The sequence below is a fragment of the Ovis canadensis genome, chromosome 9 (assembly GCF_042477335.2).
Source record: "Ovis canadensis isolate MfBH-ARS-UI-01 breed Bighorn chromosome 9, ARS-UI_OviCan_v2, whole genome shotgun sequence".
In the NCBI taxonomy this organism is placed as follows: Eukaryota; Metazoa; Chordata; class Mammalia; order Artiodactyla; family Bovidae; genus Ovis; species Ovis canadensis.
Genome location: NC_091253.1, coordinates 24760901 through 24830405, shown reverse-complemented (window position 1 = coordinate 24830405; position 69505 = coordinate 24760901). Strand labels below are relative to the sequence as shown.

The 69505-nt window shown below is 58.5% G+C and overlaps 2 protein-coding genes across 2 annotated transcripts; both read right to left on the bottom strand.

Moving 5' to 3' along the window:
- Window positions 1-25669: 25669 nt before the first annotated feature.
- Window positions 25670-29072, bottom strand: ARC (activity regulated cytoskeleton associated protein). Its single transcript, XM_069600792.1, has 3 exons — window positions 27024-29072; window positions 26648-26790; window positions 25670-26436 (listed from the first exon to the last, which is right to left on the bottom strand). Exon 1 carries the CDS (start codon window positions 28835-28837, stop codon window positions 27647-27649), a length of 1191 nt encoding a protein of 396 aa, XP_069456893.1. The 5' UTR covers window positions 28838-29072; the 3' UTR covers window positions 25670-26436; window positions 26648-26790; window positions 27024-27646.
- A 14604-nt stretch (window positions 29073-43676) lies between these two features.
- JRK (Jrk helix-turn-helix protein) lies at window positions 43677-51553 on the bottom strand. Its single transcript, XM_069600837.1, has 2 exons — window positions 51500-51553; window positions 43677-49320 (listed from the first exon to the last, which is right to left on the bottom strand). Exon 2 carries the CDS (start codon window positions 48957-48959, stop codon window positions 47373-47375), a length of 1587 nt encoding a protein of 528 aa, XP_069456938.1. The 5' UTR covers window positions 48960-49320; window positions 51500-51553; the 3' UTR covers window positions 43677-47372.
- Window positions 51554-69505: the final 17952 nt, after the last annotated feature.

Here is a 69505-nt window from a genome sequence, read left to right as displayed (position 1 = left end):
TGATCATCTGATTCTGTGCACCTACAATCCCCTTGAAAAAAACTAGCAAGGATACTAATTTGAAATTTAAAAGGAGGTGCCCGTGCTGGCAGCGGCTCCAGGCAGGGCTTGTGACAGCTGTGCCCAGGGATGCAGGTGAGCCTGAGTGAGGTGTGTGGAGTGGTGAGCGTGTTTCAGGCAGGGGCGGGACCTTGGGAGCAGACGCCACGCGGAGCAGACCCAGGGCCTGGGGTGGGGGACGCCTGGCCGCTCATCTCCAGCTGTGTGTTTGCCCCAGCACCCTCTGCTTCTCATGGAACACTATTGGCATGGAGACCAGAGCCCCATTTGAGGGGGCTGAGCCCAAAGATCCAGGGCTTTTCCAAGGTCAAAGCAAGTCTGCGTGAAGCTGGGCTGAAAAGCAAGTGAGCCTGGGGCTCTCTGCTCTGTTCCCCGCATTCGCCCATGTGGCCAGCACCCGGAACCCCCACCCCAGGAGCGGGGTGCTCACCACAACGTCCGGGGCCAGCTCCAGCGGCGGCAAGCTGGTCTTCAGCATCTCCACGGGTGGGAGGTTGTACAAGCTCTGCAGGCAGGTCTGCAAGATCCTGGACTTGACCGTGGGTTTGAGTCGGGGCCGTAAGTGGCTGGAAGAGATGGCCGGCAGAGGCTGACACCATCCAAAGCGAGGGAAGGGACTCTGACTCGGTGAGGGTGGGGGTGGGGTGCCGTGGGGAACACGAGGTTCAATCGGACTGGAAGGGCCATCCCACCTCATTCATTCACTTCTCTTGGGCTCAGTGATGTTTGTTGTGAGAAAACTGAGGGATGATTCTTGGTCAGCATCAACACTGTGAATAGGATCTGGGTCAATCTGTGAGGAGGGTGGGGTTCAGAGTATGACCAGGGTCGGGACTGAGAGTGTGACCAGAGGTCAGTGTGACCAGGGTCAGGGCTCAGCATGTGATAAGGTCAGGGCTAAACATGTAACATGTGTGACCAGGGTCAGGGCTCAGCATATGATAAGGTCAGGGCTAAACATGTAACCTGTGTGACCAGGGTCAGGGCTCAGCATATGATAAGGTCAGGGCTAAACATGTAACCTGTGTGACCAGGGTCAGGGCTCAGCATATGATAAGGTCAGGGCTAAACATGTAACCTGTGTGGCCAGGGTCAGGGCTAAACATGTAACCTGTGTGGCCAGGGTCAGGGCTCAGTCTGTGCCAACATTATCCATCTTGACAAGAAGCAAAGGAAACCTGTCCCTGACCCTGTGGCCCCTGGGCTCTGCTCAGCCCCTGGTGCCAGGCCCACCGCTCTAGCCCTCACTCACATCTTTCTTGTCTCCTTGCACCTCGTCTCTCTTGACCCCCACCCGAACTGAGTCCTGGCTGTCCTCGCTCCTGGACCCTGAGAGACATTACCTCAGCTCCACAATGACCAATATGATCTTCTGCCGGAAGAGGTTGGCCAGGAAGTTGGGCTCCTTCTCCAGGATGCACTGGAGGGGCGGGCGAGAGGCAGCATGGGGGAGGTGCCCACCTACCTGCCCGGCCTTCCACCCCTGCACAGGCCCCCGGGGTCACTGACCAGGAGACACTGGATCAGCTCTGGGGTCTGCGTGAACTTGTAGCTCCGGGTACTGCTCTCCCAACTGAGAGCCTTCACCAGCATGATGGAGGCCGAGAGGAAGCTCGCCTTCAGGGTGCTGTCCTGCCCAGGCAGACAGACCAGAGCCCCCGCCAGGGGCCCAGGGTGAGCCGTCACTCAGCCTGCCTGGCCCGTGTACAGGCAGCACCCCCGCAGCGAACAGTGCGCACGGCGCGCACACAGCACCTCCACACAGACACGATACGGAGGACACACCCTCAGCACACACACCACACGTGCGATGTGCACACAGCACACGCACGTAGCATACACAACACAGCTCTTAGCACATCTACACACACAATACAAACACACACTCTACACACAGCATATCCACTTCCACGCACATCCACACATATACACAGCACACCCTCATGCACACAAAATGCACACGTACAAAAACTGCCCACATGCATAACACACATAACACATGCAACGCTGACAGCTTGCAAAACATGTTACACACAGCATGCCCTCGTACACCTACATGGATACAAACTGCATATGGCACACACAACACACAGACCACAGGCACACCTCCCGTACAACATACACAAAACGCGCTCACACGCACTCCGCCTGGCTTAAAAGGCCTGGAGCCCTCCGTGGGAAGTCTGCACTGACCCATCCTTGCTCTCACTCAGTGACATTTTTGAGAAAAAGATGTGAGGGTCTAAAAGTCGTTCTGAGGTCAAGGTCACACTCAGTGTGCAACCGGGGTCAGGGGTCAGCTGCTGGTGAGGAAAGGACACAAAGCCCTGGAGACGGAAGCCCCCGCCACCATGCCTCACACTCAGCCCCTGCTCCCCGTTTTCAGAACTGACTCCCCACCAGGCCCTGCTTTCCAGGCGCCATCAGTACAGCCACCTGATGGGCAAGGCGTTGGACACGAGGACTGGACGTTGGAAGGGTTGGCTGGCTCGGCTCTCATGCACACGCACGCACAATACACGCATGTACACACGCTCACAGCTCCCCGCCCTGCCGCCCAAGGCCTGGCGGGGCTCACGTGTTTGCTGCAGCAAAAGTAGTACACCATCCTGGAGGTGATGTTGTCCACCCAGGGCAAGACCTGCTTGCCGGCGCGCATGGCCACCTGCCCGTAGCACAGCAGGGCAGTGCTGCTCACCCACCTCCAGCGCAGGTCCGACTCCAGCTGCCATGGCAGGGAGCATAGTCAGAGGCGGGGCTACGGGCGGCTAGAAGGCCCGCCAAGCCCTCTGCTCCCCCAACCCGCCCTGGCGGGACCCGGCCCCTTGGAGCAGCCCATCTTCTCTGAGTGGAGACATCCGGGCAGGGTGGGCAGGTAAAGTGGAGCCACTCAGCGTGGCCCCCAGGCCTGGCGCCCTAGCGAGGACATGGCCAGGGCCGTACACGCTGCCTGAGGTCAGAGCAGGCCCCTCGGCCCCTGACCTTTAGCTCAACTCAGGCTCTGGAACCCCCTGTGTGGGGCCCCCGGGGCAAGGCTCACGTCGGCCTGGCCGGCCAGGACAGAAAGATGTGAGTCCCCCCTCCAGCCCCTCAGGGAGGTGGCTGGGCAGGACCACTCGCCTCCCCAGGTTCCATGAGCAAACTGAGATTCAGACAGCACCAGTCAGCAGAGACACGCTCCAGGCCCCCACCCTCCCCACCCCCGCGCCACCGTCCCTACCTGGCTGTCCGGGGACAGGGGTGCAGACCTCAGGAACCTGGTGCGGCCCAGGTACTCCAGCCTGCCCCACACCTGCTCCAGGTGAGAGCTGGACGTTATGCCGATGGCCAGTGAGATGCCCTGGGGGCCAGAGGACCCCTTCAGGAGCCCATCCCCGAGGGCAGCGCCCTGCAGACCACCCGCCCCTCCCAAGGATGCAGCCCATGCCTGCTGAGTGGCTGGCAGGGCTGCTGTGCCCCCCCGAGATAACCTGTACCCCAGGATGGAGCCTGGACATGCCCTGGGCAGTCCCCACTCTCACAGTCAGGGCCTGCACCGGTGGCCCCTGTGTTTACTGCAAAAAGGCTGGGGTGCTGTTAGAGTCACAGAGTCCCCATGGGGAGGGCGGCGTGGACCTCGGTCACAAAGCAGCCAGGTGAGCTGGAGGGGGCCCAGCCCACGGGCCTGAGGGAGCCCAAGGGGCTGGGGTGCCTGGGGCTTCCAACCCACCTCCCGGTCGCTGGACGACTGGTGGGACAGCTCGAGGAGCTGGACCAGGTGCTTCCTCACCATGTCACTGTCAGCACTCTCCCTGAGGATCACGCCAAACAAGTGAAAGAGGAAGGACTAGGGCAGAAGGAGAGAGCACTTTCTGTGCGGGGCTGCAGGCGCCCGCTCTGAGCTCCGTGCTAAGCCTCCCGGGCCGCTCGTCTCAGGGACCCCCTGCAGAGCCAGGCCTCTCCACCCCCACTCCCCCTCAGGTGGGGTGGAGGCTGCACTCAGAATCTTCCAGAAGCCCCTTCGTTTTTCTCTTGATGGAAATCAGTGCGTCCTGCACCAGGCGGCATGACTGGAAGGGACCAGCACCACTGGGTGTCTCCCGTGCTGCGAGAGCGCAGACCTCGGAGGGGCAGGCAAGGCAGACCCCGTCCTGGACAGGCCCTCGTGCAGTGGCGGCACGCACAGGGGTGCTAATGCCCCGAGGCCTGCATCCCTGAGGCCTGGCCACCTCTCCTGCCCTGGGGTCAGGTCCTGGAGCAGCGGTTGTGAACAGAGCCGCCCCTTGCCTTTCCAGTACTTTCTGGGCTGGGTCGGCCTTTGAGGAGGGGAGGGCCTGGGGGTGAGCGTGGCACCAACCTTCTCCAGAGGAGAACTGAAGTCCAGGTTCAAGGGCTTCAGGACCTCCTGGATGCTGGCATCTGACACCTTCACCTTCTGCACAAGCTGCAGGCAGAGCACAGTGCTTGCCACCCACCCCCCAGTCCCCCAGAGATCAGAGTGCATAGGACAGGCGTGCACAGCAGGCCCACCCCCGGGAGCTGGAGGCCAAGGCCACCGGGAGTCCTCAGGGACTGCAGTGACCCCGTGGGTGGGCAGAGAACACACAACCCATCCCAGAAAGGGTAAGGAGGGGGTGGGGGCTGCTACCCCTCCAGCAGCCCTCCAAGGGACTCATTCCAAGTAGATTCTAGCCACACCCACCCTTGAGTGGCCCCTGGTGGCCTGCTACCCACAGGACGCGGGCTAACCCTTATCACGGTGGGTGAACGGGGCTGGCCTTGTGCTCTCTCCGGGGAGTGCCCCCAGCCCGTGCTGCTGTCTCCAGGTGTCAGGGCGTCTGCACAGGCTGCTCCCCTGGCTGGACGCCTTACCCATGTCCAAGCCAGGCTCCTGGGAGTGGGTCAGCAGCCAGCCAGGGGGCGGGGCCGAGCTGTGCTGGAGCCCCCACCCCCACCCCCATTTAAGCACACTTGCCCTGCTGTGACCTGACCTCCAGACCTTCACACTGGACAGAGGGCTGGAGCAGGGGGGCGTCAGGGAAGAGCTGGCTCTGCTCCCCAGGTCAGCCTGAGACCCTCGCGGGAGGCCTGAGCACAGCATCTCCTGTGTCCTGCAGAGGGGCATCAGAGCCACCCAGTCCTTGGGAGCCCCCACGGACCCATGGGCAGCAGCGAATGGATCCGGTTCCCCGAGGGGTCCAGGCCCTCGCCCAGCTGACAGGCACCCACCTGCCCTCACGTGTGCCTGTCACGGCTCCCTCCTGCCTCTGGGAACCTTCCCCTGAACATGCCCCGGGTGTCAGGGATGTCAGGACTGCAGCAGGCAGAGTGGGCTCTGAGGCCCCGGGGCAGAGTCGGGAGGAGCAGCCTCCCGGGGCAGAGGGTGTAGATATAGAGGCAGCCCCCCCAGGGCAGAGGGTGGAGAGGGAGCCCCCCACCCTGGGGCAGAGGGTGGAGAGGGAGCCCCCCACCCAGGGCAGAGGGTGGAGAGGGAGCCCCCCACCCAGGGCAGAGGATGGAGAGGGAGCCTGCCCAGGGCAGAGGGTGGAGAGGGAGCCGCCCGGGGCGGAGGGTGGAGCTCAGCACCCACCTGGCAGTGCTGCTGGAGGCAGCAGAGGATGGACTCCAGCACGAGGCACTTCTCCGAGACGGACATGGTCCTGATCTTGCTGACGACGGCCTTTTCCCAGGGCGGGCTGCGGTGCAGGGGTTTCTCCACCACCACCCTGCCTGAGTGGTCTGCAGAGTGCAGAGACACAGAGAGGCAGAGATGCAGGGACACCGAGGAGCCCAGGCCTCAGGGCTCCTGCTCTGTCTGGGTCCCGCAGTCACCCCAGCCCAATGGCCTGGTGCACAAGGCACCCGCGGGACAGATGCGGGAACACAGCCAGGAGGCTCTGAAGACCCCCGCGGAGGGCAGACGCCTCCCTCGGGGCTGACTCCACCTGGAGGCGGGGGAAGAGCCAGGGCCCAGTCCAGGAGAGGGGCCCACGGCGCACCCCCCGACAGGGGAGGTGGGGGCGACGAGTGCCAACCACGCAGGGCTGAAACCTAACTTGGACCCTGACCCTGCTCCTTGCGCCCGCCCGAGGAAAGGGCAGCCCGTCCTGATAGCTGCATCTCCAAACTACAATAGTAAACATACAGAGGAAACTGAGGGGTTGGGGTCTCTGAATCCTGGGATGGGAGAAGGCTTTCTACGCACAACACAAAGGCAGAAACCAGAGGGAGGGGGCTTTCAGAGCCAGCGACATGGACTCGGGCCCCGGGGCAGCGTCACAACCCACCAGTAAACCCTGAAAACACACTGGTGACCTCTGTAACCAAGGTTACTCTCCTTACACCTGTCAGTCAGTCGGTAAGGATTTGCACCATTGTTTGGAATACAGACATAGGGGATGGAGCCGGGGCTTCCAGAAGAAAGCCTGCTGGCCAATAAATGAAGCACAAGGCAGCCCCAGCCCCTCACCAGTGATGAAAGGACTGCAGACTGAAACCAGGGAAGAGGGTCTTTCTCATTATCAAGACAAAGACAACCAGAGTGTGGAGAGAGACGCCACCGTCCTGCTGCAGGGGTGGGGGAGGCGGCAATTTGTCCTCTTTGAAAGGTGATCTAGCAACTCTTCTCAAGTGCAAATAAAAAGCATGTTCAGACCTCTCAGAGACAAGAGTCCTTTCTCATGATCAGAAGAAGGCTTAGTGATAGCGGTGAGGACTGGTTTCCAAATGGCCCACACTTTCACAGATAATCAATACTTCTTCCATCAGAAAAAAACCAGAAGGCTGCAAAGCCAGTGTTCATGGGGAATGAAACAGGTCGGGTGCCCGGGTCAGGTGGTCATGCACAGCGTGGGCCCCGCGGTGCCCGCGTCCCCTGCCTTCTGCAGGCCCCCATCTTCCCCAGCCTGCTCTGAGAAGCCCCCAGCTGCCGCCCACAGCCGGGGCCCATCTCACCGAGTGTGCCTGTCGTGGTGGGGGGTGGTGTACTGCTGGCTCTGACCAGCACTGGGAAGCTGCCCGCCGCCCGCCCATCAGCTCACTCGCTGACTCGCTCACTGAACGCTTACTGAGGATCTGTGCCCACCAGGCACCGGAACCCTGAACTAACACAAAACCACTGTGTTCATTTGGTTCTCAGGCCAGCACTGCGTCCCTAGACCCTGATGGGCGACAGCGAGGGGTGACTCCACCCTGTGCCTCCCTCGAAGGCGCGAGACCCCAGGACCCCAGGAAGGGCAGCACAGAGCCCGGGCAGCCTCGGGGGACGGGGAGAGTAAGGTGCTGGGTGAGGCTCCACGGGCTGGCTCTGGCCCCTGGTAGACTGCCGAAGCCCTTCCAGAAGTTTCTGTCTGCTGCTCACCCACACAGTGTCAGGAGGGAACCCCAGAGGGGCGGGTGTGTGTGGGGCTGACAGTTGGCTGTGGTGACAGGAACCAAGGCCCGGAGGGACAGCTCAGCAGGCCTCCCGAGGTCCCGCTCAGCCCTGCTCACCTATGTCCAGCTCTTGCGCCTCAGGCGAGAGGCGGTTGGACCGCCAGGAGGGGCGGTGGAAGCTATCGCTGGGTGCAGCTACCATGGCGCGCCGTGCTCCAGGAGGATGGGTCCTGGGAGGGCAGAGGGCAGCCTCTCTCACACCTGCAGGAGCAGGGCCCAGCGCAGCCAGCCCCTCCTCTGTCAGCTACTCCAGCCCAGGCCAGGCCCCCCACGCCCCGTCAGCAGCTCCGAGGCCTCCACAGGACCTGGGGAAGAGGAGGGGCTGGTTCCTAACCTGGGCCAACATTTGAGGTTCCCCCCGACACTACCAGTTCTCCAGGGCCCCTGGGCCCCAGCCTACCACAGGCTCCCCACCCCAAAGGCTCTGTGATTCAAGTGCAGAGTCCACATGGCAGGGACCACCTTGCCCACCGTCCTTACATGCACAGCACAGGTGTGGCCCCCACAGGGGCAGCCAGGCTTTCGGGGCCGTGAGGACAGGCCACAGGAGCTCAGCGGGACTCTCCTGGGGTCCACTGTGCCCAGCCTAGCCACCGCCAGACCGTGACCCCCTTCTCTGGGCCTAGGTGGGCAGGCCACATGCTCTGGGAGGCAGTGCCAACCCGGGGCACCTGGGGACTCCATCCCCGCCTGTACTTCCAGCGGTGTCCAGCGTGCAAGGCAGCAGGAGCCTGTAGGCACTGGGACAGCAGAATCTGCGTTTCTGACGAGCCTCCGTCTCTAACCACAGGCTGCCACCTTGGCTTGTGGCCTCCTGGAGGCCCCGCCGGGCCCCCACTGACCTGGACCCGCAGCGGCTACAGAGTGGGCAGGCGATCTTCCTTGGATGGTGCAGCCCCTCCCTGGGAGGCAGGGCCTCTGTGACCAGCATTCCGCCGGGGCTCCTGCTCCCTTCGCCTCCAGCCTCATTCCTAAGTACTCCCCAAAACTGTCCCTGGCTCCTCTGTCCCCAGGCACCCAGCCCTCATGCACGCCCTGACCCCCTCCACTATTCATGGCCTGACCTCCAGCTCTGGCCCCCTGGCCCCTCTCCCGTCACAGCATCTCCCCAGCCTCCCACCAGCTCGGTCCCTGCAGCAGGGGCGAGTGTGGGAGAGGCTCAGTGTTTTCCCAGTCCACGACCCAACCCCCTCCCTGGTCACAAAGATGGGGGCTGCAGCCAGACTCCCAGCAGAACGCTTGGCGTCCAGCCCCCGACCCCTCACCCAGCCCCCGGAATGGGCACGGGCCATCCCAGTTCTCAGGGCCTGCAGTTTGCCGCACCCAGCCTGTGGCTCAGGACCTCCTCCTGCCAGCCTCAGGGTCTCCTCCACCTCCCACCTCTCCCCGCTCCAGCCCACCCTCCATCCCAGCCCCCCGCCCCGAACCTCACCTGAGCAGCCCTTCCAGTCCAGACCTTCCTGGCCCCATCCCCTCACGGGTCACTCCCCTGAGCCCCCACGGGCTGGGCCCTGTACCCCTCCCCTGCTGTCCCCCCTCCCCTGCTGTCCCCCTCCCCTGCTGTCCCCCTCCCCTGCTGTCCCCCCTCCCCTGCTGTCCCCCTCCCCTGCTGTCCCCCCTCCCCTGCTGTCCCCCCTCCCCTGCTGTCCCCCCTCCCCTGCTGTCCCCCTCCCCTGCTGTCCCCCCTCCCCTGCTGTCCCCCCTCCCCTGCTGTCCCCCCTCCCCTGCTGTCCCCCTCCCCTGCTGTCCCCCCTCCCCTGCTGTCCCCCTCCCCTGCTGTCCCCCCTCCCCTGCTATCCCCCTCCCCTGCTGTCCCCCTCCCCTGCTGTCCCCCCTCCCCTGCTGTCCCCCCTCCCCTGCTGTCCCCCCTCCCCTGCTGTGCCCCTCCCCTGCTGTGCCCCTCCCCTGCTGTCCCCCCTCCCCTGCTGTCCCCCCTCCCCTGCTGTCCCCCCTCCCCTGCACCCCAGCCGTCCCCCTCCCCTGCTGTCCCCCCTCCCCTGCTGTCCCCCTCCCCTGCTGTCCCCCTCCCCTGCTGTCCCCCCTCCCCTTCTGTCCCCCTCCCCTGCTGTCCCCCTCCCCTGCTGTCCCCCTCCCCTGCTGTCCCCCTCCCCTGCTGTCCCCCCTCCCCTGCACCCCAGCCATCCCCCTCAGGACCACCTCCCGGTGGCCCAGCAGTCGCTGCTCTCCTGCGGCCCTTAGTGGTCCCCCGCAGCCCCCCTCCCCTGCAGAAGCGCTTGCTGCACAAAGACCCTCCTGACCAGCACAGCGGCTACTGGCTTTGGCTGGGTTGGGGGAGCTGTTGCTCTGTTTAGAGGAGACAGTTTTCTCCAGGTGGTTGAACCCCTCATCTGCAAGCTGGTCCCCCAAACCACTCTCACGGAGGATGGAAAGGTCACTGTGGTCCCTTCCATACCTGGGGCGGTCCTGGGACCAGGCTGTTGGAAGTGACAGTGGGAGAGCGTCTGGAGGCCTCCTGGGGAGGAAAGACCAGACCAAAGTCGGCAAATGGCACAGGGCACCCACGGAGGTAAAGCTAGAGGGCCCAGGGTGACTGGCCCCAGAAAGGACAATTTGGCCAAGGGGCAGGATCACCCCCCTCTTGCCGCCTGATCCACTGCGGGCCCCCAGCGCCCTCCACCAGAGGGCCGCAAAGGCCTTCCCTTCAGTTCCTGGCCCCACCACTGCAGTGCCACCCGCCTTGGCACAAGGGCACTGCTGCCTGGGGCTCTCCTGCCCCCTGCCCTGTGTTCCCCACTCCCCTCCCATCTCCGAGCCTGGGCCTCCCTTTCCCGCCCATTAGGATCTGCCTTCCATCTGCCTCCCTGAAGCTTTAGGTTCCTAGAAGGGAAGAGCCTCCCCAGACACGCAGGGTCAGGTGCGGGGAGGGCTCCACCCTGGGCTCAGACATGAGCTCCTGGCAGCCAATGGAATCGCCTCCAGAAGCTGATAGTCACAGGCAGAGATCACCCAAAACATTGCTGACAGCCCCCGAGAGGGGAGTCTCTGCTAAGACCCCCAGGAGCACACAGAGGACCCCATTGCTGGGAGTTTAATCAATGGAACGAATGAGAAATGCACAGCAAATTCTCTACTCAAGGAATCTTCTCCCAGTTAAAATAGCCACACATGTTCAAAAACACAGGAAGGGCGGGCAGTGATTAAAAATCATCTTTCTGAAGACGATTTAATGACGCGGGAAATTGCTCAGGGTCCCACATGCAATGAAAGAGCCATATGATTCTAATTTAAAATTAACCATTACCTCTGGGTGCTGGGGTTTGGGTGTTTTTCCTGTACTCTTTTCAAATTCCGACTTGTCTGCAATGAGAATGATTACCCTTATTAAAAAAAAAAAAAAAAAGAGTGCTTATTTAAAACCAAAGGTGACATGAGGTTTAAGAATAAAGGAAAAATACAAGTCAGTGGACACTACCACCAGAGGAGGGAGTTGGCACGAGGGCTCTGGCCAGCTCTGTGGGTCCAGAGGCTTGACCTCTCAGAGCACCCTGAGAACATGACGGAGGACTCAGGGCTCAGGCCTCGATGGGGGCTGGCTGGGAAGGGGCTAGTGTGGGCGAGAGGTTGGAGGGGACAGGACACCAACCGTTCTGGTTGGGGACAAACTCGCTGCCCACCCTGTGGACGTCTGAGGGACAGAGGCAGTGCCCACGGTCACTCAGGACCCTGCAGGGCAGCCTGGGTCCACGTGGTCTGGACCTCCGCCTGCTGGTGGCTGGCAGAGCGGTGAGGAGCGTGTTCTCTAAGGGCTTGAGGACTTTATGAATTCACAGGGTGGGGGCAGAGCCCGGCCACATGACTACAGGACCCAGCGGCCCCGGGCAGGAACAGTGCGTACAGGGCTTCCAGGTTATCCAGAGGTCTGGAGAGCCCACCAAGGACAGCCAACGTGGGGTCACTGCTGGCATCGCCCCTGCTGGCAGGCTGGCGTCACTCTCTGAGCAAAAGAGCCCAAAGGACAGCAAGCGGTGGGGGACCCGGCAATGCTGGGAGCCCCAAAGGGGACGGGTAGGGCTGGCGTGGGGGTGGGTACCTCCTGAGAGAGCCCACTGTGAGTCCAGTCCTGTCCCGGGGTCCCCAAAGCCACGGCTCCTTCTTTCCCAACAGCCACCCCACCTAAGAATTCCGTCCTCCAACCGCTGTCAGCGGCAGTTAGGGGGCTTCCATGGCCCTGAGTCTGCTTCTCTGGGGGCCAGGAGGACCCGGTCCAGACGTGGACAAGTCCTAGAGACAGTGGCCGCCCCAGGACAGGCCCTGCCACCCCCGGGTTCCTCTTCCTGGAGCCCTGTGCCCTCTCCCACTGGCCGCAGACAGGACTGGGCGCCGTCCCCATTGCCAGCATTGGGTGCTGCCCCACTGCATTCATTCCATGGGTTTGGGCTCGCTGGGTCCTTCCAGAACGTGCGGTCCCTCCCTCGCCTCCCCAACCCTCTGCCTTGGCTCTCAGCCCCCAAGAGAGCAGGAACCCGTCCAGGCCTGGCTCGGGCCCCCGCGCAAGACTAGTGGCGTCTCCACCAGTCACACCAGGAGGGCAGCTGAGGGTGTGGCCACACCAACTGCCGCCTCCCGGGTGTGGCTGGGGCCTCTGGGAGCAGCCTGTTCCCCCTGCCTGTGTCCCCAGCCCCTTCAGAGGTCCGAAGACTGGAGGAAGCCCCGTCCCCGCCCCGCACCCCAGGACAGGGCAGCTCTGCAACAGGACCTGCTGCAACAGCCTCAGGGGCTCACTCCCCCGGGGGCCCTCTGCCCGCTCAGAGAGGGCGTCGCAGGCTTCCAGGGGGCATCGGGGAGGCTTTGGAGGGAGTCGCTGCCCAGCAGCGTGGCTCCAATTCCTGGGGATAAGGGAAGCTCAGAGCCGCGTGCCCAGCCCACCCACGGGCAGAACGCTGGGCTGGGCGGGCCTGCAGGTGGCTCAAGGCTGGGGGAGATGGGACGTGAATAAGAGCAGAGGGAAGAGTGAGCCGGGCCCTTGGAGCCCTGCAGGCACCTGCAAGGGCCCTGAGGAACTCGGGGGTAACCCCACAGGGCAGTCACTTGGGGGTTTCTACCATGTGTCCCCCAGCCAACAGCACCCTGGAGAGGTGGGCCCCAGGCTTGCGGGGAGAGGAGGGAGATGTGTGCAGCTGGCCCCAGACCTCGATCTGTGGGCCAGTCTCCCGACCCAGAGAGCTGGGCTGTCGGAGCAGCCCCCAGTACGCAGCTCCCTGAGAGCGGAGGGCCGCAGGCCTGGGGTGGGCCATGTCCTCTGTCCCCTCTCTCCACTCGTGCCCACTGCTCCCAACCAGGGCCTGCGGGGCCTCTGACCTCTGTGCTTATTTGGGGAGACAGATGACCCTGACGGAGCCCAGCCCAGGCTCTGGGGCTGGAAGGACACACAGGGGTCTCGCTGTCCCTGCGAACACTTCAGACTTTCATCAGAACCATTTGCTACTGGACGAAGTACCAGAACGGGCCCTGGGGATGTGTCACGGGGGGCTTGTAAGGACCCTGATAGCCCTCAGGCCCCATGGGGTAGGGCTGAGCCCCCGGCCGCACTGGGGGGACTGACCCTGGAGGACACATGGTCCTCAGTGACCCCAGATCTGAATCAGCGCCTCCATCCTGGGGGCTCCTGGAGGCTGGTACCATTTCCATAGTGACAAGGCCGCTAGGGGAGAGGCTGAGCTCAGGGCCCAAATAATACGTGGACACCGAAGCCTCTGCTTCAAAGCTCTGGGCGCGATGGCAGGTCGGGGTGGGGACAGCCCCTTCTAGGACAAAGCAAGGTCCCCAGGGGCTGGATCAGAGCTGGGGTTCCCCATGAAGAGGGGGCAGCCTTAATGCTGAGCACAGGGGTCACTGGGACAGAAGCAGCACAGCCCTTTCTGGAGGAGAGTTAGGAAGTGGCCCCTGCCCAGCCATCCCTTCGGAAGGGCCCCCTCCTGCTCCAGGCCGGGGAGAAGGCCACACCTGCCCTCCCCCAGGCAGCTCTGCCCCATGCCTCCGACCAGCCTGTAGAGAGGGGTCCCAGGGGGAGGGGGAGTGCTGGGATGCAGAGATTGAGGGGTGGGCAATGGAGGCTCAGGGACCTTGGGGTGGAGGGGGCCGGATCCATCACCATTAGGGTCAGACATTACAGGGTAACAAGGGCTTATTTGCCAGTGTGCTCTGGTGTGGGGACCAGGGATGAAGGATCCAGAGGTATGGGCAAGCCACAGGGCTGGTGCAGCCTGGGAGGGCTTCCCGGGGCAGGCAGCAGAGGGACGGAGGACCCTGGGTGCTCTTGGGGAAATGGTGTGAAAGGGGCTATGGGAGTGGCCAGAGGGCGGAGGCAGAGGGTGGGGCTAGATGGGGGGCGGTGAAAGCTGCTGGGCGGCGGGGCTCGGGGCAGAGGGGGTAGGTAGCACGCAGGCTGCACTGGCAGAATCCAGGGATGGACACGGCGGCAGTGGGACAAGTAGGCTGAGGAGGGGACAGGCCCCCCATGACGGCCCGAGTTCAAGCACTTGTGAGTGACCCAGGCGGGAGGCATTGGCACCCCTGTGAGAGTGAAGCTGGGGTGGCCCGACTGTCCCTGGGAAAGCAGCTCCCCCCTGGGCCACCCCTCCCTGTGTGGCGGCAGGCCAGAGGAGGGGCAAAGGCAGACTGAAGGGTGCGGGGGCAGAAGGGGCTTCCACTTGCCCTGTGCGGCGCTCCCTGGACCCGGCTCCGACCCCTGGGTGTGTACCTGTCGGCCCCAGAGCCAGAAAACCTGGAGTCAGGCAGGTAGACCTCGAGACGACTGCTGTGGAGCGCAGGGGCCGGGCGCCTGGGGGTCCACGGGGCACCCCTCTCCAGGGGCCAGCTCTGCCTGAGGCTCACGCTGCCCGATGTGATTCCTTGGCTCCCTGCTGCCCACGGTCACATGGGGAAGGGCCCGGGGCCAGGCAGGATGGTGGAGGCTGCACAGAACTCGAGTTTCAGCTGGAGCCTGTCTTGGTGGGAAGACAGGATGGAACGGCACGGACTCTTCTGAATCCTGTGCAACCCACGCCCCCCTCCCCATGACAGGCTGTCTCCATCTGACTCATTCATCTATTCAGCATATGATAACCGAGCACCCGGAATGTACTGTCCCCCATTGGCTTGAGAAGGGACGAGAAAGATGTGGGCAAGACAGCTGGATGGCATCGCAGACTCAGTGGACGTGAGCAGACTCCAGGAGACGGCAAAGGGCAGGGGAGCCTGGCGAGCTGCAGTCCATGGGGTCGCAGTCGGGCATGACTGAGGGACTGAACAACAACAAGGCAGTCTGTGCCCCTAGGGGCTCATAGCCTGGTAGGGAGGCAGACTCATAAACAGACAGCCATTCAAAAAGACAGGTGCCCAGTGGTAACAGTCCATTTCTGCCTGGGGTATTCAAGTCAGGCCTTGCAGAGGAAGGGGTGTAGGAGCTGGGGCTTGATGCATAGATAGGAGTTTGCCAGACATGGAGCAAAGAAGAGGTGTCCCAGCCGCTAGGAACCCGTAAGTCTCAGGGCAAGTGAGAGAGGGCCAAAGGCCAGTCCAGAGGTGGGAGGAGGTGTCTGCAAGGAGGCGCCTTGGGGCCACGTGGCCCAAGTGGCAGCAGGAGGGGGCTTGGGTTTGAGGAAGGTCACATGGGCCAGCCGGATGGGGGAGGCCAGCCAGCAGGAGGCGAGGCCGAGGTCAGACCAGACAGGAGCTTCCAGGCCCCCTTGCTTCCGCTCCGAGGTCCCTCTGGGCATCCATGCGGCCGAGGCCAGCAGAGAACACAAAGTGTCCAGGGGCCCCGCCAGACTCCCGGACCTTGTCACCTCTCAGGCTGTGCCCCTAGCAGGCTCCCTCCCGCTTGGCTCCTGCCGGCACCAGCCCCAGCTGCTCCTGCGTCTGTCTCCTCAGAGCCCCCCAAGCAGAAGCACCTTCCCACCCCACGCACCTCCCGCTGTCTCCCTCCTTCCCACCGCTTTCTTCCTGACTCTCCTCCAGATGCCCAAGGGCAGGAGTGGAGCTGGGAGGAGAGGCTGGGCTGGCAGGGACCAGGGACACTCCGGTGGGTGCCTGGAAGGGGCATGGGACAGGGAAGCGGGGACAGCAAGGCGCTCACGGCTGGTGGCCCCAGGCCCAGGCTGCTCCTCCTGTGGCCAGCCTGACGGGGGCCGGTGCCACGGGCCCCCCTGGTCCAAGCCCCGCGGTGCTCTGTGTTGCCTTGGGCAGATCACTGAGCCAGCCTGGGCCTCTGTTTCCCCACCTGTAACATAGCACCTGCCACATACGAGCGTGATGAAGATTAACTGAGTCCTGGGACAGCCGGGGCCCCGAAATGCCAGAGATAGAAATAAAAAAGAAGCCTGAAGAGGAGCACAGCCCCGAGCCATGCCAGGTTTCGCAGCGGAGAGGGAGGGAGGGAGGAGCTGGCCAAGACACAGCCCCTGTCCTTGGTTGTATAAATGGGGAACAGGTCCCGGAGGGTGGCGTTTGGGACGAGGAAGAAGCAGGCCGAGCCCAGGTTGCAGGGCTCCGAGCAGAGCCCTGGACAGAGCCCTGGGGCATGGGTGCCTGGGGCCTCACAGGAACTGTGCCAAGCCCCAGCCCTCGGCCGGGAGGATGAGGCAAGGTCTGTGCAGGGGAGCCACCTGGCCAGAATGAGGTTGGTTCTGGAGAAGGCTTTCCCCTCATCCGCTGCTGTCTCCCTCCCTCCCTTCGCTTGATAAACGTCAAATGAGTACCCAGCACAGGCCAGGTGCTGGGGTGCTCCCACCAGCCCCGCCCAGCACAATGAAGCAGGGACTCTGTCTTGAGAAGCTCTGGGTCTAGCTGTCAAACAGCCCAGGACAGCCCGTCCCCCGGCCCCACCACCGCCTGCCGGTACAGCCAGCCTTCCAGTCCTGGGACAGGCCGAATCGGCTACAGCCCACAGAGCCCGCTTACCTGCGGTCGTGCTGCTGGCTGAGGGCGCCCACCCTGAGGACTGACCAGAGAGCCACCCTGTTCTTGCCTCCCCACTTCCATCTGTAGGTCCCAGCGGGTCCCCACACAGGCCAGCCGACAGAAGCCTCATAGGAAAAGGCAGCATTCAGGCCAAGCTGGGGAGAGGAAAAGCAAGGCGTAAGCAGGCGTCAGATGGAGAAGGGGGGCGTCCACCTGGACCCCGGCCCACTGGAGAGAGCACCTTCAGGTTTCTGCTCTAAAGCTGGCTGCTGGGGTCGCCGTGGCTGGCCCTGTGGCTCACTAACTGGGTGCTGCTCCCCGGTAAACAGGGTGCCCGGGTGGGGCAGAGGGCACACAGCCTCGGTTCTCTGGCCACCAGGGAGGCCAGTCAGAATCCAGAGGGCAGGAGGGCACCCACTGGGCACAGACCTTGGCCCAACAGTGAAATGCACACGTCAGCGTCACTGTTTCCCTCGCCAAGGAGGGACCCAGGAAAGTGTTTCGACCAGTTCAGAGGTAAATCCAGGGAATGCACAGAAATGGGGGGGAAGACCATCTGAGATGGACTGACACAGAGATGCAGCAGGAGTCCCGTGCCATCCCAGGACAGGGGCCCTCCGCGTGACGGTAGTCTCCTACAAACACTGAATCATAAGCAGCTCCAGTTCAAGGGAAGACAGCGCCACCCGGGACAGAGGGCCACTCTCTCCAGTCCCTGCAGAGGGAGGGCGGGGCAGGGCCCTGGGCACAGGGACACGGTAGCCAAGGCCGGGCTCTCTGAACAGCTGGCATTTTGGAGGCAGACGTCTGGACCAGGAAGTACCCCACAGGACAGCAGGCAGAGCCCCCACAGCAGCCCTGGAGTCCAAGGCCCCGGGCGGAGGAGGCCATGAGCAAGGGTCCCCTGTGTGGGCTGGGCCCAGAGACCCCTGCCAGGACCCAGTCTTGCAGTTGGATCCCTCCTGTTGGACCAAGGGGTCATCATCCATGCCGAAGCTACAGGCTCCCCTCCTGGCCCTCTGGGAGGAGGCCTGGGGCAAGAGGGACCCCAGGAGAGAGGCCGACCGGGACTGTCCATCAGAGGGCCCAGGCCAGAGGCATGGGGTCGTGGGGTTTCCTCCCTGTGGAGGGTAGGGGCAGCCCACCTCCCAAATGCTGCCCTTCTGCCCAAACGCGTCCTGTGGGGCCAGCCTCACGAGCCTCAGGACCTGAGTCTTGAACCCAGGCTCTGGGGCTGAAATCTCATGACAAGAGCCCCTGGATGTTTGGGGGCCAGAAACCCCTCCCCATGGCTGGGAGCCCCCCAGGGTGGGGAAACGGACCTCTGGGAGAGCGGAGCCCTGAGTGGGGAGGGGCCACCAGGGAGGCCAGTCAGAATCCAGAGGGCAGGAGAGCACCCACTGGGCACCAGTCTCCCCTCCAGCCCCAAACCCCGTCAGGGTCTGGGAGGGATGCCTCTGCTGGGCAGCGTGGAGCTGGCCTCAGGCGCTGGGAGCCAGGAGAGGGCATGGCCTGGCTGCAGGCAGGCCCCGGGCTGATCTCAGGTGCTCCGGAAGGGCACCACCACTGAGACTGCTCACAAGGCACCCCCACGGCCCTGAGGCCTCCCTGAGTGGCCTGCTCCTCACCCACCCCCCCTCTTTGGAGGGAAGCTCAGCCCCAGTGGTGGCCCTCATCCCGCGGGCTCTGGGCAAGGCGGACAGCACCAAGCAACGGAGACAGAGAGGGCCGAAAATAGGACTGAAAACTTTCTAGTAATCTCACACACAAAAAATAAAGAGATTGATTCATTTTATTTACATTTTATTTAACCCAATATATCCAAAATACTTGGTGTGGGGTGTATTCCAGCCTCCAGGCAGATGCAATTGGGACTGCCCCTTGTCGGTGTGCAGAGCCGTGGGGGAACGTGGCTGAGGGTGGACGGGGAGGCACGTCCTTGCCCTGGGGCCCTGGAATGAGACCCTGGCCACTGCCTGGCTCTGCATCCTCGTCCCAACCCCACCGGCCCCGAGGCCTGCACCCTCGCCCCATCACCTGCCTGCTGGCCCACGGTGCAGGGCGCAGGGAGGCAGGCCGCCCCCCACCGCCGGCTTCCCTCTCCCACCCACACAGCATCGGGACTCCAGGCACAGAGCTCCCAGGTGGGCGGGAGGCTGCCTGACGGGTGGGGGCTGCTGTCAGTGCTGCAGGGCACCCCCCGCAGCAGGTGCCTCCCGCCTCCCCATCCTGGCTGGCAGCCCCTCCCCCTCACTTCCCCTGCATCCAGTGGCCTGTGTCCCAAGTCAGCCTGGAGGCCGCTGGCAATTTGACAAAAGTTCCCCGCCTCGCCCCGGCCCCCGCCCCCAGGGCTGCCGTGGGATGCCAGGAGGGAGGAGGGGAGCCAAGGGGCCCCCGAGGACAGGTTCTGAGTGAGTCCATGAGCGTCTCAGCACTGGGCACTGAACTTGACCGTGACCGTGGCCTGCAACTGCGGTCACCTTGTGTACTGCAGGGAACACAGGGCCAGCACCATCGCAAGGACGAGAAAGGGAAAGGGCTGAATCAGCCAACGCCACCCACCCCAAGGCCCAAGGTGAGGTGAGCAGGGAGGGACCTCTGCAAGGGCGTGGGCACAGGGTGAGGGCTGCCGTGGCCTTCCCAGACAGTGAGGGCCAGGCTGACGTCAGCCAGGACCAGGGCGGTGACATCCAGAAGGGGATCGGGGGGAAAGGGAGAATGGCAGCAACAGTGGGGTGCCCTTGGTGGGGAGACTGGAAGAAGAAGAAGATCAGAGACTGGAAGAAGATCAGAAGAAGGTGGTTTCTGACAACCCCTCTCCCTCCCTGGACCTCCCATCCTGATCTTGAAACCCCAGGGGCCTCTCTCAAGCGTCACCCACCATATCACACACACACACACACACACACACACACACACACACACAGAGGTGCCCCTGAAACCCATCCATCAAGGATGCTGTGGGTACCACAGCCTTGTTCCCATAGCAACACATAGATGGTGAGGGAGGGGAGAGAGTGGCAATGCAGAGAAACACTAGATCAAGAACAACAACTTACAAAAATGAGCATTCAGGGAGAAGTAACCTTGAGGGGCGGCCCAGCCCTGGGCTGAAGGCACCGCTGCCCATCCCTCACACAAACGCACTGGCCAGTGCTGGCCGCAGAACGGCTCTGCCAGCAGAGGACAGGCCCACGCAGCGTCCCTGAGTCTGTCATGGGGGTGGCCAGGCCCGGTGTGTGGGAGGAGCGTCCTGGGGAAGGGGGATTCTGCTGTCCAGCAGAGGGCCAGGACTGGAGCAGGGCTGAGGTGCGGGTGGCTCCTCGGGGTGACTTAAGCTCGGGCGCCCCTGGATGAGCATCGGGGTGAGCATCGGGAGGCGGCCGCCCAGGAGGCAGCCTGCAGAGGAGGGGAGGATTGGGTCTGCAGGGAGCAGCTGTGAGAGGGGGTGGCCAGGCAGAGGGCAAGGTAGCGCATCAGCCTCTGGTGTGGGCTGCATGGGTGGGGGGTGTGGAGGGGCGCCGGAAGGGCCTTGAAGACCGGCCAAGGGAGACAAGGAGGGTGCCAGGGGCGCCAGACAACCTCAGGAGTCAGATCTGGGGGTCATGAACTGGAGTCCCAGGTGCGTCTGGGCCCCAGATCCCCGGAGGCGTGTCCCTGGCCTCCCCCACCCCGCTCCATCTGAGAAGCGTCCTTCTGAGACGTCTACCTCAAGCCTGAGGAAGGACGTGGACTCCTGGTCCAGCCTGCAGCGCAGGCGCCCACAGCCCATCTGTTCTTGGTGGGGAAGCCCACACGGCAAGGGGTTTTCCTGGACGAGCTGAAAGGAGCAAACCCAGGGCAGAGTCCCGGCAGGAACACGGGTTTCCTTCCCACCAGGGACGGGCCGCCAGGAGGCGTAGCTTGCTTCACTAGGGGTCAGAGGAGAGCGGTGTTCATGCCCCCCGAGGCCAGGCGGGGATCCTCGCTGGGTCCAGTGGCCCTCCCTCCCCAGGCTGTTTCTGAGACTGAAGATGGACCGGGGGCTCATAGTCTGGGATGCCCAGTCTCCTTTACCAGGAGGCATCAAAACTTCCGGCTAGGCCCCCCTAGCCAACACCTCCCACAGTGGACAGAACAATGTGGCAGAGGGTCTCTGACCACCCGGCCAACGCCCTCCCTGCGGGCAGGCGCCCTCGATCCCGTTTCTCCTGAGTGCAGAGACACAGACTAACATTTTCCAGCAGAAATGTACTGAGCACCAGGGCAAAACAGAGACAAGATAATTACAGGGATAACAGAGACTAAAAATAGCCTCCTTCGCAGCCCAGACTCCTGGCACAGGAGAAGCCAGACGAGCCGGCACAGGAGCCAGACCAGGGCTGCCAAGGCGGTGGACCCTTGGCATGCCCACGAGCGAGGAGCGGGTGCAGGGCGGTATGGGGACCTCCGTGCTCAGGCAACGACTGCCGGGGCCAGGAGGGATGGGGAGGAGCCAAGCTGATATCAAGGTGTGGGGGAGGAGGGTCTCTGCAAGAGGACGACAAGAGCAGGCCTTTAGAGGGTGCATAAGGGTTTGGCAGAAAGTGACAGTTTCCTGCAGAAGGGATGGAGATGGGGGCACTGTGAGCTGCTTCACAGCTCCCAGTGGGACAGTCGGAAAGGCGGGCAAGGGTGGTGTCAGAGGGGCCTCCAAGGCCACGGGTCAGAGCTGTTTGGTGATCCTCGGGTGGGGGCTCACTTCCTCCTCAGGAAGCCTCTGCATTTGGGGAACAGCCTCTAAGCCAGACTCCAGCCCCACGGGCACTCAGAGCCTGGGTCTGGTGTGCTCCGTGCGGGGTTCCTGTGAGCGCCCCGAGCTGGGCCTGGCATGCTCCTTGCAGACTTCCTGTGGGCACCCGGAACCTGAGCCGGCGTGCTCCACGTGCCCCCTTTCTGGCTGAGTCCCAGCTGCCCCCGTGCTCCTTCCTCGGGTCAAAGCCAAGCCTGGGGCTCAGCCAGGACATGGGGAGGGCCTCACTGAAGGGCACCACGCAGCCCTGACCCTCTCTGGGGTTGAGCTGAGGAGGCTGTGCTTGGAGGTGCCTGAGGCGCTGCCAAGCCCAAGGTCCCAGGCTCCTTCAAGGAGAGGTCAGCGGGAGAATGCACCCTGCCGCAGAGCCAGGTGGGAGGAAACAGCTAATGAGAGCCCAGCAGGCGGGGGCCTCAGCGAGGGAAGGTGGAGGAGGTCTGCTTCTCAGGGATTCTGGAAGGACAGAGCCCAGCAGGGTCGGGAGGGGCCAGAGGGCTGGAGGGAGCGCGGCAGAGAGGAGTGGGCGTGGAGGTTGGGAGCAGCTGTGAAAATGGGGCTGGGGAGTGGGCATCACCTTCCACCATGGGGCCCTGGAGGCTGGCCTGGAATCGGGGCTTCACCCAGAAGCTGCAGAGACGCTTAAAGACTGGGGCTCAGGGCCTTCCCGGTAGTGATTTTATTCTTTCCAGACCATTTTACTCAGGGAGGGGTTCTAGAACAACGCAAACCAAATGCAAACGCAGGCCCCAGTGTCTCATGCAGCGGCACCTCTGGGGGAATGCATGTATGTGGTGATGGTAAACGGAATGAGAGAAGCTATTTGAAATTCCAGGAAGAAGCAAAACAAGTAGAAGAAGGAAAACTAGCCTTCTAGCCTGGAGGACGCCAGGTCGCGCTAACTGAGCATGCAACAAAGTTAGCGGGGAAGGCACTCTGGCCTCCCGGGGAGGGGCGGGGGTTGCCGCTCAGGGACAGGTCATCCAGGATGCCAGAAGGTGGCAGGATGACTCGTTCTCTGCAAAGGAGACACAGAGCCCCAGCCAGCTTGCCCGGGAGAGCTGCCGTGGGTGGGCAGAGCCCGGTGTGGTCCAGGCCTTTCCTGGGGTCCCCGCGGAGACAGGATTGTCGTGAGGCTGCAAGGCCCGGAGATGCAACTCCAGATGGACACATGGGTGCAGAGAGAAGAGCAAGACTGGCCAGCCAGTGTGGGGGGCTGGGAGAGGGCACCCCTGCCCTGCCCACGGCTTCCCACTTTCAGAAAGGCCGCCCCGCCGGCTACTCCACAGCCCTGGGGTCTGGCTCCATCTCCCGCCGCAGCCCACATTGCTCTCCTGGGGCTCCTGAGGTGGCCTGGGGGCAGCCCTGGGGCTCTGGGATCCTCTGCAGGGGTGCGGAGTGGTGAAGACAGGACGGCTAGTGGACGGACAGTGTGATGCTGGTTCAGGGTGACAGAGGGCAGGGGGACCCAGCGGAGGGGCCCAGAGCAGGGGCCCTGGCTGCCTGATCCGGGCTGGCAGAGCTGCGGAGGAGGCCGTCGGGAGAAACTGCGGACCCTGGCTTCTGCTGGGCCTCAGTTTCCCCACCTGTGGAGAGGCCATCCCAGAGAGGAGTGTGGGTGGAGAGCCAGAGGAGCCCCCGCAGCTGCTGCCCCCTGGCACAGAGGGCTGGGTGCTAGGCTGCCCAGCCTCCTTCCTGGAGGAAACAGGCGGATGTATTCCTCCCATCCCAGCTGCTGCAGAAGGGGGCACCGGCTGGGCGCTCGGCAGGCAGCGTGGGAGAGCCCCTAGGCCGTCTGACAGGTCTGCGGGGGCCCCTCACTGGTGGGAAACCAGAAAAGGGGAAGAGGCATGAGAGGAGTCTCATAATTTGGGCCAGTGGGCAGCTAGGGCCGGGGGGCAGCGACTGGTCAGAAGCAGGAGTCATGAGTGGCCAAGGGGAGGGGACAGGAGGGCCAGAAAGCACACTGTCCTCCGTGGACAGTCCTCTGACCCTCAGCAGGAAGAGGAGCAGGCTTCATAGCAGCAGCCCTAGTGGCCAAACCAGCTTGGATCTCAAGGTCAGGAGCATCCCGTCAAGAAAGTCATTACTCTGAGCATCTTCCAGGAGGTAGGCCTGGAAGACAGGGAGTCCAGGGTGGGTCCCTGCACCCCCAAGCCTCGGATCAGGGGAAGCCTGGAGCATACTTCACGCCTTGGACCCAGAGTCACTGTCCCCCCCGGCCCCCTGCAGTGAGGTGGCCCTCTGGAATTCTCAGGTGGATGAGCTATTGGCTGTGCACCCCGCCACCTCAGGGCACGGAGAGTCTGTGACACCCCTGGGCAGCCAGCAAAGTCATAGGCAACAACACCTATCCTGCTGGCCCATGAAAGCCCATCAGGGGCACAGGCCTGGGGATCCAGCTTGGCTGGGCCTGGGGGCAGCCACACCAAACGTTCTGAGCCTACCCTGGCCGGCACCCTGCCCTCACATCCTCACATCAGCTCTGCAGGTAGATTCGATTTTATAGAAAGAGAGGCCCTGGGACTTGAGCCCCAGCCCACCCGGCTCAGAAGACCCCACCAAGCTGGGCGTGCAGGGTGGGCCCCTGAGGCAGCCCTCCCAACTCCAGCTTCCCTGCCCGGGAGGGAGGAGATGAGACCAGGGGCTGAGGGGTCTGGATGGGTGGGATGGCCGGGGGGGGGGGCAGGGAGCACCCTGTCCGGGGGCCTGGGCTGGGGGATTCTCCAGGGCGGCTGGAGGTCCGGCTCCCCTGCCGGCGCCAGCCCACTCCACTCCACCCTCCCGCCTCTTTTCTTGGGACACAAAGACACAGAGCTGCATCTCAGATTACTGCGAGTGTTCGGCTTGCCTGTTCTACAATCATCCAATTACAGACAGGAAATTCATATTAAAAGGAAAAAGCGCCCAGAACACCCAGCTTTTGATGCAAGCAGGAGTAGGTCTCCCGGAGAAATGACAGACTCTCAGGTATCACCATGGTGCCCAGCCCCCTGTTCCTGCCGATTTCCTTCCCCATTCTTGTCAGCGTTTGAAAGGAATAAAGGAGAACAGGGAAGAGGCGGCCTTCACCGAGGGCGTCACACCGGGCGCCCGCTTGGTTCTGCGTGCATGGTGATGGCGTTCCTGGCAGCGGGTGGTTCTCGCTGCTCCTGTGTGCTTCTGGCCTTCCTGGGCGCCCCCTGCATCCCCGTGGGCCCCGTCCTCTCAGCAGGGGCAGCAGCGCCCAGCCCCCAACCCCACCCAGCAGAGCAGCCCCTTCTGAGGGCAGGGCCGGCCCCAGCAGGCCACAAGGGCCTGCCGACGACCACAGCAGCTGGGAGGCTGGGAGGGGGCTTTTACCCCCAGCCTGGCCGGGGCTCACCTGTACACCTGTACCTGAACGCCTGTACCAGGCGTCCCGTCAGACCCTCACCCACGAGAGGTGCTGAGGGTCTGAGTGTGACAGACATTCTGTATCGGACTACTGGAAGTAAAGATCAAGGGAGATAATCTGGGTGGGCCGGGGTCCATCAGTTGAAAGACCTGAAGAGCAGAGCTGAGCCTTCACCAAAGGAGACGTCCCACGCCCAAGGAGCCCCCTGCCCTGCAGACTCGGGGCTGGCCCTGCCGTCCTACCAGCTGGTGAGCTGATTCCTCGATACAAATCCCTCCGTGTCCACCTCCCCAGGCCTGCTTCTCACTCCACACTGCCTGGTGGAAGGGTCCGAGCCCCCGCACCGACAGGCCACCTGCCCGTCTCTTGTAAGGACCTGGCGTCCTCCAGGAAGGCAGGTGTATTAACGGCTTACGTGCACAGTGTGGACCATCTCCTGTCTAAGGTCTCGAGCCCACAATGGTTTTAGTGATGGCCTCTCTGTCTGCAGACGAGGAATGTGAGGCTCTTCACTTTCCAGTATTTGCTGGAAAGACTGATGCTGAAGCTGAATCTCCAATCCTTTGCCCAATCCTCAAAGGTCTCCAAACCTTTGATGTGAAGAGCTGACTCATTGGAAAAGACCCTGACACTGGGAAAGATTGAGGGCAGGAGAAGGAGGCGGCAGAGGATGAGATGGCTAGAGCATCACCACCTTGGGAGATAGCAAACGACAGGGGAGCCCAGTGTGCTGCAGCCCATAGGGTCGCAGAGTCGGACACGCCTGAGTAACCGAGCAACATGAGGCTCAGGAAGACCAAGCTTGAGACCCTGCAGCCAGGGCTCACCAGGGTCTTCTCGCAGCAGGGACCTTTCCCAACTCTCATGGGTCCAGACCCTGAGAATCCCCTCTGGGCCCACAGGCCTCTGGGCTGGCATAGTCCTGGCAGCAGACGCGTGCCTGGCACCCCCACCAGCCCCCTCCCCCAGAGCGTCCCACACCTGGTCGTCCACTCAGCATGAACAGCAGTGGCTCTGGTGTTCTGAGATGGTCAGCCCTACCCCTGGGTTCCAGGGTCCCGCCACCCTGAGCGGCCTCCCTTTGCAGGCCCCCTCCAGCCAGCAGAAAAACAGCAGCACACACAAGCCAGTAAGTTTCAATGTTTTATTAACAAAGTCTTAGAAAAAGCGTCTGTCTTCAAGTGAGGTGGCAGGGTGGACATAGCCTGGCCTGACATTTGAGGCTTGATCCACGGTGGGCGGGGACTTGACCACATCCCACTGAGGACCTTGGGGCCTCCCCGTAGCCTGCGCCAGGAGAGCAGGTTATGGCTTATATGCAAAAATAAAATCTGGGGCAGGGGGTGGCGCTGGCATGACGCAGGACGGAGGGGCCGGCAGAGTTTCCTGCGGGAGCTGGTCTCCTGAGTTTGGGAGCCCCCAACCAGGCCTGCTTGGGCTGCAGACACAGGTGGCCGGCCAGCACCAGGGTGTTGGTGGCTGGGGCAGTGGGGGTCCAGGCCAGGCTGCAGCAGGGCCTGGCAGGGAGCCTGAGTGAGCCCCAGGGGCAAAGGCTTCTGGGCCTCCTGGGGCTGGGCCTGGGGCCACCGGGCAGGGGCGGCCGTGGCGGAAGCTCTGGTGGCAGAGGATGGCCGCGCAGCGGGCAGGGGCTCCGGGGTGGGAGCCAGGCCAGGCCCGGGAGGGCGGCGGCCCTGGGGGCGAGCAGGCAGTGGGCAGCCAGCGGGGCGGGCATAGCGGCAGGCCCTGGCCCTCGCGCTGGCCCCTCTTCACCACCAGCTCTCTGCTGGGCCCCCTCCTCTGGTTTCAGGCCTCTCCTCTCGTGCAGGCAGCTTGTAGGGGGAGAGGAGAAGGGACAGTGCCGGGCACAGCAGCAAAGGTTCCGCGGGAGCCTGGAGACCTGAAAGGAAGGAAGACACGGGTGGTCAGGGACTCAGGGACCGCCAGGGCAGGGCGGGGCGGGGCAGGGCTGCCCTCTCAGAGAGCAAGCCCTTGGGGTCCTGGGGGGCTCTTTCTCAGCTGGCCCAGAGGACTGGGGGCCTGGGGCCAGGGGCTGGGGGGAGCTGGGGGGCCCCTGGTGAGGACAGCCGGGGGCGGGGTCCCCTGTGTACCTGTCATCACTCTCCTGGCTCCAGAGGCCGGCTGCTGCCTCAGCCGGGCTGGAGGACTCAGGCCCCAGGGGACCTGCCGCCTGCCATGGGTGAGTCATTGCACGGGGCTCTGTCCCTCTCCAGGCTGGCGTGAGTCACTGGTGCTGCGGGGAGAGAACACACAGGGCCCTGTGAGAGCTGGGTCAGCGACCTCCCCCAGCCCTGCCCCCCACTCCAGCCCCTTCCCTGACCCCTGGGGTCTCCCCTCCGCACCTGATTTATGGGGATGCCAGGGGCTCTGAGCCTCCGTGGGCTCGACTAGGGGGGTGGGCTTCACCCAGGGCCCTCCCAGCCCTATGGTGCCCCCTGGCGGTGGTGCCAAGGGGCAGGGGCTCACCTGAGGGGCCAGGAGGCACCGGGTTGCCAGGTCTGTTGCTGCCACTGCGGCTGCTGCTGCTGCTGTGTCTTGAGCTTGGGCTCTCCTCCAGGGGGAGGGAGCCACACTGCCCGAGGCTGGCCAGCTGCCCCGGGAGGCAGCAGGGGTGCCAGCCGGTCACGGCGACTGCCAGGAGAAGTAGCTTCCCTGAAGCCCAGGCTCCGGGGACACTGGTGGCCCCCGAGCTTCTGCTCTGGGGTGTTCCTTGAGTTGGGTGCACGCCGGCCCGTGCCATCTGGACACTGAGTTTCTTGAGTGCCCAGAGGGCCCAGGCATTGAGCAGGATGAGGAAACTGTCATGGCCTGAGAGCATGGAGGGCGGGATTGCTGACTCAGGCCAGTCCACCACTGGGGAAGACAGACGCAGGGAGGGTGAAGGCTGGGTCTGCGAGGAAGGGGAGCCCCTTGGCTGTCTGGGGGACACTGCCCGCATCTGGGTCACGTGTGTCTGTTGGAGTCAGGCTAGGAGGCTGAGGTGAGTGTTCAGCTGCACGAGGAGACTAAGGGCTCCCCTGCAGGGGCGGGCCCACTCTAAAGTCCTGGCGGGCGAGGGCCACGGGCGGGCAGGCGGGGCCTGGCACCCTCTACTCGGGCTGAGTCCGGTCACTGGCTACGGACTCGTTGGTGAGGGCGGGTGTGAGGGCCTCGGCCTCTTCCTCAGCGGGCGGGTGGGGGCCGGTGGGCTCGGCCGCCCGCTCCAGGCCGTCCTGCACCTCCATGCCCTTCTGGATGAGCTGCTCCAGGGTCTTGGGCAGCGGGGGCCTTAGGAAACGCTTGAGCTTGGGCTGCAGGGTGCCCACCACGTACTGGATGATCTCCTCCTCCTCGGCATCCACATGCAGCGTCTGGTACAGGTCCCGCTTGCGCCACAGGAACTGGTCGAGCGGCTCGCCCTGCTTCTGCGGCAGGTCCAGCTCCCGCTGGATGGCCTCCCGGGACAGCGTGCCCTCGCTGTACTGCAGAAACTCCTTCTTGAACTCCACCCAGTTCTTCACCGAGCCCTGCTTGAACTCCCACCATTTCTTTGCCGGCCCGTTCATGTGGTTCTGGATCTGAGACAGCCAGTACTCCTCGGAGCCGCCCACCTGGCGCAGGTAGTCCTCCAGGTGGCTGAGGAACTCCCGCGGGTCCTCAAAGACCTGCGTGTCCACGCCGGGGCTCAGCTGCCCGTCCTCCCCCGGCTCCCAGGGCGGGTACTGCTGGGCTTCCACCTCCTCCTGCCCGGGCAGCTGGCCGGCGGCCGGCGGGGAGGTGATGGCGTAGGGGCTGACAGTGTAATCATAGTTGTCCGCCTCCTGGCCGTAGCTCTCGGGACCCCCGACGCCCACGGAGACGGTGTGGCGTGCTGGGTCGCTGCCCACCGGGTACTTGCCGCCCCCGGACTCCAGGCGGTCGGCCCACCGCTCCAGCCGGTAGAAGACCTCCCGCCACACGTGCATCTCCCGCTTGACCCAGCGCTCCAGGTTGGCGATGGTCTCCTGGCAGCGGCTCAGGCAGGCCTTGATGGACTTCTTCCAGCGCTGCGAGTCGCCGGTGGGCACGTACCCGTCCAGGTTGCTCTCCAGCTTGCCCACGGACCGGTGCAGCCCCTTCAGCTCGCGCTCCACCTGCTTGGACACTTCAGCGAGCAGGTGCCGGTGGGTCCTCCGCACGTGCTCCAGCATCTCCGCGCGGCACTTACCGATCTGCAAGATCACGTTGGGCTTGGCGGCCGGCCCGCCGCGGGGCCCGGGGTAGGCGTGGAGGCCGCCGGTCGTCCTGTGGTCCAACTCCATCAGCTCGCAGGTTGCGGCGGGGCTCGCTCGGATAGGCGGGAGAGGGAGGCTGCAAAGTCCTCTTGGGGACGGCGAGGGGCTGCTGGGGGCCGGCTGCGCGGAGCTGCGAAGCTGCGCGGAGCTGCGAGGCGCGGCGGGCGGGTCCCGCGGAGGAGCGGCCGGTCCCGGTTGGTCGCGGCGGCGGCGGCGGCGGCGGTAGCGGCTACAGAGCGGGAGGACTCAGCGCCCGAGCTCTGCGCTGGGGCTCGGCCGCCGGCTCTTTATGCCGCCAGCGCGGCCCGTGGGCGGCCCCGTCGCCGAGCCTCGGCTCCGATTGGCCCGGGCGCCGGCTCCCCGCCCGCGCCCCCAGCTTGCCGACCCGCCTTCCCGCGCCCACGCGCGCTCCCGGTGGAGGGAGGACCCACCCCCTGCACACTCGGCGGCCCGGGGTGACTAATGCGCTCGCTTGCGCCGCCCCCTCCGCGACCCATTCAGCCCGCGGAGACCCAGGGATGGAGCTGGGCACGGACCGCGACGCCCCCTCAGTCAGCGAGAGGCAGGGAGGCCAGGTGAGTGCCCCGGGGGCCCCCACCCGGAGGTAAGGAGGAAGCCCCTCTCCCGGGCCCCTCCTGGCTTGCTCTCCTGTGACTGCCACCTCCTTCCTGAGGGGGGGCTGAGGGGGGGTGGGGGGTGGGAGGGAGTGCTGGAAGTTGCGCCCCTAGGCCACCGGCGCAGGCCTTGACCTTGCCCAGCCCAGGTCTGCAGAACGTTCAGCCACAGGTGAGACCTGGCCGCCACCGCGGCACTCGGACCCTCTTCCCTTGATCTGAGAACATTGAGGCATGTTCTTGTGCAGACATACACTCCCAGGTGTCAGGTGTGAGTCCCCGACGTGGCCTGATCCCTCTGTCCCTGCCCAGGGGCCCCTGAATCCAGGCCTGGGGCTGGCCCTGCGCCCTGTGTGAGGGACATGCGCCCAGGGCTTGGCTCCCCCAGCTCCCCGGCCATGGAGTGGGTGTGTGTGTGCCTGGCTGGCAGTAGCTGGGCATGACTGCCTGTCACCCACTCCCAGGTCTTTGCTGAGGCCAGGACTTCTTCACTTGGTGCCTCCAGGGACACCTGGAGGCTGCTTTCAGGGGGCCGGAGGTGAGGGAGACAGAGAGGTCCTGCCTCCCACTGCAGGGTGTGGCCCCTGAACCCCCAGGGCACAACCAGAACTGTTCAGAAGCTCCAAGACTTCTAGGATGGAGGTGGGGGGTGGGGGGAGGGTGCTGGCAGCCTGACGAGGTTGGAGGCAGAGAAGCAAAGCACCATATAAGGAACGGGGCTCCGGAAGCTGAGATTCCCTCCGGAGGGAGGTCCCTTCTGCCTCCCTGGCAACAGTGTGGGGAAGGGACATCTCCCTGGATGCCCGTGACAGATGGCTGTGGTCCCAGGGCCTCTGCAGTTCTGCGGGCACAGGTGGCACACACTGCCCGCAGCCACGCACCACTGCCTGTCCAGACGCCTTCCCTGCGGCCAGCGCCCTCACACACACCCTGCACACTCACCCCTCCCCCACACAGACACTCATACCTCCCACCCGCGCACCCTCCCCCCATCCAGTCATCCCTGTCCACACCTACCCCCTCATGCCAGGCCCACCCGCCCCCAGCGTCTTGCTCACATGCGCGAGGGCACACTGGCACCCACGCTGCAATCCCTCCTCTAGGCACCCCCGGAGCCCCCTGCTGTCCTGGGAGCACCCCTCAGAGCCGAGCTGCCACCTCCTTTCCCGCTCTAAGCTTTCACCCTTGTCCAGGAGGAATGTCTCCCTGGCAGAAACTCCCCCCGAATCACACTCCTGGCATTTCTAATTAAAGGCAAGTGGGTGAGCAGAGAAGGAGCAGGGTGGGGAGTGGGCCAGCCACTGCCAGAACAGGAATCCCGGGGCGGGAGGCAGTAGGGTGTTTGTGTGTGTGAGCGGGGCTGGTCACCGCCGCCCGAGTGGGGCCACGAGCCTCCGACCACGTCTGCCGGCCCTGGTTAGGAGAGGCCTGCGGTGAGCCAGCCAGGCAGGGACTGCACGTGTGCACCTGTGTGCTCGCGTGTGCGTGTGTGTGTGCACACCTGTGTGTGGCAGGGGTGCCAGAGCCAGCACCTGAGTGACCAGTAGGGGGTGGCTGGTCAGCCCTCAGTCTACAGAGGCCCTGTGGCCCCCGAGCCGTGGGGTGGCTGGGGCGGGAGCCTGGAGGTGGACATCCCCTCTGTGGTAGGAGAGCAGGTCTCAGGGCAGCCTGGCAGGTGGGCTGGCCTCGACCCTGGCCCTCGGTGGCCCCTCTGCCTGGCTTGCTGTGGGCGTGGGGGGTGCTGCACAGAGGCTGCACTCACAAGGCCGCTGTGACAGGTGACGGGCCGCAGCCGCTGCTCCGGGAACACTTAATCGCTGCCCAATTATCGCCCCAGAAGCCCTCAGCACACCCCCGCACTGCAGCCTCAGGCTCCATTCTCCCGCCGCCTCCGGAGAGGAGGCCTGGCCAGCTCCGTGCCTGGGGGGGCTGCCCCCGCCTCCCCCATCCGCAGAGCTGAAGGCCTCCAGCCCCAGCCCACCCAGAGCAGGCCAGCTCAGGCTGAGGAGGGGCGGGTGCAGCGGGCAGCAGGGATGCACAAGGACAGAGTGGGGCCCAGCTCCCCCGCCAACAGCTCTCAGAGCCCGGCTGGGCGGCTGCTCTTCAGGCCTGGCAGCTCCTGAGGCCTTGCCTGCTCCGGACGGAGGTGGGTGAGCGGGGGAGGCTGAGTCTGCCCAGCGCAAGGGTCCGGGCAACCCCCATTCCAGCCCCTGCAGGTTCTAACACTCCCCACCCCCAGGGCTCAGGGCTCCCAGCCCCTAGGGGCTGCTCTCCTGATGCTGAGACCCTTGTTTCAGCCCCGGGGTCTCCCCACCCTCTCCAGCCAGCCACTCCCCCTCCCTGCAGCACCTGCCTTTCCAGGGCTGCTCCATGATCAGGTTGACCAGGTTCTGTCCCCAGGGTGCACACCTACCTCTGCAGACCCCTCAGAGCCGGGCCCAGGCCCCACAGGCACGGGGGCACTCCTCGGCGGGGCGGGGTGGGTCAGGCTGTTGGGCCCGAGCCTCCCTCCTTGCCCCTCTTCTGGGGTCTGGGGTGCGTTCTGGGAGCCAGGCTTGGCCTGCCTCTCCAGCAGGGCCCCAGCCGCCACGCTGCAGACTCGCAGCCTCTCGTCAGCCCGCAGTGTGGGCATAAGCAGCTGCAGGCAGAGTTCCCGCTGTCGTGGACCCCTGGGCCCAGGCCACTGCCTCCTGCGGCGGGGTGGGGGGCTGTGGAGGGAAAGCCGTGGCGTCCTCCGGAGCAGCCGTCAGCCACCTGCTCTCACCTGGCCCTTCGTGCCCGGCTTTGGCCTGGGGTCCGGGTGCCCGCCCTCCACATGTGCCTGCCGCCCATCCTGTCAGCCGGTGAGGCCTCCTCCTGCCTCCTGCACCTGCCCGCCTGTTCGTTTGGCATTCCCGGCCCGGCTGTCCCAGTGCTGAAGATCTGCCCACCCTGGCCAGCGCTGCTGCCCGCCCCTCACCCTGAACCAGGCCCGAACCCAGGTCTCCCGTGGATGCTGCTTCCCTCTTGCTCAGCCGGGCACTTAGAGCCGAGAGCCGGGTGTGATGGTGGCCCCAGAACGGCGTCCGCACCCTCACAGCTGAGCCACGGAGCCCAAAGCCGGCCTGGCACAGAGCGTATGCATACGATGAATCGTGGAGCAGGCAAGATAGTGGGCCCTTACCCCTCCCTTGCTGGTTGGGAGACAGTTGGCAGTTGCCCACATGAACCTTGACTGTCTGTCTGTAAAGTGGGCTGACGGTGCCAGGGCCTGGGGTCCAGCGAGGCCGAGTGCCGGTCCTCTTGCCTGACCTGGTCCCCGCCCAAGGACGCCCCCCTCGTCCTGCGGAGAGCCTCCCATCGGAGCGTCACTTTCGGGATCTGGGAAGTGGGAGGTGGTTGGAACCCCTCCCTGTGGCCCCTGGGGGCAGTGCCCATGCCCCCGAGGCAGTGGTGGGGCCAGAACACCTGCCGGGCTCCAGCAATGAGGCTGAGCAGAGGCCCTGGGGACAGCTGGCCGCACGGCCCTCGGGAGGGCACCGCCAGTCCAGCCACGGTCCTGAGTCCAGCTGCAGGGGGCCGGGCCGCGGAGAGGCCAGGATGGCGGGCGGGGGCCATGGACACGCAGGCAGAGCTGAGCCTTGGAGGAGCGCGTCCACTGGGAAACGGAGGCACACTGGAGGGCCAGCCGCTGGGGCTGGTGGTCTCCTGCCTGGGGAGACGATCTCCCTCATCTCATGGAGGCCCTGAGCCAGCAGGCGGCACGGCTGGGGTCCCTCCGCCCCGCGTGCCTGTGGGGCCTGCTGCACCAGGGGGCCAGGGCGGGAGCCCCGGGGGGTCGGGCACGGGCTGGCCTGAGACAGGAGTGGCCCTGAGCAGGGGCTGGGCCCAGCCTGGGGGCCGGGGAGGCAGCGGCTGGACTGTGTGGGGACGGGGGAGGGGACTGAGCTCCAGGGCTGTGGGAGCGTTTTCTTTCCTGTCCCGCCCCTCCTCCAGGGCTTCCTCTCCTCTCCGGTTGGCAGGGTGTGTGCTGCGTCCTGTCCCCGGAACAGGCAGCCTCACACACCAGACCCTCCTCCCTCTGCACCAAGGAAACTTCTGCATTTTCCTGAGGATCCCGGCGTGGCAGGGCCTCCCTGCATCCTCCAGGCCAGGGCCCGAGCAGGGGCCATGGGCAGGGCGGGGCGGGGTCCGTCCTCAAGGGACACTCTTTCCTTGCCACCCCCAGCCATTGTGGAAGGGAAGGCAAAGCCCCCAGGCGAGAGTGTCCGGGGCTGCTCCAGGCCCCTCCGCAGGGAAGCCAGAGCCCGGACAGGCTGGTGAGAGGGTGTGGGGGAGGTCTGCTGGCTCCCCGAGGCTCCGGGAACACGGTGTGCGTCCTGCGTGACCGGGGGTGGGCCCCCTCAGCACCCCTCGGGCTCAGTTTCCTCACCTGCAGAGTGGGTCTAGCCATCACTGCCCTGCTCGGCTGTGAGGTGAGTCAGTCAATCAAGTAGCACTTCCGGAGCCTGGCTTGGCCGGCACCGAGCAAGGTGGGGTGGTAGGGAGGTGCAGGTCACCCACGAAATAGGGCCACCGCCGTGACCCCTACACAGTCCCCAGAGGACACCGGGCTGGGTGTGGCCTGAGGCATGCTGCCCATGGGGCCACTGCCCTTGGCACTGGGCCACCAGCTGGCGGCACCTCCGCTCAGAGGGCCAGGCCCTTCAGGGAGCAGCCATGGCGTCCAGAGTGCCTGCTGGGGAGTCGGACAGGTGGGGCCAGGGGAGCGAGGCTGTGTGGCTTTGCTGGTGGGGGCTGGAGAAGGGGGCCAGGAGGCAGAGGTGTGGGGCAGGAACACTGGCCGGGGCCGAGGACACCCCTGTGCCCGCCACTCGCTGGCCAACCACCCGCACGGCAGCTGGAGCCAGGTGTCCCTTCAGCTGGGCAGGCGCCCTGGCCGGGAGCCGGGCACCCCCTTTCCGCACCCCACCTACGCTTCTCCTCGTGGCATCTTGGGGTAGCGTCCTGCGGATCCCTTGGCCTCGCTGACCCCGCAGTCCTCGGCACCCTGAGGGGTGGACAGCCGTGGCGGGTGGGAAGGAGGAGGGCACTGGACCACTGCGCGCGCTGGTCTGCACGAGGCCCTGGCCAGCCTGCCGCCTGCCACACCACCTTGCTTAGGTGACAGGTCTGCCCAGTGTCAGAAGCTAAGCACTAAAGCTCAGCCGGGCTCACGGGGCATCCACATCCGAGCCCAGAGTCACCACCTCCAGGAAGGCTCCCCAGGCTCCCGGGGTGTGAGCCTTGTCTGCCCCATGCCCCGCTTGGAGCCCCTGAGCACAGCCTCCTCCCACCTGTGCTTGTAGGTGTGTGTGAGTGAGCTTGAGAGCGTGAGAATGTGTCAGTGTGTCAGGGCGTGTGCCTCCTGATCTCTACGGCCGAGGCGTGCTCCTGCTGGCCAGCAGCCAGGCCCTGAGCTTGCTCTGGACACACGGAGTGGACAAAACGCCCTGCTCGCTGCCCAAAGAGACTCTGCCTGCTTAGAGGTGCGCCCACACCCCAAGCGTGCTGGGGCCAGCAGCCCAGCGGGGTCCTGCCAGGCGGGGTCCGCCGGAGGGTGAGCAGGGCGACAGGGTTGGGGGTAGGTGGGAGGGCTGCTCTGAGAGCTCATTTAGAGGGTCAGGATGAGAGCAGAGCTGGCTCCCAGGCGGGGGGGCGGGGGCATTGGAATCGGGCAGCCACCCCCTCCTCTCTGCCCACTGCGGCTCAGCCGGGCTGTGCATGGCCCCCACTGCCGCCCTGGAACCCCAGGGGCCCAGCAGAAGCCCCAAAGGTGGCCGGGCCCTCAGCCAGCATGCGGGGTGCGCTGCCAACCGGCCCAGGGAGACGTCCTCAGAGCCGGGTGCTGCAGACGCCCCTGCCAGGGAGGGGGTGGTGGCCGCTGCTCTGCCGTGCTCTGCGTTCCCATTTACATCTCCCAGCGCAGTGCGCCAGCCTCCACCACTCACTTCCGGGGCCATAAAAGGAGCGGGGCTGAGAATAGCTCGCTGTGACGCGGGGAGCTTCCCCACGCAGGTGCAGGCGGTGCCGCCGGCGGGCGGAAGGCAGGCTCTATCCCAGCTCCACCCCCGCGCACGGGAAACAGTGGCAGCCAGCTGGTAGCAGAGGTCCAGGGTCCCGCCTCCATTCTCCCTCTTGCCTCTCCTTCCCTGCCCCTGTGGGGCCTGAGCCCCCTGCCCTTGAAGCCACCCGCCCCACGCGCACGTCTTGTCCACGCCCCCCGGTCTGGCCGAGGCCTCTCCTGGGCACGCACTGATCCACAGCTGCACGCCTGGCGCAGCTGCAGGCCCCTTGCCTGCCGAGGCTGGCATCCCCCCACTCCCCGCCCTGGGGTGTGGTGCCTTCCTGTCTGCTGCAGGCCTCTCAGATGCCAGGCATGGCCACAGTGACCTTTGGCCCCGATCTTCACCCAACCCGTCCACGGGCGGCCGCTCAGCTGCGCCTCCCTGGGCTTCTGTCTCCAGGGCGCCGTCCGTGCCCTCTGGCCCTGTGCCCGGCCATCACTGCCAGGCAGCTCTTACCAATTCTGAATAAAGGGTCTGTGCTGTTCTGCCGCGGACCCCATCCGCTGCACAGCCAGTCCACCTGCCAGGGCCCCCATCCTGGTTCGGGGGTCTCTCTGGAAAGAAGGTCGACATGGAAGGCGTGTGGGAGACAGGGCCTCAGTGCATGCCGAGCACCTCCCTGCGCCTTGGAACACAGCTAGGAGGTCACTGTCACCCATTTTACAGACGGGGAGCTTGAGGTGCAGGGAGGGTAGGGGATGAGCTTGGGGAACCAGCTGGTGAGCAAATGACTGAGACTCCTGGCCCCAAGGCTGATCCCATCCTGCCATCCACCACCACTGGCCAGATGCAGGGTCAGGCTACCCCGGACGCCCTCTGAGCCTCAGTTCTTCGGCTGATGGGCAGGCGGCCCCTCGGAGGTTCAGGGTGAGGGGCTGATTGGCAGGACGTCCGACGCACGGCCCATCTTCCACGTTCTTGGTCCTGAGTTCTGTGTGCGGACCTGGAGGTGGTCCCCAGGGTGTGGGGGCCACAGCAGCGGGGGGCGGGGCGCTTGGAGGAGGGGCTGGTGACATCCGCGACCTGCACACAGCGCTGGCTGCCTCCTGGCTTGGGGACACCGGTCCGACCCCCACAGGCCAGAGTAGATCCCGGACCCCTTGGCTCCCCCCGCCGCCCTGGCACAGCGCCCCCTCCCCACTCCCTCCCTCCCTCTCCTGGCTGAGCTCCAGTGGGAGGGTCAGGAATAGCCCAACATGGTCGAGGGGTGTACAGCCCAGACCATCACGGGTGCCCCCACCCTCCCCACACTGCATGGATTCTCCTCAACACACTCTCGCCCCTCCCTGGCCACACAGCCTGGGGGTCAGGGCCCCGCTGAGGTTGGGCAGCACGTCAGAGGACGGGCCCCTAAGAGAGGGGCTGGGCCTGGGGCCAGGGCCTGAGGGCGCAGGCCAGGCTGGGCCAGCTGTCCCGGGCTGGGTGCTGCCCACCGGCTCTGGGAGCAAGCCTGTCCCCACCCACCCGAGTGCTGGCCGCGGCCCATGACCTCCCTGTGGCCAGAGTGCTCCCTGCGGGGAGGGAGCCCTAGGACCCCTCGGGTCTCGGGTGAAGGCTCTCCCTGCCCCGCCGGGGCGCCAGCACCTCCTGCCACCCCCACCTCTGTGTGGCGCCCACTGGCCCCAGCCCCTCAGTCCTCCAGCAGACAGTGGCCATCGTTCAAGCATCCTCGTCCACCTCGAAGGAGGCCAGCCCTCCTGGGGGTGCCTGGGCTGGGGCTGGGGATGAACCCTGGGGGAACTGGAGAGGAGGGGAGCAGGAGGGCCCAGGTATGGCCTCTGGGGGCAGTGGTCCATCCCCCAACCCAAGCTGAGGATACGGTCCAGCGCCGTGGGTTGTCTCCCACCCTCTCCAGCCTCAGTGCCCCATGTCCACAGACACAGCCCATCTGAGCTGAGAGGCGGGGCCTTTCCACAGACCCCCAGCCCCTGCGGCAGGCCCGAGGGCCACTCCTCTAAGGGCCCTGAACAGACCACCTCCTGGCAGGGGTCTGCACCAGCTCCCCACCCTTGGCCATGACAGTGCCACCCACCCCAGAACCAGGCTGTCCTGGGGCCCCGTGTGCCCCTATGGGGGTGCCTCAGGGGCTTGGCTCCCTCAGGGTTGGGGCAGAGTCTGGGGATTTGGGGAGCCAGATGGCAGCCCCACCCCTGCAGGGTCAGGACCCCCAAGTGTGGCGCTCCCTCCCAGGCCCTGCTCCCCACCCAGCTCAGCCTGGAACCCATCCAAGCCAGCCCATCACCAGAGCAGACTCATCCACCCAGCAGCTTGCCGCCCACTGCCCGTGTCTACGGGCAGGAGCAGCATGAGGAGCCGTCCATCTCCAGCCGCCCCAGCCCCTGCCTGAGGGAGCTGGGTGGGAGCAGGCCCTCCATCTACCATCTAAGCACCGCCTGAGGAGCTGCGCCCCCTGAACTGGGCAGGCACACTTTCCTAGATAAACAAAATGCCGTGTCAGGAGCCCACAGGATCCCAGTGTCTCCCCTGGCAATATGAGAGGGAGCCTGGGGAGGCAGGAGGTGGCTTCCTGGAGAGCCCTCCCAGACAGGCCTGCGGGCTTACCCACCACGTGTGGTCCCTGGTGCCACCCTCAGCAGGAGGCATTCACTTAAGACCCATGGCCCAGGCTCTCTTTGCTTCTCACCCCTCGATGTTCCGGCCGCGTGCCCCGCGCCTCATCGCTATGCCTGGCAAAATTGAGGAAATCAAGGACTTCCTGCTCATGGCCTGGCACAAGGATGCCAAGTCTGTCAAGATCAAGAAAAATAAGGATAATGTGAAGTTGAAATTTCGATGCAGCAGATACCTTTACACCTTGGTCATCACAAACCAAGAGAAGGCAGAGAAGCTGAAGCAGCCCCTGCCCTGAGGTTTGGCCACGAAGGAGCTGAAATGAAGCACTTACACTGCTTTGAACTGTATTAAAATTTTTAAAATTCTCAAAAAAAAAAAAAAAAAAGATCCACAGCCCACAGTCCAGGCTCTGAATTCCAAGTGTCCCTCTTATAAGTTGTGTAATCATTGTCACACCACTCTCTCCATGACCAGCAACCACCATCACCACCACCACCACCACTATCACCATCACCATCATCACCACCCTCACCATCACCACCAATCCCATCACCACCATCTCTACCACCACCATCACCAACACCACCATCACCATCTCTACCACCACCACCATCACCATCATCACCACCACCACCACCATCACCACCATCACCATCTCTACCACCACCATCACCAACACCACCATCACCATCTCTACCACCACCACCATCACCATCATCACCACCACCACCACCATCACCACCATCTCTACCACCACCATCACCAACACCACCATCACCATCTCTACCACCACCACCATCACCATCATCACCACCACCACCACCATCACCACCATCTCTACCACCACCATCACCAACACCACCATCACCACCACCATCACCACCATCTCTACCACCACCATCTCTACCACCACCATCACCAACACCACCATCACCATCTCTACCACCACCACCATCACCACCATCTCTACCACCACCATCACCAACACCACCATCACCATCTCTACCACCACCACCATCACCACCATCTCTACCACCACCATCACCAACACCACCATCACCATCTCCACCACCACCACCATCACCATCATCACCACCACCACCACCATCACCACCATCACCACCACCACCACCACTATCACCATCACCATCATCACCACCCTTACCATCACCACCAATCCCATCACCACCATCTCTACCACCACCATCACCAACACCACCATCACCATCTCTACCACCACCACCATCACCATCATCACCATCACCACCACCAACACCACCATCTCTACCACCACCATCACCAACACCACCAGTACTATCACCATCACCACCACCACCATCACCATCTCTACCACCATCACCACCATCACCATCATCACCATCACCACCACCATCACCATCACCACCACCATCACCACCATCACCATCTCTACCACCGCCACCATCACCATCATCACCATCACCACCACCACCACCATCACCACCATCTCTACCACCACCATCACCAATACCACCATCACCATCTCCACCACCACCACCATCACCATCATCACCACCACCACCACCATCACCACCATCACCACCACCACCACCACTATCACCATCACCATCATCACCACCCTTACCATCACCACCAATCCCATCACCACCATCTCTACCACCACCATCACCAACACCACCATCACCATCTCTACCACCACCACCATCACCATCATCACCATCACCACCACCAACACCACCATCTCTACCACCACCATCACCAACACCACCAGTACTATCACCATCACCACCACCACCATCACCATCTCTACCACCATCACCACCATCACCATCATCACCATCACCACCACCATCACCATCACCACCACCATCACCACCATCACCATCTCTACCACCGCCACCATCACCATCATCACCATCACCACCACCATCACCATCATCACCATCTCTACCACCACCATCACCACCGCTACCATCACCAACACCACCACCATCACCATCACCACCATCACCACCACCACCATCACCACCAATCCCATCATCACCATCATAACCATCACCACCACTATCATCACCATCATCTCCCTCACCATTCCGAGTGTCAGTCAGCTCAGATCCCTGCAACAAAACACCATTGACTGGGCAGCTTAAACAGCAGACCTTTCTTTCTTTCTCACAGATCTGAGGCTGGCAAGACCAAGATCAGGGTGTCAGTCTATCAGGTTTCCAGGGCGAGTTCTCTTGGCTGGTAGGTGGCGATCTTCTTGAAGTGTTCTCACAAGGCCTTTTCTTGGTTTGTGAGAAAGAGGGGAACTGAGAGCCATCATGCTCTTCTGATACAGGCATTAGTCCTATTGGAAAAGGGCCCCACTCTTATGACATCACCTAACTTCAGTTACCTCCTGAAAGCCCTATCTCTGAACACTGTCATGCTGGGGCCTTCATCATATGAATGGGGGAGGGACACGGATCAGTTCACATCACCCACCATCCTCAACATCGCCACCACCATTAAAACCACCATCTCACCAACCACCACACCACTGACCCCGTGCATTCCTCACTGCCCCATGCACCACCACCAGTGCCCTGGCCACCATGCCGCCTTCATCCCCACCTTCTTCTGTCTGGGGTGCTCTAACTATACCACAGACAGGGTGGCTTGCAAGCTGCAGAAATTCATTCCTCACCATTGTGGGGGCTGGAAATCCCAGACCAGGGTGCCAGAGTGGCTGGGTTGTGGTGAAAGCCCTCCTGGCTGTGGATGGCAGACCTTGCTGCATCCTCACGTGACGTAAGAGGCGAGGGGCCCTCTGGGGTCTCTCTTCTAAGGGTGTTCATCCAATTCAAGTCTCCACCTGATCACCTTTCAAAGCCCCCACCTCCCAACACATCAGCTTGGGGGTTAGGATTTCAACAGTTAAATCGGGGTGGGGGGTAATACAAACATTCGGACCACAGCAATCTCATCACCAGTGTCTTCATCCAGCACCACAATTGGTCATCTCTGCCACAACCACCGCAATCACCATCCTCACCAGCATCACCATCTCCAGAGCCTCACTGCCAAGCGGCACCACACCTCCTGGCCAGGCCCCCTTCCTGGATGGCGGGGCAGGTCAGACACCTGAGGCCAGTGGATGGCAGCCACTCAAGGCCTCGTGCCGTCCACTGCGGAGCCTCCCAAGGACAGCTGGACTCCGTTTTCCTAATTAGGGAGTGTCGGCCAGTGGAGTGGCGGGCTTACTGAGGCGCCAGTGACATCACTACTCTGCTTTATTAATAAAACGGGGGGACGTACGCCCACTCACTGGAGACTGCAGCTGAGCCTCTTCTGAGGAGAACCCTCGGGCCCACACTTCTTCCTGAGCTAACAGATGCCTCCTTAGACCCTCTGGCTCCCCCTGGCCCTTTCACTGCAGGAGGGGCCTTGGCTCTTGACGAGCTGCAGGCCTGCTGCCCGGGATAGGGGGAGCTGGAGAGTGAGCCTGGGGGCCTGGGGCCAGAACCTGCACCCAGACTACCTCGCATGTGCTGCAGGGGTCCTGATCTGGAGATGGGGAGCAGGGCCTCCTCCAAGGTTTACTGGGGAGCCACAGAGATGTGGGCAAGTTGACACGGGCTTCCACCCTAACAGGTCCAGACATAGAACACAGCGTCTCCAACACAGGGAGCCCTGCCTCCCCTCGTGGTGGCCGGTGCCTCAGCACCTGGAGGCCTGAGCTTACGCTGCAGCCTTGGGGGACAAGGGCACAAAGCCTGCCCATTGCTAGCTCCCCAGCCCCTCACTCCTCATACCTGTCCCCTGGGCCCCACCCTCAAAGTCAGGGTACCAGAGCCTGCAGAGGGACCCCCACAGGTGAGTCCTGTCACCCTGGGCACCATGGTCCCCTCCTCCAGGATGCCAGCCTTTTGCTCTCCAGGTCCCTTCTGTGCTCCCAGCGCCCCACTCTGGGAAGCTCCCCTGGGCCCTGGGCTCCAGGCTGGCTGTCTGGACAGGGCTGGCTGGCTGCAGGCCCCGGAGCGAGCAGAGGGTCAGGTTGGACAGGGAAGTCTCCGGCCTTGAAGGATGCCCCCAGCAGGCTCTCTGGGCTCCTTCTACTCTAGGACCTACAGCCTCCTGACTCCTGCAGCCAGAGATGACTGGCCTCAGCTGGACTGGGAAGAGCCCAGGACCCCAGCAAGAGATGGGCAGAGGCAGGGCAGGCAGCTGCCAGAGGACAGGGCTGCTCTGGATGGGCCCTGGCCCTGGCTCGGGTGTGTGCCTGCCAATGGGGGACACAATGGGGCCTGGCACAGCCCTGAGGCACCCCCAGGAGCTGCCTGAATGTGTGGGGGTCTTCCCTGGGGGAAGCCCAGCTCTGACATTCACACCTCTCCCACCTGCCGTGAGTCAGCCACACAGTCACTCTCCACCCCCGGGACCACTGTCAGCAGGGCCTGGAGCCAGGGCAGAGGCGGGGGGTGGGGGGTGAGGGGGTAGGGGGGAGAGCGTGTGTGGTCACAGAGAACTCTACATCACATGTGGGGGAGGAGGGGCGAGGTCACAAAGCTCTCACCTTCCCCCAGGGTACAAATGTGTCCCACACGTGGTTCCAGGCTCCCTGGTCTTGCCCTCCTTGGGAGCTGAGAGAGCACACGGGCCAGAGTCGGGGCTCAGCCCGCAACCTGGGTCAGGACGCAGGAGTGGGACCAAGGACTGGGGCTCACTGAGGGACCAGCGTCAGGGTTCACCCGGGCCATCCACAGCATACCCCTGGCTGCTCAGGAACCTTCCAGCTCCTTCAAGGTTCTAGGCTGGGGCTGCCTGCCCTCCCTCAAGTTCCTCAGAAGGTGCTGCAAGGCCCCCAGAGACAGACAAAGCAAGCTCCTTGTCTGAAAGGGTCTGTGGGGCTGTTAAAACTCCTGGCAGCTTCCACATCCACACATGCCCTATACCCAAGCCAGGAGACCATCCCTCAAGAGGGTGTGGCAGAGGGGTGACCACACCTCACAGCCTGGGCTGTGGGAGGGCAGGGGCAGCCAGTGACGCCCAGACCCCAGCCGCCACCTGGGGCCCCCTGCTGGGCCTCTGGCCTCTCCTCACTCTGTCCTGCAGGCCAGTTCCAGGCCCGGGCCCTCTTGCTGGGCTTGTGCACCTAATACTGCCAGAACGATGCGGCCACCCTCCACCGAGCCTGGCCTCCGTGAAATGGGGCCATCATGGGGACCGTCCACCTGCCTGGACTGGCTTCTCCACCTTCGAGGGCCGTGCACCCAGCAAGCCTGGGTGGGTGGGAGGCAGCAGGCGCTCCAGCCGAGATGGAGGCCCAGGCTGCTGCCCCACCTGGTCTCCCGTTCCAGGTGGTGGGTGAGACCATCCCATGCCGCTCTGAGACCACCTGGGCCCCCAGGCTCACTCTCCACCTCCCCCCATCCCGAGCAGCAGGCCTGCAGCCGGGCCAGCAGCTCGTCAAGAACCGAGGCCCCTCCTGCAGCAAACAGCACCATCCCTCAAGCGCTCCCAAGATCATGCTCTTTCTCCCGCGAGTTCACAGCTACTGCTGGGCGCTCTGGCCAATCTGTCATGTTACAGTACCTTTCAACTCCAGGATTTCCATGGTTTTAAAACAGCTTTTTATTTACCATCTTTTTGCTGATTTTCTCTACTTACTATCTTCCTTTCCCCCTTTACTGCCTCAGTCGTGGTTTCCTCCAGTTCTCTGACTGCATCCGTAATGGTCAGCTTGAAGTCTTTCCCTGTTAAAGCCGGCATCTCACTCTGTCACCTGCGTTTTAGGAGCAACATGGTATGTGGTCGTGTTTCCGTTTCTTTGTATCTTTGTAATGTTGGATTGGAAACTGGTCCTTTTAGGTAATGTGTCATACCAGCTCTGGGTACTGGTCACCCCAGACTGGGACTTGCCTTCTCTTTGTGTCTTGCTGGCTGGGTCATCTTAGGGGCTCCCCGTCCCTGACAGAGGCTCTGATGCTCCTTCCCAGGGGCATGGCCTTAGGAAGGCCCACGGTCCCCCCACCCCACCCCACCCCACCCCACTCCATGGCAGTGGTTTTGGCAAAGCTCTGACTGTGTGGTCTCTGACCACACACAGCGGTTAAACTCCACTCACAGCTGGCCAACTGCTGTTTTCAACAATGCCCTGGGCAGAAGCTGCTTCTCAGACCAATCCCATTGCACCTGGCTCCTCTGAAGCAGATACCAAGGTCAGTGGTGGGGATTCCCCTGACCACAAGGGGGCCTTCGGCCCAGCCTCTCTCCATGACGTCCCTCTCTCGAGAGCACCCTGGGGTGGGCCCTGCCACGCTATGCAGGACCAGCCCGCTTCTCCCCTGGCAAAGACCTCTGAGCACTGCTCACTGCTGGCGGTGAGTGACAGCTGAGGGCTGCAAGCAGGGAGCAGTGGTCCAGGCCTCCAGGGCCAGCCCCTCAGCATGGAACCGCCACACGGCTCACCCCGGGCGCCTCAGCAGTCTGCCTGCATCCTCATGGAGACGGCGGTGGAGAATGTGACTCATGGACAGTGCAGCGCCCCAGAAGCCCTTCTTGGGAGAGCTGTGCTCCCTGGAAGCAGGTCAGGGGCTGTCTGACCGCCCTTGGGCCTCCAGATGGCTCGAGGCACAGCACACAGCAGGTGTCAGGATGGCTTCGCCCTGTGCTAGAAGCGCACTTAGGCACCAAGGAAGCCCACTACAGGCGTCCTTGGGGGTGGGTCCTGCCTGCCTTGTGCCATGGCCTCCCAGGAACAGAGGCAGCCCAAGTCCCTTCCTCCAACCCCCCCCTCCTCCAGAAACATCTGGCTACTATGGCCTCGAGCTGCCTCCAAGGGGCTCTGGCTCCACCCCAGGGAAGCCTGACAGGTCCAAGCAGGAGCTGCACCCACCCACCCACCCATCAACCCCCCTGCCCCCACCACCTTGGCCATCAGAGCTGTGAGTTCGCAGGGCAGGGCCTCCTGCTTCCCACCCCCAACAGGAAATGCAGGTGAGGTGGGCGGTTCACCACGGCCCTGCAGGTGGGCCTCCCACACTGAAGGTCTAACCAGACTCCCCGAGGCCCAGTGTAACCAGGGAAGCAGCGGTTCAAGAAGGAGCGCCAAGGGCAGGCTCCCTCGGCCAGCGGGGACGGCTGCTTACCGACCAGCCATGACCCAGCGGGGATGGCAGCAGGCTGTGTGGGCAGGACGAGAATCTGGCCCGGGAGCTGCGTCTGGTGGGGACCGAGCACCCACAGGGGGGCTAGGAGGCCGGCCTACCCCAGCACCGTCCTGCTGCTCCAGGCCGCTGGACTGGGGCTGGCTGTGGGGAGGGAGCGTCTCCGTGTGTCCATCCGTCACGTCCAGGCTGCGGCCCCAACATCTGACCCTGCTGCACGCCCACAGCTCAGGGGGCACAGCTGACCCTGCCGCACGCCCGCAGCACAGGGGGCACATCTGACCCTGCCGCACGCCCGCAGCACAGGGGGCACATCTGACCCTGCCGCACGCCCGCAGCTCAGGGGGCACATCTGACCCTGCCGCACGCCCGCAGCACAGGGGGCACATCTGACCCTGCCGCACGCCCGCAGCACAGGGGGCACATCTGACCCTGCCGCACGCCCGCAGCACAGGGGGCACATCTGACCCTGCCGCACGCCTGCAGCACAGGGGGCACACGAGTCCAGAAGGGGTGTGAGTGCACACTGCACAGCTGCCGCCCCACGCGTGCGGGAGACCACCGTGAAAGCTCAGCAGGAGGCGGTCTGGCCCAAAAAATCAGCAACGCGACTTTGAAAATGACCTGTGCTTGTTTCACAATCTTCATACACACGTTTTCATCAGGAAACACACGGCTCAGAGAGCAGCGGCAGGCCAGCCACGACTGTCACCTCAGTGTTTGGAAGGACGCAGAGACACCAGAGAAACGACCACAAACCGAACCCTTGCCTCCACTTGGCTCTTGTGGGAACAAGGGTGTCTCGGTGGAATGAATAACACAGGAAAGGAAACTGTGTGCTCAATCAGCTGCCTGAGAAGCGGTGGAACTGAAGGCAAGCGGTGAAGAGCCCAGAAAAGCGCGCCCACTTCTGGTTCATTCAAAGAGGGCGGCCGGGCTGCCCAGGGCACTCCGTCTGGTGACAAGCAACCAGGCCGGCCAGGGGCGCTCTGTCTGGTCATAAGTGACCAGGGGCTCTCCGTCTGGTGATAAGGGACCAGGCCGGCCAGGAGCGCTCTGTCTGGTCGTAAGTGACCAGGGGCTCTCCGTCTGGTGATAAGGGACCAGGCCGGCCAGGAGCGCTCTGTCTGGTCATAAGTGACCAGGGGCTCTCCGTCTGGTGATAAGGGACCAGGCCGGCCAGGGGCTCTCCGTCTGGTGATAAGGGACCAGGCCGGCCAGGGGCACTCTGTCTCGTGACGAGCGATGCAGAATGGAGGCATCGGCAGCGATGTAGGGAGCACAGCAAGTCTCCGGGTACAGGTCTCTACAAGAGAGGCCCACACAGTCAGCCTTCCCCACGTGAATCACTATGGGGCCAACAGCTCAAAGTAAGAGTTCCGATGCTGCTAGGCACCTGAGCAGCTCCTTTTACTGTTTTTGTTACATCACCTAAGACTAACTTCTGAACGTCTGGTCCAGGTTTACTAATGCGGAGGCAGTAAATGCGAAGTTCTGGGGATTGAGGGACAGTGGACCACATACAGGACTTGGAGCCCAGATGCTCAAAACACTGGCAGCGACCTGGGGCCCCACACTGGGGCAATGGGCTCCCTGGTGGCCTGTTCCTGCTGGCTCTAACAACTCTACTGCTGCATCCTGGGGCTCGAGGCCCAGGGCAACATGGAAGTGAGGTTCACTCTGCCAGGAGAGCTGACGACCGACGTGGGGACACAGGGCCTGCAATGCCACAGGGCAGAGGCCACACGGACTCTCATTCACAACCAAGTCCCACCCTCAGTGACCTGCCTGACCCAGGGCTGGCCCCCAGACTTGCAGACAGCCCCAGTGGGCAAGCAGGGGGCCCTCAGGAAGTGTCAGCCCCATCAAGCAGCAGTGGGGACCACAGTCCGTTGGCTGAAGGTGGCTCTTCCCCGCTTGGACAGACAGACGTCCCTACCCTTGCACACAAGGCTTAGGCAGCAAATACAAGCTGGGTGGCAGCCCCTGGAGGTTCTGGGACATTTCAGGTCTGGGTGGGCCCTTGAGGAAGACCTCCTCGCGCTCAGGTGGCAGGACAGACCACACGGCAAAACCTCGACGGGGCAGGCTGTTCTGAGGAACGGGACCCCGAGACTGCAGGTCAGGCCTCACTGCCTCAGGCCTCGCCGGCCGTGGACGAGCTGGGCAGTGGGGAGCAAGGCTGGGTGCCGCGAGGCCCAGGGCGCTCCCAGGGCGCCTCAAGCTTGACCGCGGCTGTGGGGGCCCCGCGCCGCTGTGCCTGCCACCGCCTGCTGAACACGGAGTGCAGTGCACGCAGCTGGCCCAGCTCCTGTGCCGAGAAGCAGGGCTGTGCCTCCGCGAAGCGCACCACGGCGTCAAAGGACACCGCCGCGTGCTCCCAGGCTGCTCTGTCCAACCCCCCAGCCTCCGCCGGCTCCAGGCTCCCTGAGGCCACGCTCCCGAGGCGGGCCGGGGTGCCTGCTGCGAGCCCGGGGGTGTGCGCAAAGGCCTGGTCGGGGGGCTTAGTCCTGAGCCGCTCCGGCTCCTCCTCGGAGGATGAGCCCTCTATGAGTGCAGCCTCGGGCCACAGCTTCCTCCAGGCCCGGCTGAGGACGGTGCCTGGCACCGCATCCCAGGCGCAGGCCACGTCGAGCACGGCGTCATGCACACTGCAGCGGGGGGCCAAGGCCTGCAGCCTGCCGTGGGGCGTGACGAAGTTCCTCATGAAGTCCCTCCGAATGCCCTGGTCCATGGGCTGGAGCAGGGTGGTGACGCTGGCAGGCAGGAAGATGGTGAAGACATTCTCCGAGGCCAGCTCAGCTTCGCGCGGGTGAGCCCGGGACCCGTCCAGGAGGAGGATGGCCTTGCTGTCCTCTGGCAGGGCCACGGCTCGGAAGTGCTCCTTCACTGCGGGCACGAAGATATGATGGAACCAGTCAGCAAAAATCTCCTTGTCCACCCAGGCGCTGCCTTGGGCCTTGTACACAACAGGCAGGTGCTGGAGGCCCTGCACCGCCTTGGGGCCACCCCATTTCCCGACCACCAAGGGTTTGATCCTGTGGGAGCCCGTGGCGTTGGCACACATGAGGACGGTCAGCCGGTCCTTGCTCTGCGTGGGGCTGGGCGTTGGCCCACCCTCTGGGCTGGGGCTGGGGGAGCAGCGCCAGAAGAGGCCGGTCTCGTCGGCATTGTAGACCTGCTCTGGGGACAGGCCGTGCTCGGCGGTTAAGCTCCGGAAGAACCCGCAGAACTGCTCAGCTGCCTGCTGGTCGGCCGCCTGCTTTTCGCTAGACGCATCCAGCTTCTTGATGCCATGTCTGGCCTTAAAGCGCCAGAGCCAGCCGCCAGAAAACACGCAGGGCTCGGTCAGCTGCATCTGCTCGTAGAAGTCCTTGGCCTTTTCGATGAGCATGGGGCCCGAGACAGGCACTCCCTCGGACCGCTTCACCAGGAACCACTCATACAGCACGCGGTCCAGGTGCTCCAGCTTGGGTGTGTGCAGGGTGCGGCGCTGCGCCAGCGCCTTGTCCGAGTCGGAGCTGGCGAAGAAGCGGAGCAGCTGGGCCTTGTGGGCCCTGATGTCGTACAGGGTGGACATGCCCACGTTGTACTCCTGCATCAGCGCCCGCCTGCTCTCGCCCTTCTCCAGGCGCCGGCAGATGTCCATCTTCTCCTTCAGCGTCAGCACCACCCTCTTGCGCTTCTCCCCAGGGCTCCGCCCGGCAGCCGGCTTGGAGGCCATGAGGAAGGGGCTCGGCCCAGCCAAGGGGTCGCGCCTGGGCAGGGGTTGGAGGCCTTCCCGCCTCTTCCTCCCCCACCCTCACCTGGCAGTGCTGACGCGGGGCCAGCACAAGTCAGGGCCCCTTCTTGGCTCCTCTCTCCAGCTCCAGCAGCTTCCCGACCCTCTCTGCAGGGGGACCAGTGTCAGCCACCCTGCGCGTCCCCACAGCTGGACCTCCGGCCTTCTCTGCAAGGACGGTGGCAGCGACTTCCCTCAAACACGGAGCAGAGAGTAGAGGGGCCCTGGGAGCTGGTTTCCAGCTAATCGAGGTCTCGCCGCCTGAGCCGTGGGGGTCTCTCTCTCGCACATGGTGCTTTATCAGCTGGAAAGCAAAAGGGGGAAGAAAGAGAAGCATTACAGGGCGCGTGCCTCGGGCTTGCGAGCACGTCCTCGTCACTTTACCTGCGCTGAAGCAGCCACTGGCGGGGTCTGTGGGACAATGAACAGAGCTGCCGGCAGGTGACGCAAGAAGAGGCCAGCTCAGGAGCTACCAGGCTCACTGGCTCTTCTCAGCTTCCACAGTGACCTCAGAGTCACTCGCTATGGCTCCAAACTAAAAGTGGCTGTTGGGTGCAATCTGACTTTTCAGGAAAGCGTGAAGGGCGAGGCTACTGAACGAAGCTGGGATGTCACCAAGCGCTGGGACCCAAGGGCCACGTCCCACTCCAGACTCAACTTTCCATCACAACTGCTCACTGGGCCACCTGACATGAATGCCTTCATAAAACCCTCGTTCCTTCGAAAGCAGCTGAGGCAGGGGTGAAGGTGCTGCAGTGGGCAGGGATTCCTTTAGGATTCTGGGGCTGGGGAGCCTGCAAGCCTCTTCAGAAACAAGTCCCTCAAGCCCTCTCTTCAAGAGCAGGCCCCAAACTCCTTCTAGAAAGACAAGCTCGGTAGGCCTCAGGCTCCTCCCAGAGCCAGGAGGGGCTGCCAGTCTCTCAACTACTGGTCCCCACCAGTAGAGCCTCGGACACCTCTGGTCACACAGTCACACATAAGCGTGCAAACAGCACTCACACCAACTCTCACCTGGGAGGGACTGCCAGCACATCCCACCGCAGAGAGGCAGGCAGCGCTCACAGCCCCTCTTCCAGGCGGGACCCCCCACCTCACCTCCCTCCCAAACCCTCATGTGTGGCCCCACCCAACTTCATGCTGTGGGTGAAGCCACAGGACTACTCACATGTGGAATGTACAAAAGCAGCCCCAGCCCTTTGAGACCACAGCTCAACAGCAGTGAAGTGTTTTCAGATGTAGCAAGACTCCCAAAGACAAACCCTAGGCCTGTCAGCAGCCAGCCCCAGGTTTGTCCCTTCAGCCCTCTGAGTTAGTCTCCTGGTCTGCAAAGTGGGGGTGCTGGTCTTTTGGGGAGCTGTTTTCATCCTAATGGCTGTGTGACAGTGTGACTGTGCACTGCCTGGCCCCATGCGGAGCAGAGGGGATGAAAGGCCATAATCCATCCTCAAGGAGATGTGTAGTGCAAACCCACTGTAAAAACCAGGAGGAAACGGGGTGGGGGTGGGCGGTCGGGCGGTCACTTCGGAGGGACTGAGACTCTAAGCACAACAGGAAGGAGGAGGAAGGACCAGAGAAGGGGATTCAGTGCCAGAAACTGCTCACTGTTTGCCTGACACGAGGCGTGTGCAGCAGGAGCTAGAACACACCAGTCCTGCTGGTGAGGCAGAAACTTCCTTTAAAAGTGACATGCAGGTATATTACTTCTGAAGCAACAGAAGCTAAAAGGTAACATAACACGGCAAGAACAATGAAGACCATTTGCAGCCTTGCTGTGGACATCCTCCTGTGCCATAGGGGAGGGTAGGAGGGGGTAGGGGGCAGAGTGTGGGCAAGAGAGAGCAGCCAGGCACCACCTACATGCGGCCCCTTCCTGCGAGCTGGGGGAGGCTTGTCCTCAGAGAAGGCCTGAGGAATTCAGGTGGGGCATGTGAAAAAGCACCTTTCTTTGGGAGCAGCCAACAGCGTGAGGTCGGGGCGGGGGGCGGGGGGTTGACTACCGGGAGAAGTGCTCAAGACACAAGTTCTGGCCCAAGGAAGGGCTGGATGGAGTCCTGAGAGGCAAGAGCGGCTGGGCAGGGGTCCGCGCTCAGGCGTGGACGCCGGCACACTCTGCAGGGAAGCGAGGCCGTCGTGGGCGCAAGTGCGGGGCCCAGGCCTGGGGCAGCCTAAAGCAGGGGGCCGGCTCGGTTAAGAGACGAGGCCTTTTCTGAGAACGCTCCTATTCCGGAGACCACGTCTGGGTCAGAAGGGCAAAAGCCAAACAGAGAAGAAAGAGGCCAGGGCTCAGGCCGGCTCCTTCCGGGGGAAGGGAACTCGGGCGCCGGTCCTGCCTCGGGCCGGAACGCCGGCCCAGCTCGGAGGGAAGCTGCGGAGGGACCAGATCGGTTCCGGGGCGCTCAGACCCAGGGGCGCTCTGCACCAGCAGCCAGGCCCCGTGTCCCGGCGCCCGCCTCACCCGCCACACCGGCCCAGACCTCGCTCACCTGTGGACGCCTGGCCGCCGCCGCCGCCGGCCGGAAGCGCCCCGCCCCGCCCCCGCCGGCCCGCGGCCCCTCCCAGCCACTTCCGGGGCGCTCTAGGCGTGTCGGAGGAATCGGTATCTCTGTGGTCTCGCGGGCGGCCGGAGCCTGTGGCTGGCTGCCAGGGCCAGGCGGTGACCGTAGCTGTGGGTTTGGTGATAGGTGCATCGCTGGGCGAGGGTGGCAGGAGGCTGCGGGTGGAGGAAAGCAGTGCTTGAGCCCCTCCCTTTGCGAAGCCCAACGGCCAAGGCTGTTTTTCTCCTCCCCAGCCTCCACTAGAGCCTCCCGTGTGTTAGTCGCTCAGTTGTGTCCGACTCTTTGCGACCCCATGGACTGTAGCCCACCAGGTTCCTCTGTCTGTGGGATTCTCCAAGCAAGGATACTGGAGTGGGTTGCCATGTCTTTCTCCAGGGGATCTTCCCGACCCGGGGATCAAACCCATATCTCCTAGCTAGAGCCTCATCCTCCCCTAATTGAGATGATTTGGATGATAAAACTTGAAGCCTTGACGCTGTAATGAGTTGAGATTTGGGGACCTTGGGATGGGGTGAATGTATTTTGCATGAGAGGCAGAGGACGTCCAAGCCCGAATGCCCAGAGCCCTGTGTGACTGGGTCACCTCACGTGTTATCAGTGACTGTGGATGCTACTGAGATACACTTCTTGAGGTGGGAAATTATTCCGGTTATCCCATGGGCCGGGTGTCATCCGTCACAGGCTCTTCATGAGGGGGAGGAAGGAGGCACAGGGCTGGAGAACCATGGGACCGTGGGAGCAGAGCCAGAAAAGGAGATGTGAGGCCAGACCCAGGAGGAAGGGGCCACGAGTAGAGGAATGCAGAACTTCTAGGACCCGGAAAACAAAAGAAGGCATTCTCGCCGGAGCCTGCAGAAGAACCAGCTCTGTGGACACATTGAGTTCAGCTCTAAGACATGTCAGACTTCTGACCTCCAGAACTGCAAGAACTTGTTTGAAGCCAAGTTTACAGTCACTTGTTAGACGGTAGCAGCGGGGAACTTAGATGGATTTTCATAGCTTCTTGCCTTGGCTCCCAGGATGCTCCCACCCTTGGTCCTCCTTCCTCTCCCTCCCCTGCTGATTGCCACCTGGCCAACTTCACCTCTGGCTCTCTCCTCTCTGTCCACACCCGCTTCCGGGATCTCCTCCAGCCTCGCGCTGTGCCTACCAGCAAAGCAGGCAGCCGAAATGTACGGCTCCTGCCAGGACCCCGCCAACAAGCTCTAGCCGCGTGTGCCCTACCCAGCGGCCAGCGGCCCCTCATAGCCTTCTAACGCACCGTTAACCAGCCGTCTCTAAGCCTGGGTGCACACGCCTCTCGCCCCGGGAGCTTCAGCTTCACACTCCCCACCGGAGTGAGTGGCAGCTCCACGTCTCCATCTCTCCGGCCAAAAACCCAGCCATCCCCGCCCTCTGTCTCTCATCCCCTTCCCCCAACACGCGCACTCTGGCCTCCACATCCAGGCAGCATCTGGCCTCTGCCCGCCCCTCTCTCTGGTCCAGGCCACTCTGACCCCGTGGGCAGCGACCCGGACTCCTCTGCATGGGCCCGCTCTGTCCCCGCGGGGCACTCTGCTGCCACCTTGTGGGCACAGGATCACTTGCGCCTCCCCGAACCTGCATGGAGCTTCCTTGGAAGCTCCCACAGGCTCACTGGGAACGCAGACCTTGTCTCCAGGACTGAGTCCACTCTGGCAGAGAGGAAGGGGTCTGGAAGACACAGGAGGAGGAAGACCATCCCCTGGTGCCACGTGAAGCCTGGCTGCGGAGGGCCCCTTCCCCTAAGTAACCCCCCAGTGCGCAGGGTCTGGCCCCCAACCATGCCAGATGGTCCCCAGCCCGGAAGTCTCGGAAAGGATCTGGCTGAGTGGACGCCCCCGCATCCCGTGCGCCCCAGAAAGGTCTTCCTGGGCCACCAGGCCTGGCTGGGTCCAGCTGTCACTGAGAGAGTCAGTTCCTAGGCAGTTTGATAAGTCCAGAGTCCCCGGGGAGGAGATAGGGGTCTGGGGTTCTCGAGGAGAAGGAAAGGACAATTTTTTTTTTTTCTTCTCTACATTCCTTAGTCCTTAGTCGCATAAAACTTTTTTTTTCTTTAAGCCGGGAACACAGCAAACAACTCAGTTTAAACTCTGTGCTAGGGATTATATAACAACAGTGTATCCTGCTTGAGGACAGTTTCTCCTTTCTGAAAACCTTCCGACTAATCCTGATATTTTAAATATATATGAGGGAATGGGTCTGGTAGGATCTTTCTATTGTTAAATTCTAATCCTGTCAGCCTAAAATGTAACCTGTGGGAGTGGGTCTGCTAAAATTTTTACAACCTCGAGACATTCTTTTGATTTATTGTAATAACTAATTTTAAAATATACAGCTCCCTTGCTAACACTAGCGAGGGGGCCACTCTCCGTCCCCCTTCTGATGCCTACGTCAGAAGCTTTGTCTGTCCCTTTTTCACTTTAATAAAACTCTGCTACACAAAAGTTCTTGAGTGATCAAACCTGGTCCCTGGTCCCGAAGCTAAATCTTCTTCTTTGGAGATCACGAATCCGACACCATTCCTTCATCGTTAAGTGTCAACTACAGATTGCACTTATCAAGAGCATTGACAATGATGAACAACAAAGGCACTCGCCATCTGCCTCTACGGAGACTGAACCCCATCCCCCTGTGGCTGCTGACCTGCAACACACCCTGAGGGAGTTCAGGGTGGAGTGAGGCACTCTGTGCTCCAGGGAATCTGGTGGGACCGGTCTTTAGATAGTTGGATGTTTTTAGGAACAGATTTTGTGATCTCAATCCTGGCATCTCCTCATATCTAGAGAAGCACTAAATCCCTTCCTGGTGACATCAGATCCTCATGACTCACAAAACCCTTTCGTAAAATGAGCGCTTCATGGTATTGAACTCCCCCTTCCCCAAAACCTTACATATTGACCTTCCCCCCACTGCCGCTTTGGAGCAGTCTCTCAGAGCTCTCTGAGATGCCGCCTCCCAGGCTGCAGGTCTCATTTTGCCCCAAATAAAACTTAACTCACAACTCTCAAGTTGTACATCTATTTTTAGTCGACATTTATGGCGACGGATAAAGCGACCCAGAGTGGACTTCCTTCCTGCGACTGGACTCCACGAGGAACCGGAGCTGTTGTACCAGCAGCAGCCCCTTGCGCCCATCCACCTCCTCAGGGAGTGCAAACGGATTTGGGTAAGTCTCTCCTGGTTCTTGGGTCTCCCGTATTGGTTGAGATTCTGAGTTTTATTTGGCGGTGGAGGCGGTTACCTGCCCCCTCCCACCAGGAAAGACACTGGGGTGGGGGGGCCCGGGTGAGACGTCCGGGGCATACCCACTCATGGTCTACACACTGAGTGGGACTCAGCTGAAAGATACCGAGGAATCCCCACTCCCAGTCAAAAGATGCTGGGTGGGGGACTGGCTGAAAGATGCCAGGAGAATTGCCCACCCAGTGGAAAGGTACTTGGTAGGGGGGCTTGACTGGGAAAAAAATCAAGGAATACCCAGGGCTCGGCTGAAAGATGCTGAGGTCGCTCCGTTGTAGGGGACTGAATAGTGTTGGCTGAGTGGTTAAGTAAGAGGCTGATCTGACACTAAATTTGACTGCCATTGTAGAATTTGTCAGGGTAAAAGTGAGGAAAATACATGAGAGCTTTGCTCTGAGGAAAAGGGACAAGACTCTTCCCGCTGGTTTCGGTTTTCTCAGATGGCTGAGAAATTTACAGGAGTGATGGAGGCTTAGTCCTCATACCGTGCAGTGGTCCCATGGGGAAACCCACTCATTAATTAAAATACTCGTTCATCCAGGGGTCGCACATAAGAACTGCCATTCAGCGACCTGAGCAGCCATAGTGGTCTTAGATTGCCAGAGGCAGAACCCGAGACACGTAAGATGAGCTGAAATGACTCTGGGGTGACTCCTGGAGGGGTTAAGCTCACAAGCAACACATGGGCCCACCACACAAGTTCGCTAGTGACTTTTATCCCTGACAAATTCAGCTTAAAATGGGATACAGAATCTCTCAAAAATAGAAACAAAGGGATGTCAGAAAGCCAGCTTCTGACTAACACTCATGTACAATACACACGGAGCTCATACTTGCAAGTACCTAGTTAATTGGAGAAATTAAACTAGAAGAGATCTTAACCTAAAATGGCCAAGTTGGGGTTCTTTGATATTCTAAAAGTTTTTGTGTGCACAATTAGAGAAGGCCGGCCATGGTTTGACTGGTATCTAGAAGCTTCTAAAGCGGGAAATGATAGAGTAACTTCTTTGCAGCAAATCAACACGAAATGCTTGCAACTATCAGAACTAAAAAGGCTGCTAGCACTCACTTTGCCAGGTCACAGGTCTAGGTGGAACTGGGAAGTCACATTCGGCATTTATGCCATTCGGCTTTTGATTTGGGGGCATCACTTTACCATCTTTGGGGGGCGCTCTTGCCACTTGGCTTTTGATTTCTGGGCATCTCTTTGCCTTTTGTTTCATTTGGAGTGTGACTCCTGGCTGGTGAAGTTCCAGTTTGGTTTGGTTTGGTTTGGTGGTTTGGTTTGAGTGCACAGACATCTGATACAAACTATTCTACCTAATATGTGAATTGCTCACTCTAAGATTCCACACCCTACCTGGGAACCCCTTGGAAAAATTTTTTTAATGACTGGTTAATCTATAGCTATGATCCAATGACAAGAAAAGTGGCCTAAAAATATTAGATCTTTATTGACATAGGATAGGAAAATGAACTGAAGTTCCCTTATGTCCAGGACTTTCTCCTGTAATCAACAGCCTGGGGCTGATCAAACTAAGACACCTACTTCCCCAGAGGGACAATCCCTACTGGGGCCAACCTGCCCTTTTTAGCAGGGCCAAGTTGAGTACTAAATTTTGGTCTAGTTAGTCTAAATTTTAGCTATAAAACTATGGTCACCAAAAAAAGAATTACAATTTTTGACAGCGTGGTCACAATATTCTTTAGACTCCAGAGGAAACTTAGAGAAAAAATTTATCTCTTTAAGAATTCTTGCCCTGAGGAAATAACTCCTCCTATACCTTTAGACCAGAGCTCTCTGGATCACTTATCTAGACCATATCTAATTCTTGAAACCAAAAGGAACAAAAAGGGGAATAAAGCCTTTTAAAATCTTACTCCAAACATTTTTTTATTCATAACTAAGTTTGGAAAGCAAAACTGTAGGATCTCTTGTGTCTCTTTGCATGTATGTATATCTGAGTGTGTGTCTTTTTTTTTTTAAATAATATTGCTGATGGCTGAGATCAATTTGTAAATGAGCTCTAATCTGCTGCTGCTAAGTCACTTCAGCCGTGTCTGACTCTGTGTGAGCCCACCAGGCTCCCCGCCCCTGGGATTCTCCAGGCAAGAACACTGGAGTGGGTTGCCGATTCCTTCTCCAGTGCATGAAAGTGAAAAGCGAAAGTGAAGTTGTTCAGTCGTGTCTGACTCTTAGAGACCCCAGGGACTGCAGCCTACCAGGCTCCTCCGCCCATGGAATTTTCCAGGCATTTAATTGGCCTTAAAAAAAAGAAGTAAGCACTTACAAATCAAATAATTCTAAATACAAGAGAAAGTAACCTAAATGAATTTCAGGTTCACATGAATGAACTGGGAAATATTCAGTATTAAATACCTGATATTAATGTTTGTCTAAATAATGTAGGCATGTCTAAGAGTAATTAACATTAAGCAGAATATTTTCATTGTACCTAGGTTTAATATTAGTTAAATATTAGTATATCTGTTACAAATTTGTCAGCAAGGAAATTACCTAGCGTGAAGAAACTTCTAAAAAAATGTACATGAAATGAGAACTCTATTAGGAATGTCTGTCTAAAATAGTCTATCCAGATTGGGGTAACTTGAACTTCTAAGGGTTGTGCTAAATCAAGTGTTGGAAGTCTAATGAATAGCTAAGTCATTTCCAAATAAAATAAGAATTTGAAACATTTACTACTAAACACTCCCTCTTATAGAGGAATTAAAGAGATTTAGGATTAAAAATAAATGATGTTTGGTGCCATCCTAAAATGTTCTAAGAAAATGTCATGCGAGTGTATGTTCCTCGATTCTTTGTCTCGTCACAACAAAGATTTGGAGTGACGGACATTGAAGCCCCCTCGGTGTGTCGCAGCTCTCAGGTCTTGGATAGACCGTGTTATAGCTCTCAGGTCTCAAATGGACCGTGTTATAGCTCTTAGACAAATCAGTGTTACAGCTCAGTGTTACAGCTCTATTTTATTTAGAAGATAGCAGGAAAATCCATCTTCGAGGCGTGAGGGCACGTCGATCTAAAGACACGAGGAGAGGAGCGCCTAACAAAAACAAAGGTTTTAGAAATTATCACTGGTATTTATGCTCACCAATCTATAGAATGCTAATATAAAAGTCAGCTTTTGGTTGCTTAAGGGAAGTAGGAAGTGTGTTTTTGGTAAAAAGGGTGTGAGAATGAAATTGCATTTTGTGAAGGGAAAAGGAAGTAAGCCTGACTTACAGGTGGCTTTTTAGGATGGAAGATGACAGTAATGGGTGCAGAAAGCGATGAGGTTTGTGAAAAGTGAACCCTGAGGAGAAGAGTTTTTTATATGGTTATGTTGCTGCTGCTGCTGCTGCTGCTAAGTTGCTTCAGTCGTGTCCGACTCTGTGCGACCCCATAGACGGCAGCTCACCAGGCTCCCCTGTCCCTGGGATGACCCCATAGACGGCAGCTCACCAGGCTCCCCTGTCCCTGGGATTCTCCAGGCAAGAACACTGGAGTGGGTTGCCATTTGGTAGTTAGAATAGGGAAAAGGAGTCCAAAATGGCAGTGGCTAAAAGACAAGGAAGGGAAAAGCCCGCGAAAATAAAACAAAGGAAGGTCCGAGGACAGGAGTGAAGACCTCAGGTATAACAAACAGCACTCCTGGCTAAGCCCAATTTGCATAGGGCAGGCCCAGGGGGAGGAAAAACCACGTAAAAGGAGGAGCCAAAGCCCGCCCTCTCTCTCCCTCCCTACTCCCCGCTGCCTCCTGCGTGTGCTCTTTTTCTCTCTCTCCCGCGTGCTGGCGTCCTCCTCCACTCTCTTCTCTTCAAGTCTTTGGGTTGCATGCCCTCACACTTTGAGGATGGATTCTCCTGCTATCTTCTAAATAAAATAGAGCTGTAACACTGATTTGTCTAACAGCTATAACACGGTTTGTCCAAGACCCGAGAGCTGTGATGCGCCAAGGGCTTTAATGTCTGTCACTCCAAATCTTTGTTGTGGATGAGACAGACCGAGGAATATGCACTCGCCTGACAGTTAGGACCAAGTTTGGGGCTTCCCTGGTGGCTCAGATGGTAAAGCATCTGCCTGCAATGCTGGAGACCTAGGTCCCTGGGTCAGGAAGATCCCCTGGAGAAGGAAATGGCAACCCACTCCTGTACTCTTGCCTGGAAAATTCCATGGACAGAGGAGCCTTGTAGGCTACAGTCCATGGGGTCACAAAGAGTCGGACATGACTGAGCGACTTCACTTCACTTCAGGACTAAGTTTACCTTTTAAGTAAAGTAAGCTGGTGCATACACTTGAATTTAGCTTCTCTCTCTGTTAAGAGGATACCTTTTCCTCAGATATTGAACTGCCTTTGATGATGGATTTAAGTTTCTTTTACTCTTTTTTTAAAATTTTTTTTTACCTTTTTATTTTTTTATTTTTATTTTTACTTTATTTTACTTTACAATACTGTATAGGTTTTGCCATACATTGACATGAATCCAGCACGGGTGTATATGCGTTCCCAAACATGAACCCTCCTCCCACCTCCCTCCCCATAACATCTCTCTGGGTCATCACCATGTACCAGCCCCAAGCATGCTGTATCCTGCGTCGGACATAGACTGGCGATTCGATTCTTATATGATAGTGTACATGTTACAATGCCATTCTCCCAAATCATCCCACCCTCTCCCTCTCCCTCAGAGTCCAAAAGTCCGTTATACACACGTGTCTTTTTTGCTGTCTTGCATACAAGGTCGTCATTGCCATCTTTCTAAATTCCATATATATGTGTTAGTATACTGTATTGGTGTTTTTCTTTCTGGCTTACTTCACTCTGTATAATCGGCTCCAGTTTCATCCATCTCATCAGAACTGATTCGAATGTATTCTTTTTAACGGCTGAGTAATACTCCATTGTGTATATGTACCACAGCTTTCTTATCCATTCACCTGCTGATGGACATCTAGGTTGTTTCCATGTCCTGGCTATTATAAACAGTGCTGCGATGAACACTGGGGTACATGTGTCTCTTTCAATTCTGGTTTCCTTGGTGTGTATGCCCAGCAGTGGGATTGCTGGGTCATAAGGTAGTTCTATTTGCAATTTTTTAAGGAATCTCCACACTGTTCTCCAAAGTGGCTGTACTAGTTTGCATTTCCACCAACAGTGTAAGAGGGTTCCCTTTTCTCCACACCCTCTCCAGCATTTATTGCTTGCAGATTTTTGGATCGCAGCCATTCTGACTGGTGTGAAGTGGTACCTCATTGTGGTTTTGATTTGCATTTCTCTAATAATGAGTGATGTTGAGCATCTTTTCATGTGTTTGTTAGCCATCCGTATGTCTTCTTTGGAGAAATGTCTATTTAGTTCTTTGGCCCATTTTTTGATTGGGTCGTTTATTTTTCTGGAATTGAGCTGCATAAGTTGCTTGTATATTTTTGAGATTAGTTGTTTGTCAGTTGCTTCATTTGCTATTATTTTCTCCCATTCAGAAGGCTGTCTTTTCACCTTGCTTATAGTTTCCTTTGTTGTGCAGAAGCTTTTAATTTTAATTAGATCCCATTTGTTTATTTTTGCTTTTATTTCCAGAATTCTGGGAGGTGGATCATAGAGGATCCTGCTGTGATTTATGCCGGAGAGTGTTTTGCCTATATTCTCCTCTAGGAGTTTTATAGTTTCTGGTCTTACATTTAGATCTTTAATCCATTTTGAGTTTATTTTTGTGTGCGGTGTTAGAAAGTGATCTAGTTTCATTCTTTTACAAGTGGTTGACCAGTTTTCCCAGCACCACTTGTTGAAGAGATTGTCTTTACTCCATTGTATATTCTTGCCTCCTTTGTCAAAGATAAGGTGTCCATATGTATGTGGATTTATCTCTGGGCTTTCTATTTTGTTCCGTTGATCTATATGTCTGTCTTTGTGCCAGTACCATACTGTCTTGATCACTGTGGCTTTGTAGTAGAGCCTGAAGTCAGGCAAGTTGATTCCTCCAGTTCCATTCTTCTTTCTCAAGATTGCTTTGGCTATTCGAGGTTTTCTGTATTTCCATACAAATGTTGAAATTATTTGTTCTAGTTCTGTGAAAAATATGGCTGGTAGCTTGATAGGGATTGCATTGAATTTGTAAATTGCTTTGGGTAGTATACTCATTTTCACTATATTGATTCTTCCAATCCATGAACATGGTATATTTCTCCATCTATTAGTGTCCTCTTTGATTTCTTTCATCAGTGTTTTATAATTTTCTATATATAGGTCTTTAGTTTCTTTAGGTAGATATATTCCTAAGTATTTTATTCTTTTCATTGCAATGGTGAATGGAATTGTTTCCTTAATTTCTTTTTCTAGTTTCTCATTATTAGTGTATAGGAATGCAAGGGATTTCTGTGTGTTGATTTTATATCCTGCAACTTTACTATATTCATTGATTAGCTCTAGTAATTTTCTGGTGGAGTCTTTAGGGTTTTCTATGTAGAGGATCATGTCATCTGCAACAGTGAAAGTTTTACTTCTTCCTCTCCAATTTGGATTCCTTTTATTTCTTTTTCTGCTCTGATTGCTGTGGTCAAAACTTCCAGAACTATGTTGAATAGCAGCGGTGAAAGTGGGCACCCTTGTCTTGTTCCTGACTTTAGGGGAAACGCTTTCAATTTTTCACCATTGAGGATAATGTTTGCTGTGGGTTTGTCATATATAGCTTTTATGATGTTGAGGTATGTTCCTTCTATTCCTGCTTTCTGGAGAGTTTTTATCATAAATGGATGTTGAATTTTGTCAAAGGCCTTCTCTGCATCTATTGAGATAATCATATGGCTTTTGATTATTTAATTATTATGGCTTTTATTTTTCAATTTGTTAATGTGGTGAATTACATTGATTGATTTGCGGATATTGAAGAATCCTTGCATTCCTGGGATAAAGCCCATTTGGTCATGGTGTATGATCTTTTTAATGTGTTGGATTCTGATTGCTAGAATTTTGTTGAGGATTTTTGCATCTATGTTCATCAGTGATATTGGCCTGTAGTTTTCTTTTTTTGTAGCATCTTTGTCAGGTTTTGGTATTAGGGTGATGGTGGCCTCATAGAATGAGTTTGGAAGTTTACCTTCCTCTGCAATTTTCTGGAAGAGTTTGAGTAGGATAGGTGTTAGCTCTTCTCAAAATTTTTGGTAGAATTCAGCTGTGAAGCTGTCTGGACCTGGGCTTTTGTTTGCTGGAAGATTTCTGATTACAGTTTCAATTTCTGTGCTTGTGATGGGTCTGTTAAGATTTTCTATTTCTTCCTGGTTCAGTTTTGCAAAATTGTACTTTTCTAAGAATTTGTCCATTTCTTCCACATTGTCCATTTTATTGGCATATAACTGCTGATAGTAGTCTCTTATGATCCTTTGTATTTCTGTGTTGTCTGTTGTGATCTCTCCGTTTTCATTTCTAATTTTATTGATTTGATTTTTCTCTCTTTGCTTCTTGATGAGTCTGGCTAATGGTTTGTCAATTTTGTTTATCCTTTCAAAGAACCAGCTTTTGGCTTTGTTGATTTTTGCTATGGTCTCTTTTGTTTCTTTTGCATTTATTTCTGCCCTGATTTTTAAGATTTCTTTCCTTCTACTAACTCTGAGGTTCTCCAATTCTTCCTTTTCTAGTTGCTTTAGGTGTAGAGTTAGGTTATTTATTTGACTTTTTTCTTGTTTCTTGAGGTATGCCTGTATTGCTATGAACTTTCCTCTTAGCACTGCTTTTATAGTGTCCCAGAGGTTTTGGGCTGTTGTGTTTTCATTTTCATTAGTTTCTATGCATATTTTGATTTCTTTTTTGATTTCTTCTGTGATTTGTTGGTTATTCAGAAGTGTGTTGTTCAACCTCCATATGTTGGAATTTTTAATAGTTTTTTTCCTGTAATTGAGATCTAATCTTAATGCATTGTGGTCAGAAAAGATGCTTGGAATGATTTCAATTTTTTTGAATTTATCAAGTTTAGATTTATGGCCCAGGATGTGATCTATCCTGGAGAATGTTCCATGAGCACTTGAGAAAAAGGTGAAATTCATTGTTTTGGGGTGAAATGTCCTATAGATATCAATTAGGTCTAACTGGTCTAATGTATCGTTTAAAGTTTGCGTTTCTTTGTTAATTTTCTGTTTAGTTGATCTGTCCATAGGTGTGAGTGGGGTATTAAAGTCTCCCACTATTATTGTGTTATTGTTGATTTCCCCTTTCATACTTGTTAGCATTTGTCTTACATATTGCGGTGCTGCTATATTGGGTGCATATATATTTATAATTGTTATATCTTCTTCTTGGATTGATCCTTTGATCATTATGTAGTGGCCTTCTTTGTCTCTTTTCACAGCCTTTGTTTTAAAGTCTATTTTATCGGATATGAGTATTGCCACTCCTGCTTTCTTTTGGTCTCTATTTGCATGGTATATCTTTTTCCAGCCCTTCACTTTCAGTCTGTATGTGTCCCTTGTTTTGAGGTGGGTCTCTTGTAAGCAGCATATAGAGGGGCCTTGTTTTTGTATCCATTCAGCCAGTCTTTGCCTTTTGGTTGGGGCATTCAACCCATTTACATTTAAGGTAATTATTGATAAGTATGATCCTGTTACCATTTACTTTATTGTTTTGCGTTCGGGTTTATACACCCTTTTTGTGTTTCCTGTCTAGAGAATATCCTTTAGAATTTGTTGGAGAGCTGGTTTGGTGGTGCTGAATTCTCTCAGCTTTTGCTTGTCTGTAAAGCTTTTGATTTCTCCTTCGTATTTGAATGAGATCCTTGCTGGGTACAGTAATCTGGGCTGTAGGTTATTTTCTTTCATCACTTTAAGTATGTCTTGCCATTCCCTCCTGGCCTGAAGAGTTTCTATTGAAAGATCAGCTGTTATCCTTATGGGAATCCCTTTGTGTGTTATTTGTTGTTTTTCCCTTGCTGCTTTTAATATTTGTTCTTTGTGTTTGATCTTTGTTAATTTGATTAATATGTGTCTTGGGGTGTTTTGCCTTGGGTTTATCCTATTTGGAACTCTGTGTTTCTTGGACTTGGGTGATTATTTCCTTCCCCATTTTAGGGAAGTTTTCAACTATTATCTCCTCAAGGATTTTCTCATGGTCTTTCTTTTTGTCCTCTTCTTCTGCGACTCCTATAATTTGAATGTTGAAGTGTTTCATATTGTCCTGGAGATCTCTGAGATTGTCCTAATTTAATTCGTTTTTCTTGTTTCCTCTGATTCATTTATTTCTACCATTCTATCTTCTATTTCACTAATCCTATCTTCTGCCTCCGTTATTCTGCTATTTGTTGCCTCCAGAATGTTTCTGATCTCATTTATTGCATTATTCATTATATATTGAATCTTTTTTATTTCTTCTAGGTCCTTGTTAAACCTTTCTTGCATCTTCTCAATCCTTGTCTCTAGGCTATTTATCTGTGATTCCATTTTGATTTCAAGATTTTGGATCATTTTCACTATCAATATTCAGAATTCTTTCTCAGGTAGATTCCCTACCTCTTCCTCTTTTGTTTGGTTTGGCGGGCAACTCTCCTGTTCCTTTACCTGCTGAGTATTCCTCTGTCTCTTCATCTTGATTATATTGCTGCGTTTGGGGTGGCCTTTTTATATTCTGGTAATTTGTGAAGTTCTCTTTATTATGAAGCTTCCTCACTGTGGGTGGGGTTGTATCAGTGGCTTGTCTAGGTTTCCTGGTTAGGGAGGCTTGTGTTGGAGTTCTGGTGGGTGGAGCTAGGTTTCTTCTCTCTGGAGTGCAGTGGAGTGACCAGTAATGGGTTATGAGATGTCAAAGCTTTTGGGGTAACTTTGAGCTGCCTGTATATTAAACCTCAGGGGTGTGTTCCTGTGTTGCTGGAGAATTTGTGTGGTATGTCTTGTTCTGGAACTTGTTGATCCTTGGGTGGAGCTTGGTTTCAGTGTAGGTATGGAGGCATTTGATGAGCTCCTATTGCTTAATGTTCCCTGAATTCAGGAGTTCTCTGATGTTTTCAGGCTTTGGACTTAAGCCTCCTGCTTCTGGTTTTCAGTTTTATTTTTACAGTAGCCTCTAGACTTCTCCATCTATACAGCACCGATGATAAAACATCTAAGTTAAAGATGAAAAGTTTCTCCACATTGAGAGACACTCAGAGAGGTTCACTGAGTTACAAGGAGAAGAGAAGAGGGAGGGGGTAGTTAGAGGTGACTGGAATGAGATGCGGTGAGATCAAAAGAGGAGAGAGCAAGCTAGCCAGTAGTCACTTCCTTATGTGCGTTCCATAGTCTGGACTGCTCAGAGGTATTTATGGAGTTATACAGGGAAGAGGAGAGGGAGGAAGTAGACAGAGATGGCCAGGAGGATAAGAGAGAGGAATGAGAAGGAGAGAGACAAATCCTGCCAGTAACCAGTTACTTAGGTGTTCTCCACCGTCTGGAACACACAGAGATTCACAGAGTTGGATAGAGAAGAGATGGGGGAGAAAAGAGACAAAGGCCACCTGGTGGAGAAAAAGGAGAGTCCAAAGGAGGAGAGAGTGGTCAAGCCAGTAATCTCGCTCTCAGGTAAAATTGGGTAGTGAAGTTTGGGTTTTTAAATGTACAAAATTGACAACAAAAACCAAAGAGCAAAGATTAAAAATCTAGAGTAGAGGTTGGATTTTCAAAAATATAATATTAAAGAAAAGAAGCAGAAGGAAAAAGGAAAAAAGAAAGAAAAAGAAAAGAAAAAAAAAAGCCCAAGATTAAAAAAAAAAAAACACACACCAATAACCACCCAAAGACTATATATGGTGTTTGCCTTAAAAAAAAAAAAAAGTCTTTTTTTTTGAATAGTAATAATAGGTTATAGAAATAAAAATTAGAGGAGAAATAGAAGACTTAACTATTAAAAAAAGTTAGAAAAAAAAGGAATGATTTTAAAAATAGTAAAAATATATCTGGCTCTTCTCTGATGTTGTGGGCAGTGTGGGGTCACTTCCAAGGCGGTTCCCTCTGTTTAACTTCTTCTTTATGCTGGTTTTTTAGGTTCACTAGTTCATTCACGCTGTGGGGAGGGGGGATGCTGCAAACAAACAGCACTGTCGTGTGCACACAGTGTCTCAGCCCCGCTGGACCTGTCCCTTCTCGCGGAGTACAAACCGCTCCGGCTCTACGATGCTCAGCCGGGAACCGTCTGAGGCCGGCCCTAGGCTGCGTGCACTTCCCCGGTCTAAGCCCCTCAGGTTCGGTGCTCAGGTAGCCCTCAGAGGCACAGATTCGGTTGGGACTGCGTTTTGTGCCCTTCCCGGGTCCGAGTAGCTCAGGAGTTTGGCGAGTGCGATCGCTGCAACTTGTCGCCTTTTCTGCCTCTGCTGCTCAGTTTTCTGGGTGGACCGCTGGCTCCCCTTGTGAGGCAGATTGTGACTGTCCAGCACCCCCAGAAGTCTTAGCAAAGAAGCCTGCTTGCAGTTAGGTAAGTGAAGTCTCTCCGGGTCTGCAATTGCCCCTTTCCAGTCCTTACGGCTCTGGCTGCCTGTCCCCGGCGGGGAATGGTCTGCAGCCGGCTTTTTCCGTTCCGTCCTTTGTTCTGTGCTCGGTCCTGGCGGTGTCTTATGTTCAAGCTTTTCTCGTGGTAGCTATCCCACAGTCTGGTTTGCTAGCCCAAGTTAGATCGTTCTGGTTGCGCGTGGGGCGTTCCTGCCCGATTCTTACAAAGCTCTGCAGCCCGCGCCTCCCGCGCGTCCCTGCCCTGCCCCCACTTCCCAATGGCGGATGCAGGCGTCTGTGCTGCTTTTCCGCTGGGGGAGTTACTGTTGGGCTTGTAATCTCTTGGTTTTAATTATTTATTTATTTATCCCTTCCTGTTATGTTGCCCTCTGTGTTTCCAAGGCTCGCCACAGACTCGGCAGGGAGAGTGTTTCCTGGTGTTTGGAAACCTCTCTTCTTAAAATTCCCTTCCGAGGACGGAGCTCCCTCCCCACCTCCTTTGTCTCCTTTTTTGTCTTTTATATTTTTTCCTACCTGTTTTTGAAGACAATGGTCTGCTTTTCTGGTTGCCTGATGTCCTCTGCCAGCCTACAGAAGTTGTTTTGTGGAGTTTGTTCAGCATTGAAATGCTCTTTTGATGAATTTGTGAGGGAGAAAGTGGTCTTCCCGTCCTATTCCTCCGCCATCTTAGGACCGCCCTCCGTTTCTTTTACTCTTAAATGATCTGTTCTGAAATCCCTTATTGTTACCTTGGCTAAGTGAATAATATTGTTTCACAATGACCTATAATCCTATCTGACTGAGTGTTCTAAACATTTTTGATATTTGTTGACAAAGCTTCCTAAATCATTCTAATGAAGAAGATTTCTAGCTTACTTTGGGATGCTTCAGAGGGTCCCTGAAACATCCCAAAGAGAGATATTACACTGATTAGGTTCATTTTGTATACAGAATAACATGGGAGTATTGTCAAGTGAGTAATAAGTCTCGGGTTATAATGTATGGTAAATGTTACTAATATCGGAGAAGGCAGTGGCACCCCACTCCAGTACTCTTGCCTGGAAAATCCCATGGATGGAGGAGCCTGGTGGGCTGCAGTCCATGGGATCGCTAAGAGTCAGACACGACTGAGCGACTTCACTTTCACTTTTCACTTTCATGCATTGGAGAAGGAAATAGCAATCCACTCCAGTGTTCTTGTCTGGAGAATCCCAGGAACAGAGGAGTCTAGTGGGCTGCCATCTATGGGGTCGCACAGGGTTGGACACGACTGAAGCGACTTAGCAGCAGCAGCAGCAGCAGCAGCAGCAGCAGCAGAAACTGTATGGAGTTCCTAAAATTTTTATGTCTAGGTAAAATGTTATCAGGCATAATTCTAGTTACTATCTCAAAATATTGTCATAGCACTAACCAAGTTTTGCCAAAATGCTTCCTCTTCAAGATTTATAAAAAGGACTTTTGGACAAATGCCCAGTTCAGTTTCTGAACTGGGTCTAATGAAAAACCTGATGACTTCACAAAGGTTAACAAAAAGACTGAATGAACTGATGAATATGCTTGTAACTTTTATGGTTTCTATCTGAAAAATTACTGATTTGAATCTGCGTTTTCCAGGTGTAAGAAAAAAAAAAAAACCTTCCCCTCAAACTAATTATGACAGTAATTGGTAAAATTATGTTTTATAAACAAATTGAAACATTTATCTTTTCTCTATATCTGAACCTCCAGAGATTGGAAGCTCTTAGTTTCCAGCAACTTTATCAGATAAGTTAGGAAGGTTATCTCAATAACAGGGACAGAGATCTCAAGGAATTTTGGAGACCTTGAGAAGGCAAAAATTTTCTTAGCTCTTTTAGGCAAAATCTGATAAGCCTTTGGCATGACTTTTCTAGCCCTGAAAGGTTTTATTTTAAAACTTCAGTCTGAGACTGTATAAAGTCTCAGCAAAGCAAAAAAGTCTATGATCAATTATGGTTCTAGAAGTCATCAGGCCAAGTTTATTGAGACCAAACCTATATTACAAACACTTCTTACTTTGGTTATATCTGGTAAAAATGATGGTGATTTTAGGGACAAAGAGATGTTTCAATGAATGTTAAATCCCAGTTTGTTAGTGGAGGTCTGTATCTACTATTTCCTGGATAGTTCTTTGCTGTTAGGATATATTAATGCAAAATTTAATTAAATTATTAAACGACACTCTAGGGTTGTTTCTGAAGCTTGTCTCAGTAATCTGTCTTTGGATGAAGATCAGATGCCTCACACGTGACCTTCAATCAAGACTGGAAGACGACAAAATTTAAGGAACTGTCTCCAACCTGGAAGGACCTTTCTATCAGGTTCTCTGAACTAGGTCACACCCAGTGAAACCAAACGGAAACTGACTCAGGGTTAACTCCCACTTCCAAAGGACCCTGAGCTGCACTGGTCCATAGAGAGGCCTGCTGACCTCAGATTCACCTTAAAACAGTGCTCAAACAGAGGAAACTACACCACAGGAGGATGAGAAGACGATGACATCACCCAAGATGCTGATCTGACTTTTATGATTGTTTATAATGTTTTCCTGATTCCTTGGACCTATGCCTATCAGCCACATGTTTTCTATCATGGACATCGTCTCATCCATTAAAAGGAAAACTCCCCCAGTTATGGGGAAGATCTACATGGTTAACACCAGGCTATGGTCATTTAGGTTTAAAGGCTCCTCTATGTTGGAATGGTTAAATCATACTAAAAATGATCAACCTGCTAATTATGAGACAAGGCTGGGTGCTTTATGAACTATGCCTATTATTACCCATAGAGAGAGTGATTGGTGTGGAACTCAGGGGATTTGTGGCACTAATTTATGCCTTCACATCTACAGGGATGGATACGAAGGTGTAGCCTGGGATTCCCATGAATTTAAGCTCATCAGTTCAGTTCAGTTCAGTCGCTCAGTCGTGTCCGACTCTATGGGACCCCATGAATCGCAGCACGCCAGGCCTCCCTGTCCATCACCAACTCCCGGACTTCACAGATTCACATCCATCGAGTCAGTGATACCATCTAGCCATCTCATCCTCGGTCGTCCCCTTCTCCTCCTGCCCCCAATCCCTCCCAGAAATCCCAGGGCTGATCTCCTTCAGAATGGACTGGTTGGATCTCCTTGCAGTCCAAGGGACTCTCAAGAGTCTTCACTAACACCACAGTTCAAAAGCATCAATTCTTCGGCACTCAGCCTTCTTCATAGT

Bases quoted from the DNA above. Each gene is read 5' to 3' on its own strand.
- ARC (XM_069600792.1), bottom strand. From the start codon at position 28,837: ATGGAGTTGGACCACAGGACGACCGGCGGCCTCCACGCCTACCCCGGG.
- JRK (XM_069600837.1), bottom strand. From the start codon at position 48,959: ATGGCCTCCAAGCCGGCTGCCGGGCGGAGCCCTGGGGAGAAGCGCAAG.